We start from the raw sequence: 72,089 nt of genomic DNA on the forward strand, positions 1-72,089 counted from the left end.
ACTGTCCTTTTTTGTCACATTGCATTTATTTCCTTAAATTATTCAACTTATTTAAATTTCTTGGTTATAATTGTTGCTGTGATTTTCATCAAATTTAGTTAATGTAATTTATTAGTTAATTGAAACAGAACAAAATAAAGCCTACTTTAAATATCTGACTTTAAATGGCACTTTTTGAGTCAGTGGTAAAAATAGAGGCACTTCCATTCATCTCTAATGTGTTATTTTGAACAGAGAGAGAGAGAAAAAAAAAGGATTTAGCCTCAGGAAACCCTTTTCGGATGTGCCGTTCGGTTCTGTAAATAGTTTATAGCGTGTGTGGTTTCAGGATCTTTATGGGGCAGGAGGCCACCGAGGATAACCTATATCAAAAACACGAGCGAGAGGAACGGGCTTTTCTGAGCTGCACAGGAATTATGTTTGTGGTTTTGTAAGACATACAGACAATTATTCCCAACGCTTGCATGACATTTATCAGAACCAGCCAGAAAGTGAGGTCATAATGCGATAAACTTTGTGGTGTTTCGTCCATGCACGCTGCTCATTCAGGGTTTTTTCTATGTGGCTACTAAAAGAAGCTTTTGCAGCTTTCAAAGCACCAGTTTTTCCTCCCTCCACTACCGTCTCTGCAGAGACTGTGACCTCTGACCCCTCCAGGAAGAGAGGCACGGCTGGGCTGTGACTCCAGTAACTTAGCAGGTCCATTTCAGCGCAGATCAACCCTAAACAAATAACTCAGGGCGTGTATTCTTTGAACCTCACAGCTCCCCAGATTTCCAGAGGTTAACACCACTCCTGCTTTGGAGAGTGATCTATAGTTTCACGCTTTGTCGTTTTTATCGAGCCCTCTGCCCCCCGAGGTCACGCTGGGTCGCTTCAGACGACCACATGAAACCTTCAGAGGTAACGACAGCGTAATTTCACTGCAATGAAAAGTTAATGGGTGCACACACACCCATTAAACAGGATTCTCCGGGAGCTCTTCGGCTCGAGAGGAGACCTCGGGTTAGCTGAAGGATCTGGATTTCTTGAATTTGATGTTTGAGAAGTTCACCATCACACATGCTGAATGTGGTCGTCACACATCTCCTGATTATCTGGAAACTGTCACCTTCCATCAGCGTCAATCAGCAGGATGTTGTTTTATGGTAAATGAACTAATGTCAGCGTTTTCCTCCACATGTTGCATATGTTGAAATGTAATTTGGAGATGACTGAGTCCTGGCAGGAGAATATCCTCACTAGAGCCATGAACGTGTGGACGACTCCTGAAGACCTCGTACCTGCTCGGTCTGCTCCGGGACCTCTCTTTCCCCGGGTCATTTATAACTTTTATTGGCCACTTCAAAACTGGAGTTTACAAAATGAAGGGCTTCGACCCCAAAGTACAATTTGTCCATGTTGGAAAGTGTTTCTTAGTTTGCGTGTTACTAGATATCTTGTGAATGAAATGTTTGTGTTTTTAAACCAAGAAGTTGAGAAAGTGGTTTGACAGGATACAATTCCTCTAATAGGTTTTATTTTCACGCCAACAATGACTACTGGAAAAGATTATTTTATATATTTATTTATATCACTCATTCATTCTTAACTTTAACCAGACAGTTCCAGCTGTTACAGATGTTTTACTTGTCAGCAGTTGTCTTCTGGTTCCAGATTGTTCCACTGTTTATAAAAATGGACGTAGACTCCGAGACAGGAAAGTGAAGCCAATGCATAAGGGCCTGAAACCTGTATTCTCTCAAAGGACCAGCAGAGGGCGACTATTGACTCGACTTCTCACGTGATTTTTAACGTCAGTAAACATTTTCCTCTCAATCTGTAGTTTCAAGCCTTCTTCAATACAGCTGATGCTCATTTAGTAAATTATGATCCATTTAGAGTCAAATAGACCATAAAGCAGTGTATGCATTAGGAAGTGGATACCGTGTGATTGACAGCTAGTATCGTCCAATGGGTGCAGGTCGCAGGTGGAGGCAATTTATTACAGCTTGATTGAATTCGCGGGGAAGCTACTTGTTTGTTGATTACACAAAAATTACTGAATTAACTTTCATGAAACTTGGTGGAAGGAACGAACACGGGCCAAGAAAGAAGCCATTAAAGTTCAGATCGCGACAAAGTTACGGATAAAGGTAGAAATGTTTATCCCTTTTTCTATAACAGTGCGATTTTCAGGAATTTCTCAGGGAATAATTCATGGATCTTGATAAAAAACTGACATCAAGTATTTAGGGGACTGATATTTGGTGTGGCTCCAGATAAAGATGCAGATTTCAGAAGGAGACTTCTCATGACATCTTAGTTGGATTTTAAATTAAATGTGGGTTACTAAAAAACACTTAAACCAGAGGAACATAGCTCGGCCTAGTTCATCTGGTCTTTCACAGTGTTGTGTCCTCGAAGCTCTGGCAACACTGAGCTACCACAGTCTGTCCCTGTCCTGCACGACACACACACACACACACACACACACACACACACACTCCCCCCTCACTCAGCTCATCCCCCGAGCTTCATATCTTCTCCATATGGGACAGATTGAGTTGTGACCACAGCTCCTCTCTCTCATCCTGAATCTCGGCTGCAGAAATCAGCCTCCTTTCACGCTTTCCTGAGGCCACACAACACGAGGGGGAAGGCACTGATTGGGCAGCAGATTCTCTCTCCGCACTACTGAGGTCGGATGTAAATCCCCCGGAGGTCAGAGGTCAAGTGTTTTCATCATCTGCGCGGCTATTATTTTACGTGTTATTATCAGCTGTATAATGTCTCCCCTCTCACAGGAAACAGGCGTAGGTGCAGGCGAGGAAGTGAAGAGATGTGGGTCTTGCGTGGCTTGTTGCCCTGCAGCTGTGGTTTGGGTCTCGTTCCCCCCCTCAGGACCTCACACAAGCCAATTCTTATCCATCCAGTAAGTCCTCACCGTCTCTAACTGTAAAGAAAGCAGCTGCGTTTCATCCTCATAACCACCGCTGGCAAGATTGAGTGACCATCACTGGGCCCGGAGCTTTGCTTCCATGTCCTCTGACCACAGCTGCTCGGATTCTCGATAAGCTTAGAAGTTTTGCAGCTATTTATTTGAGCCCAGACGTCGCTTCCCACCCAAATCACCCACATTTCTTATATCACATCCAACGAGAGGAGCCAACATACATCAACGCTATCGTAACCCGATGCGAGTGTTGCACGGCGGTGCTGATAGAGAGACTCCAACAGTTTCTAATAAGAGCCTCCCTGTTTATATTTATTAGCTGACACATGAGCATCACTGTGGTTTGGAAATGTTTATTATTAATTGACGTTCCACATTATTAAAAAAAAAAACCAGGCTACTGCTCTCCCACATACATCAACTATATTCTTTTACAACCAGGAGGAGATGTGCAGATAACAGACACAGCTCTGATTAACTTAATGTAATGTGAATGATATCTTTCCTCCCTAAGAGGCAACAAGAAATATTTTCCCTGTTGCATAGCACCAAATGTCCGTAACGTACCTGCTAAAGTTATCAGCAGTGCAGACTTCACGAGGTGCTCAGATTTCTAGATTTAGAAAATTACTTCATTGCCAAGCAGAATGTTTTTGCAGTCTCTTGCATCTGTTTTTGTTGTTGCAAAAACGCAACTTTATCATTCTTGTCAAATGCAATTTGTGCAAAGGATCAGTCGGTTTATGTCTGTGTTTGTCTGATTGTTTCCCTGATGTCATCCGTAAAGTAATAAAACGCATTCATTGTTTTTGTTTCATGTGTTTTGTTGTGGCACCAATGTCGATGAACTGTTTTCAATCAATACTGGAGCTGTGGTGTCAGTTGCTATAGGAGCAATAAAACTCATGTTTATAACTTGAATGTTACCAAGTGGACCCAAGGCCAAACTGTCAAATTAAATTCTAAATCAAGATGCACCAGATTGCATACACTCATAGATATCAGAAATTCAAGGTACCAGATTTGTCCCCCTTCAGGATCCATGAATTATGGGAATAAGAGAAATGGGTGAAAATGCCATTAAATGTCCTGTATATCGCATTGTTAAAGAAAAACTAAATCCTGGATCCACCATCGGACCCACACCACATCTTTCCACCAAGTTTCGAGAACATTCCTCTGGTTGTTTTGGTGAAGTCTTGCTTTCAAACAAGCAAACGGACAGTGGTGAGAAGACGGTCTGTGTGGTGCATTGTCAGGCACTCAGCTGTTAGTTGGTGTAAGAATGGTCGATGTCTATTTTTACTTTGCTTCATGGCCAAACCCAACTTTTACTTGTACAATTTCAGTATATTAAGTTTAAAGATACAGAAATTCCCCTGTAACATGCCCAGAAAAACAGGCTCCAGAGGACATTACCTCAGTTTTGTGATTGGAAGCTTCGCTGTCAAAGCCAAAATGTGGCAACTCCATTACAGTATGTAGTCAACGTGTTGTCCCGAGCCAAATGTGACTTTATCCTCCATGTTTCTGTGTCATAACAATGCGAAATAACAAAGAACAAATGATGCAACAACCATTATACGTACCCCATATTTGAACTGTTTGATTAACTCCCAGATTTCCAGTTTCTTTTTAACATATAAATAAACACACGTCACAAATGAATTACTTCTTTAACCTTCTTTAAAAAAAACCTGCACCGGATCCAGAACTTGATTAGCTGACATGCTGAAGAGCAAAGACAATGAAGCCCCCTTCCTGCTGACGCCCCGCGCAGTGACACCACCCAAATGTCTCACACGTGTTCACAAAATTTAAACGGCAGAGAAATCACGACGGTTCCTTCTGGTGAGATACCGACGGACTGTCTGATTGCAGGAGGCGAATGGGATGTTGTTCTGTGAGGCCTCAGCTACACGTCCCAGATGAGACCTGCGTCATATAACTCCTCAGAGGCAATAAAAATGAAATATGTTTTCCTTATTCAGCATATCCCTGCACAGCATGTAACACAATTTATCACTGTCTTTAAGCGGGACTGTGTTAAGCTTGTGTGTGAGTAGGTGTGGGACCGCCCTACTCCAACAGCTGAGCTGACTGGAAATGGTTTGTAATGAGAGTCAAATGAGCCGAGCAGCGTTATCATCGTGAATGACACTGAAATTACTTCATTCACACATGGACACCATAACAATCTGAAAAAGTCCAGTTACAGTCTGCGGAGAGAGAGAGAGAGAGAGAGAGAGAGAGTGTGTGGTTGTGTGCATGTAGTGCAAATATGACTCAGTGTCTTTGAACCCAAACACTCACCAATGAACAATATATACTGTCTGCGTGCAGCTGCATTTAAAGCACTCCAGACATTTAACAGCAGACAGAGAATCTGGCTCTCCATCAAGTGAAGTGGGTCTGCGACTGTACGCAGAGGGGCGGGGAGAGAAAACGTATGCATGCATGTGATCGGGGTCAGAGGTCACTCTCTCCGTGCTCTGAGGACGCTATTCATCAGACTTCCGACACCGTGGAGAAACATTTGGATGCGACCAGCAGACAGGGATTCTGCAGGATGCTCCAGATTCTAAGACCTTTTCACATAGACTGAAACTCAAAACTGCTCTCAAGGCCACAATGTCCAGACAGCTGCATGGATTCAACTGGAAAAATAATAAATTCATGTTGATATTTTGCTTTTCCTGGAATTATCACTTGTCCATTTTGAATTTATGAACTTCCATCCGCAGGAAAAAAAAGGGACCAAACTGCGCAAACAACTGTTACAACAATTCCACTTTAAGTTTATATGTGTATAATGTCTCCCCACAGCCCACAACAGGATCCCAAAACGTTTTATAACTGACATTACTGCCTACAGCCGGCAAGAGAATATAATTAAGACTTTTGTAAATGCAATTTAATACCGGTAAGGGCTTTTAAAAACTGACTCCACTGCTTTGTGAAACCTTTTAAGACCCGCTGCGTGTTTCTTGTGTTAAGTGACTGACAGATAAAGTGATTGGAAGACGTTAGCTGTGACGTCTCACTTTAAATTGGACAACTTCACCATAACTTTGTGCGGAAGTGTCGATTTGTCGGTCAGTCCAGGACTTTTGGTCCAGGCTGAAATATCTCACCAGCTGTTGGATGGATTGTCGTAAAAATTTACTCCGAGCTTTCCCACTCTCCAGGGGCCCGAAGGCTTCGCTGATCCCCTGACGTTTGCTGCAGCGCTGTGTTTTCATTTGGCTCAGGCACTGCAATTCATATTTCACCAGGATGCACAGTGTGGACTCTTGTTCAGTGGGAACGAGGGTAAGCTAAAAGGATATTTTCTGCGACTGGACCTGCATTTTAAAAATAAATAATCAAGCTTCTTGCTTAAAGACACAAATTCCAGCATCAAAAGTTTAATTTATGAGACATATAAGATTTTTTTTTTCAGGGTTTCTTTCCTCAGGGGTGTTATAGAGGATTTTGTGAATGTAAAAGTTCTGCAAAGTTAAAAATCCCTCACAGAAAACCATCATGAGTCTTCAAGAGAGTGTTTGAGACAGAGGCTGAAAAGAGGAGCTGCAGCAGTAGAATGTCTGAAAGCATGTCAAAATAAAATGATCAACCTGAGAATGTGTCTCCTTTAAAATAATTACTTCTTTGATTGTAGTACACGTACATATTGACCCTATAACCTTATTACGACAGGGATAATTCATTTGCTCTTAGTGGAAACATTATATTTCTGGTAAAAGTTCACATTAACCCAAGAAGACGAATCACTCGACAGCCGTCATTAGTTACTTTATATTTACTCAGAACCTCAAACATCTAACTTCGCTGTACGGTTCCAGATCCATTTAGTTGTCAAGTGAAAAAACGGACACATAGCTTGAAGCAGAAATCCCCTGTTCCCATGAAGAGAATGAAGGTGACACCTCCGACAAACATGCTCCATCTTCGCCTGATCTTATGCATCCACTGAATCCCTCTTTAACAACCAACTGAGCCTCACTCTGCAATTACACCCTGAAAGAAAAACTCCTGTACCTTGCTCTTATGGAACTAAATGCTGAAAACATGTTTGTAATAATGTCCCCTGTCCAATGATGGATGGCTCACTGAGGCTGGAGCACTGGCAAAGTGTCTGTTTGATTTGGACGGCCGCTCTAAGCATCTCTCCAGGTTTGAGCTTTCACTGCATCCCGTCTGCTCGTTTTACCTCTTTCTGTGTTAGTTCAGCTCTCGTTCTCTCTCTCCGTCTTTGATATTTAAACACACGGTCGCAGCCGAAGCTGGAACAATAAAACCATGTGGGGGTTTAGGTGCTAAAACTTGACAAATAGAGCTCGAGTTAAGGTCTGAACTATGAGATCAAGTGTAAGACGTGAAAAGGCGAAGAAAATGGCTGCATGCAAGGATTATAAATACATCTTTGAAGTAGTGGTGGAGAGAAGGATACTGGACAAAGTGTTATGTATTACGGCTAACAATGAACATCCTCGTCCTCTCCTGGACAGACAGCAGAACACCCTTCCTGACAGACTGGTTCAACTTCGCAGTCACAAGAAACGATGCAGGAAAACTTTCCTGCCCACAGCAATAACTCTTAACAACTCTTTACATCTCCGCACCCCTGGACTCTCAGCTTTACAGTTTCTGGATCGATTAAATCCCAATTTGTTTGCACGACCTTGGACGTTAAGACCATGTTTTAACTCAATCAGCTTTATATTATAAAATATATGACAAGATGGTCAATATCCGTGGTACACACACTTCTACCACAAGCAGATGTGTACCCTCTTCGTGTTTTATACTATGCAAATCGAGCTGTTCTACCAAACTGTTGTTACACACGATCCACACAGTCGTTACCAACAGAATGAGATCGTGAAAACGGCAGAAGTGAGTTTTCTCAGTGGGGTGTCTGGGCTCAGGCTAGGAGATAGACAAGTGACAAGTTCAGACATCAGGAGGGAGATCGTAGAAGAGCCTCTGCTCTTAACGGGGGACAATTGAGGGGGTTGAGAGGACTTCTTTTACAAAATGATAAAATCACACAGGTAATAAACCAGGTCATTATGAAGGTATGTTATTCTATATTATTGTAAACAATAATTATTCTGCATCTAGAAAACACACGTCTATCCATCCATAAAACTGTCCATCATCTTTAACCAAACACACAAAGGTCTACATACGTATTCAAATTGCATCATTACACTTTTCACCACATGCAGCTTCCTCTGGAGTTTCCCATTTTTTCCAGCTCTACACCCACTTGGTTTTCATCTGTATAACCCGAGACAGGAGACGGATCCTCACTCATCCGAAACCCAGTGTGCAGTAAAAACAGTAGTACAAATCAGCTCATGAGCATGAGACGTCTCGAGTCCACATGTGAGGCATGAGGATACGCTGTCCTTGGAAAAAGCAGTTTTCCGACACTTCTGCGAGCCAATGGGCCTTTTATTTAGCCACCAGAGCTAATCGCGCTCTCGGCCAGATTCTGCAGGGTGTGCTCTGGCATGTATTTGCCGTGGAGTCCACAGCCAGGACATATCGTCCAGGATTCAGTAATTCAAAGAGCCTGCTCTGCAGTACAGGCCTGAGTCCCCCAACTGCCACATTCACTGCTGCAATTATCCTGTTTCTTGGGAGGAAGCTAAAACATGAGATCACTGCAGATCCAGCCACCTAAAGCATTCTGTGATTGTGTGGACTGGCCTGGAGCACCACTGTGAAACTATCTTGTAAAAGCCACATGCAGGCGCTAATTCTACTGGCAACGAGGGGCTTTGTTGTTTTTTTTTCTCTCCACCTGATGACCAGTTTCAAGTCATTAATTTAAACTTGCAGTAATAAAAGAATTCGGTCTTGTTGTACATGGAGAAATCGCCAGTTTTCAATATAAATCAGATGTGCATAATTTTATAGATTTCGAAGTAATCTTTTCTGAATTTTATTCAACCACAGATGTGTTAAAGTTTCTGGACGGACAGACAGTGCCAGAAAAAAATGTCAATCAGAGAAAAGCTATTTTAATTGCAGCAAGAGAAACAACAGTAGAGGACATTCCTGGGCCAACCCAGTATGAAACCAATTAAGCTTTAAAATGTGAACACACTTCATTGGACTATTGCTCTATGTTCACGTTTATGTTTTGGATTTTGGCATTCACACACGTGGAATAAGTCACAGAGAATAAAAATGCAACTGTATATACTCAGAGAAGTGGAAAAACAAATTGTGGGATTCACGCTGACTTGGTTTCCCAGTTGCAGGTAGAACGGGTTCAGCTTACCGGGGCCAAAGGGCCTCAGAGTACATGAGCATAAGGTCTGGAGCTGCACCAAACTCCATCGCCTCAGAGCTGCTGGTTTTTGCAGCACTGGCAAGTGAATCCAAGGAGGAAACCTCGCTGTTACAAGGCAAGTGGGCAATGAAAATTCAATTTAGGCCCCACACCTCTGGTGCTACGCAGCAGAGGAGGTGTTCAGCGCTTTGTTGGATGGAAATCTTAGTGTTTCATATTCAATTATCTAAACACGTAGCTCAAATTATACGAGTTCATCTTGTGGTTTACTAAAATGATTCCACCATGGACTGTAAATAAAGATGAACGACTTGTTTCCAATTCTTCCCATTGTACAAAAATATCTTGGATAATAACTTGGATACGACGACTGATCGTGGTGTGGAGCCACATGTCTGATTAGAAAAATGTTGTTATTGAGTCACAACAATACATAAATAAAACCACTGCTGACAGAATCAATGATGAACATTGTTGGTTTGTCAAAGTTGACAAATGTGCTTTTGTTGAATCATGTTCTTGAAGACAGATTCAAAACATTTGTCTTTGGCAATATGACCGGATTTTGAAAAGATAGAACAGCCTCTAAGATACTTTCCTACTACCTCTGTGCCTGAGTCAAAGCAGAGAGTGAACTTCTCTCCTCTGGCAGAAATACAATCCAATTGTTCAATTTAAGAGTGCCTCTAAATTCTCTCAATTGGCTGTCCGGGAAGGGAACACATGGGGTTTTTATTGGACATTTTTCTTGCATGCCAAACAATTTTTACTGGTATTTAAAGCACATTTTCAGATCTATACCTCAGTCCTTTGTTTTCTTTGGTATTTAAACGTTGCACCACAGGCCTCAGTGGAAACAGTCATGAAATGAACAGTATTGTGGATCAAGTTACCAACTTCTCTAAAGTCAGAGAACAAGACTGTGTCTATGTCACATCACAAGCAAAGGAACAGCGTGATGCTCAAAATGTTTCGAATGGTTTAGGACAATATCATTTGAAATCCTTTAATCCAAAATGTCTTAAAATAAAAGTTGGCAAAGTCAAAAAAACCAGATGGGATTCAAACGCAGTCTTCTGAGTAAAACGTCCTGTTTGACCCATTCATCCACCACAACCGGCTCAAGTGAAGTCAGCATTACACCCCCAGTGGCTACTTCATTAGGTACACATGTACAATCTATTACAATTTAATTAGTCTACTATAAAATCTACATTGAGTTTCTATTGTTTAGTTTTTGCTGAGACATTTGGAAATGTGCAAATTCGGTCATGTGAGAAATTGTCAGATATGGTCTTTATTGATTTTGTGGTGATATTAGCCTCAATGCTAATATATTTTAATCAACACCATATGATGGTGTCAGAAAACTAAACATTATAATTATAATAAAAGCAGATTTCATAGCAAAATAACAGACTGTAAATATGACGGGTCACAACTTCCTCCCCCTTGTACAGGAAACTGAAATCTTCATATTCACAAAAGTATTTAACGTGTACTTTCACTTTTTGATTTGTGTCCCATCCACAAACATGGAGGAGGTGGGGTTTATGACCTGTACTGCAGCCAGCCACCAGGGGGGCGATTGAGATGGCTTGGCTTTACTTCTGGGGACCTGTCATGGCGTCCATCTTTGTATCTACAGTGTATGGGCAGAACAGGTGTGTTGCATTAGCTCGTACAGGTGAACCTTACAAAGTCATGTTCTGTGAAACACACAGAGAAACTTCGACCTTAATGTGAATCCTACGCGACCTCCTGTTCACTGTTAGAGCCACCGTCAGTTTGCAGCCCCCACTGACTCACCACAATACCCCCCAAGCATTACTGCTCTCTGTAAGCAATTAAGAATAATTTATCCTCCGACTTGATGCAAGCCATATTGATATTTCCTCTCGCTCTCCTGTGGACGAACGCAGTGAGGAAAAACACAGGCTTTAAGGTTGTAAACATGCACAGGATCTGGTTGAGAGATAATTGCAGCAATTTCCATGATTCATTCATAGCAAAGCACGCCGATAACGTCCGTGAACTCTGCAGCATGATGACGACACCGAGGGATGCAGAGGAACGCTGAGGTTTAATGAATCACATGCAGCAGAGTCACTGCAAGAAGTAAACAAGACCGGAGCCATGAAGAGACGGGAGCAGTCCTGTGTTTCCAGAGAAGAGGCCTTCACCAGAAGCCATGACCTCACTACCTCTTCTTTAATCGTACAACTCTTTAAACTTTTATTCTCCAGAGTCTGGTCTCAAGCTGCACTTTAGTTTCTGGGATGCTGCGTCTCTGAGCTACAAACCATTTAATGCAGTACAGACTCGAGCACATGTGAGGAACTACACTCCAACATCACTGCTACTATTACTGTCTCTAGTTCTGCTACTAAAATGGCTGCTGCAACTAGAAATGTACACGTTTACCATTCTGCTACAAGTAGTTAATACTTGTAGTACTACTAACTACAACTGCTGTCACAGATACAATCATACTGCTACTTCTACTACTACCACTGTAGCCATCACCACTTCTGCTGCTCCCATCAACACTGTAATCTAGCAAGTACTATTACCTTTTCCGATTAGTACTACTTTACTACTACTGCTAATATAGCTAATACTATTACTGCTACTAAAATGACTACTTTTACAACTACAGTCACTAGATATTCACACTAGATATTCTACTGCTACTATCACAAAAACAGCCATTACTACAAGGCTACTACTGCTAAAGTCAGTACTAGTTTCAACAGGCATTGCTTCTACAGCCAACAACTTCTATAAATACTGCCATTACTACTACTAATACTACCAATTTACTACTGCTAATAGCTGTCCACTACAACCATTACTACTAGGCTACTACTGTTAATGCTAAAGTCAGTAGCAGGTTCAACACTACTAAATAAATACTTTCTAAATACTTTCTTTTTTAGAAAGTATTGGTACTAGTATTACACTACTGCTACAACTAGCATGATTACTTCTACTAACACAGCCATTATTACTAAAGTACAACTATTATTACTATCACAGCCATTGTCACTAAGGCAGTCTCCACTACTACTATATTACCAATACTACTGTTGTAGCTACTACAACTTCCCCTGCCAGCACAATGATTGATGTCATTCAGAATACAACAACTACTACTACTACTACTACTACAGCCATATCATGTATGTAAAGATAATGTAGCGATAATACTATTTGTACACGACTTTGAAAAGAGTGTTTATAGATTTACAGGCAGTAAACGTGAAGAGCAATAAAATACAACATATCTATTAAACATAAACAAAACCGACTAAGACGACTGTCATGAGCAGATAAACTAAAACCCTTCACGTCAGATGTGTGTGTTGAGAAGTCATTTACAGGACGACACCGAAGCCTCTTCTCTCTCTGCAGCCTGTGTGTTGGTGTCCAGACCCCCGGGCTGATCCTCCATTCAGCTGGATCTGCGTCCAGCTATGACGGCTTTGTTCTTCCAAGGCCTCTTTGGGGCCTGCTAATGCAATCAGTGCGAAAAAGCTCAGACATAAAATATAATAGGGGGGAAAGGAGCAGGAAGAGTTATAGGACTGGGATGAATAGTTTCCCCTTTGAGTTGGTTCCGTTTTTCTTCAATTTATTGCCCTCAGCGAGCTCCTGACCAGAGCGCTCTCTGTTTCGGCTCCACACCGGAGGGTTGTACCGAGTCTGTGGCACAGAGAAGCACGCTGACCTCATCGGCGTGAGCCAAACACATGTTCTGTTTCTGCAGGTTCTCCGCTCAATCCCCCCCCCCCCCCCCCCCTCCAACTCTGCAGCAGGACTTAATCTAATCCTTTTCAGTTCTAACGCTGCCATGTGTTGTCATGCATTACTGGAGATAAATGTGACTTTAACAGAAGCAGCTTTCCAGAATCATGAAGGTGGAGAACAGCTCTGATGGAAATGTTGATGGATGTGAGGTGCAGCAGGGGTCTGCGCCTGAACATCTCACAACTGCATGAACAGGTGGGTTTAAGGCCCAATGGAATAACTGGAAATCCAGAATCAGTCGATTCACCTGCCACTGTACCACCTGCCCGCTTGACCACCATGGTATCTAGAGCCTTCAGCCGCTCTGTTCCCCGTCCTCCCACCAGACATCCGTTATGTTGACCCTCTACATTTTCAAACCAATCTCAAAACCCATCTTTTTAAACTGGGATATTCAGTTTTATTGTTTTCCATTTGGCCATTTACATAATGTAGAGTAAACTTCCCCTTCCCCTATTCATCAAGTGGAACAAACTAATCATCCCTGGCTGAAAATGGAATATCGTCCTTGTGCAAAACCAGCACCCCTTAGAAACCCCGGCCATGATGTGCACGAGAAATCAAGTACCGGTGACTTTAAGTTCACCTTGTTGACCGGAAAACCATCTTGATGCTTTAGTCTATAAAAGCTCAGCATATAATTAGTACAAAATTCTCACTTAACAATATTGACAGACATCGGCCATGTGACCGTCCCCTTCACTGACTAACCCTCAGAACTAAATCCAACGTCACCGACCTTTTAGTAACGTTGTGACCACAGCTTATGACGCTTAGCTTAATTTTGCTGTTCCACTTTCTGGCACAAACACTGAGTGAAGCCATAAACTTTAATGAAATTCCAAGACGCCTCTAAAAACGCTCTGTGAGAGTTGCTGTCTCTGTGAATATATAAATAGAGAGATTTATAGCATAAGCTCACATCTATTTCCAAAAGACCAACATATATTGATTTTATTTTAATGATTTTAAGAGTTTAAAATGTCAGCTTCACAATTAGCCCATTTACAGTTAATCAGCGAGGCCTAAGTGGTGGAAAACCAGTGATTCCCTCCATCACTGTTTCACCCTCAGGAAATATACACCCAGCTGAAAAATGTCCCCATCAAACTGTTGATGAAAAGTATAAAATAGCTGCAAGTGTTCGGCTTCTTGAGGAGACTTGAGCTGTGAAAGAAATGAGTCTTTAAGGTTCCCAAAGCGCTCGATGGCCGATGACATCAACGTGGCCTTTTGGAAACAGGACTCTGCTTCAGTCTCAGAGAGGACATCGTCAAATGGGCTGTTAGGAGATGTGAAATGAAACCACATGGTTGGTTGACTTAAATGATGGTTTAGCTTCACAACAACAACAACAAGTCCATCGATTTCTGTGCAGCCGGCCACAAACAACGGTCACAACAATCTGTGTCATTTTGCTCGGAACACTGCGTTAGTGAGATGATGCCAGAGGCTCAAATAGCACTTTTCAGTGAGTGTAACTTCATATGTTGGACACTGACATTTCTTTGACTTCTTTTAAACTGAGATGATTCAGCTTGTATCTGGATCTTTGGCCCAAATTATGTGAAAAGGCCCTGATTTGACTGAGACTCTTACTTTAAAATGATACTGCACAAAATTGTGGGTTTATTGTGGTGAGATCATAAAATGAGACAACAAGATATTGAACTCTTTGCCCGAATTAGATCCCATTATATTATGTAACTGATTAAAACCGCAATGATGAGAATTTTATGCTTGGAAAGAATCTGATTCTGATTGTACTCCAGTACACACTGCCGGCCAAAGGTTTTAGAACTTATTAATTTTTCCAGTTGTTTAAAAAAAATAGTACACAGTGTAATGATCTCAGTGTACCCAGAAAATAAAGCATAGAAGCACCAGGTAATAGCCACAGCCCACAGGCCATTATCTATAGTCAGTAATGGCTGAACTTCTCCATCGATTCCACCAAAGAGATGATGATGACAGGAAATGACAGAACTGATATTTCTTAAAGGACACTGCAGATTTCAAAACCATACAGTGATAAATTGATTATCAGCTCGTCTTGCAATACTCTCTCAGCTCTCATAACTGATTTGAGTTTAAATTATTTAATTGTATCTGTATTTATCACTGTATTTGTTTTCCTTACTCTATAAACTAGCAGCAGGTTACTTGTAAGGTGATATTAAATGAATAAATAAGTTAATATCATTATAATTAACACAATCTGACCGGTTATAAAAACATTGAGACTTAAGTCGTCTGCAGCGGCCGCAGGTTTGTCTTCCCTGCCCTCGCTCCGTCTTTCACACTGTTTTCTATCAAAGACGTATCAACCTCAGTGTCCAAATATAAAAATAGAGCAATATTTATTGGTTTTCAGGTGCAGTAAAAGTGCAGCTGTAAGAAAATGCTTGAAGCAACAATACTCGTCGACTCTTCATCACAGAGTTATGTGCTACACGCTCCTCGGTGATATTACATCACTGCATTTGGGACCACAGTTGAAATCTTCTGAGGAAACACTCTCACAGCATGTGGCCATTGTTAAAACGTGATTTACAGGACCAAACTTTTCACGTTGAAATTTACAGCGTGCTCTGTTGACACAGAGAAAATCCGACAATCTTATATTCCATCCATCAGCTGCACTGCTTAAGAAAAAACTCTATATATTCCAACTTGGAGAGTGGATTAAATTCCTGGTTGTATCTGTAACATTTTGGTTTCAGGCATCGTTGCACGCAAAAAGTGAAGTCAGATCAGTTTGAGCTGTAAAACTTCCCCTCGCTCTCTCTTCACTTCAGTGTAATCATGTAATATGTTTTAGACGCCGGGTCTGCTTCACCTCACAAAACCGTTCAGGAACCGTTTCACTGTCTGGCTTTCATCACCGAGCCCCGTGTCACTCCTCCTTTTCCACTCCTCCACTCCATTTAATCATCCTCGCACCGAGTCGCGCATCGCTGCTCTTGGATCGCTTCACTTTGCCTGCAGACGTGTTGGACTTGACGTTTTTTTTTTAACCTTAATGTTCTGACGTTTCCCTGAACTCACCACAAACCGGGACGTTGCCACATGCTCGTTCTGACACGCTCTCACTCGCACGGTCGAGTGATGTATAGATTCTGATAGTTGAAGCTGAAATGTTACGTTTGCGTTGAAGGTTTTTGACATTTTCACATACACATATTATATAATTCTGCCAAATTCTTTTGCTGATCGCTGTAACACAGCAGTGACGGACGCTTTCATGAGGAAAATCTTCCTGCTCACAGGAAGTTCTGCATTTTATGATTCCAGCAAGAAGAACTGGCTCCTGGAGACGTTTTGTGCATGAATGAAAAAATCTTTTAAAAGTTCTGGACTGAGTGAACTGAATCAGCGTCACGGACTGAATCAGGGGCTTTTCATGAGTGACCTTCCTTTTGAAAACACCATAATTGAACTGTCAGTCTGGTCATGATGCTGTTTCATACTCTCTGAATAAAATCTTTGTGGGTCAGTTTGCCTCAGATGAAGTGTCTAAATGTATTTTCTGTCACCTTATCGGCGTCAGATCAAAATGGAGGCTGTTTATGCCAATTTCCAGAAACCATCAACCTGACAGGCACGAGGTCAGAGATTGGCCATCGGTGCAAAGTGAGAACGTTTGAAGGATTCGTTCAATCGCAACCTTCTGTCTCCTCGTCAGTCTAACATTGAATATACTGTTGTTGGTCGTTAGCCAAGAGCAGACGCAGCTCCATCTATTCAAAATCACTCCTTATTAAGAGGACAAACAAATACAAACTACAATCAGAGGAGGACTAACTCTTTAAAAGAGAAGACTCAGATCCTGAGAGGATCAACCTCTTATCTCATCATCACTGTCCATGACAGCAAGTTCCCAAATATCCACCATTTAAAACACGGTGGCTCATCAAAACATGATTTACAGCAAACAATCAAAACACTGCAGCACTTGAGAAAAGGATCATGGGAAGCAAAGCCTCTGCTTGACACAACAGGAAACGATCTTGAAAGATGAATTACGAGTGACTTTGAGTGTTTCCAAAATAAATGGACAGGATTTGGGGGAATGAAGTATTTAATTAAAATTCCCTCAGTAATGTCTGGCAACTAAACTGCATGATTAGGAGCAACGCTGTGTGTGTGTGTGGGGGGGGGGGGGGCTAACCTCTTGCTGAGTCATGATGCAACACGTTACAGCCTTGACTCGCTGCGAGGGGGCGGCCATCTGTTTTCAACTCGCGTTGAAAAATGATCGTGTGCACGAGTGACCTCTCACAGCAGACGTCCTCCAGACGAGCACGAGGGAGAGATGATGTGGGGGTTTCAGTCGCGTCCACAGACACTTGTATATAAACCAGAATGCAGAAGCCGCCGCGCTGCACTGAAACCCATTAAAACAGCAAATAAATTAGACGCACAAAAGGTCGAGTCTGAGGGTTTCGGGAGGCATCTGGTCGGTGTTGTGCTGCGCCTCCCCGGAGCTAAAGACCGAGGCTGCATCCACATTGTTGAGCCATTACGCTCAACTGTGAATCACGTATTTGTTTTGGAGGATTATTGGAATCTGTCTCGGAAACAGTATTCACCGACAGTGTTGCCGAAAACAAACACGAGAAACACGAGAAGCTCAAGAGTAAGAAGATGTCAAGGTTTCCTAGTTCTGTCTCCCTCGCTTTCTTTTGAAGTCAAGTTCTGTTACAGAACGTGTGGTTCGCGTTGTGGCCGGAGACGTAATGTTTCGGTCCGAGCAGAGAGATCACACATGTGGGTTTCACAGAGGCATCAATTTACACTCGACCTATTTGTAGCCTCAGTTAGACCCTCAGAACCCCCCGCCCCCTCCGAGGGAGCGTGAATATCTGAATCATTTCATCCGAATGCGTCCCGGCTGGATTTTGATCCAATCAGATCGTGGAGTCGTCAGGTTTTAAATGGATCTCTGGTTCCGAATATGTTGACTCGACAAGTAGAGCGTTGCTTTTCTTTCCATTGTTGGGACACTCGGTTGTTTTCTGTGGCTCGGGCTCAGTCAGTTCGTGGTTTTCAGGGGGAGTTATACGCGTTTTTTACCTTTTTCTTGGAAAAAAACCTGAAACAGTCACTTCCTGGACCCGTGTACGTCGTTCACACTCGAGCCAGATGTAAACACAAGTGGAAGAACACGTTGGGATCAGATTCTGGTCAACCAGAGCACATTTTTGGAGGTGGTGTCACAGCTCAACCAGGTGTGACCAAATCCTCCAAGTCAGAACTGATTGAGGGGAAATGCATTTCTGATTTTATACTGTATGAACCACAGAGGGTTTATAGAAAGACCAGACGTCACATGGTCGATTAATCACGAGTGAGTCTCAGCTGTAAATCACTTTCATCCTGTTTTTAACATCAATTAATTAATTTAAACCAAACGTATCAGTAACATGAACATCTGTGTGATAAGAACTGCTGCAATGACAGAAAACATCTTTTAAAAAATATTATTTAGCTTGGTCCATGTCCCATCTGCTGACGTGGAGGAGGCATGGTTTATGAGCTATACTGTAGCCAGCCACCAGGGGGAGATCAAGGTGCTTTGGCTTCACTTTGGGGGAGCCGTGTTTCATTTAAATTTAATTTGCGACTATTCATTTGTATCTTCCACTGCAGCTGCACTGCACTTTAAAGTTTTCGATTAAATCTGTTTTACAGTTTATTTTTATGTTCTGTTCTATTGTACACTAAAATCCTATAAGTTTTTCTTTTATAACTTGTTTATTTGCCAATTATGTCTAATGTGAAGCCCTCGGCTTGTTGTTCGCACAGATACACCTGCAGCGCAAGAAGTTTCTGCAAAAATAAAAACTTCAAGTGAAGAAATAAGTTTCACAAATACGCAGCTTCTTGTTAAAACTCGACAGAAGCATCAGATTCATGATTATTCAGCTTTCGGATGTGAACAGAGCCGACAGAGGAAGAGAGTTCCCATCTCCAGGTTTGAGACAGAGAGGGAGGGAGGTGCATGACCAAAAGAGAGAGAGCTGGAGAGAGGGAGAGAGCGAGAGAGAGCGTGGTGGAGGTTGTGTGTTTGTGGATGCATTCCAACGAGGCCACAACCTCCAGAGCAGATTTGGAGCTGGAGCTCGATGCAAAAGAGGCTGAGCGGTCGCGGGAAGCTGAGGCCTCATGTTTGACCTAAAATAATTGTTTGAACGTATATAATGTAATATAACAACATGAATGAAGGTTCTGTGTCTGAGTCATCTATAGGATGCATTTTCCATTTCATTACCCAAAGACTTGTAGTGCAATCGCACTCCTCCAGGCTGTTAGCAGAGTCAGTGATTACTCTGGTGGTCGTGGCCCTGCTCGCCCGAAACGTCAGAAGCCGGAGGCGGCGTCAGCGGTTTCTAAATTATATGAAGTACGAGCTAAAACCAAGAGGCTGAGGACGCACAGGACATGATCTGACACTGTCTCGCCTCGCCAGGACCCAGAAAAATAAAATGTCTGAAAGGAAGTGAAAGCCCTTAAAGTCGAAGGATGTGACTCTGCTTTTGGCAGCAGGCGTCTGATTGACTGCAGATTTCAGTTCCTGGCGGTCTATGCAAGTGTTTACGATTGCAGTGCATCGCATGTCCTCGCAGTCGGGCCATAAAGTTCTGATCGAGGACGTCTCCTCGCCACAGCGTTACGTTCTCGCTGTCATCTGCAATGACGCTCTGCGTGTTGTTGAGGCTTCGTGTTGACCAAAACAATCCCAGTGAAACTGATGGGAAACAGATCAGGACGAGGCCCCAGCACTGCGCTGCAAACACTCGTATTATATATTACAGTGGGATTATATTACACCGACCTTGAGACAGTTTAATGAGCCTTGCATGAATATATTGACATGTTCGCTGCTTCTCCGCTTCCATTCTCAACCAGCTTCACCCGAATCGTCTTTATGGCTAATTGAGTTCTCCAACCATTGTCATGTTGGCGTTTTTTTTGCGGCGAGCAGACCCTCGTGGCTCGGGCGAGGAACCATCAGCCATTTTTCGGTCGACTTGCACACCTCCCCCACTGCGCGACAAGTATCTTGTGAAGGAGAAAAACAGACCGTAGAGTTTTTAAATGTTTTCTGCTCCCTCCTGAGTTCTGTGTCTCCGCTCAGGCCACAAATCACTCGGCCCGGCCGCTGCAGACCACCCATTTTCTCCACCGATCACACTTGAAAGGAAGCACACTTTATCAGATGTGCATCGCCGACTCCCACTAGATAAAACCTGTCTAAATCAGCTGCTAATGATGTGGAGAAAACCTCTTTTATCATGTCTCGAGCTGAACTGCAAATTGCGCTTGTCTTTAAAGTAATAGGTGCAGAGTTTTCTCATGAAGCCCTGAAGAACCACGAGGCTCTGCACACATGCAACAGAGGTTCAGAGGGACGCCGTTTATAGCCGAGCAATTTCACGGTGGCGGCGAATCAGAAATGGGAAGGCGAGGGAAAAAAAAAAAAAAAAAAACGTGACACGGAGACATTGTATCGCACCCACACTTACAAAGAAAGAACAAAACCCACAGGAAGGAGTCGCTGTAAAGAAAAAAAACAATCAGAAAGACTGTATTTAGTCTGGACTGAGCAGCATCGCAGGGTTTGAATACACATCATTTTCTAACACAACAGATGAATAGAAATATTTACTCTGAACAGGCCAAAGGCAACAACTTGCACTCTGCAGAAACTAACAAAGCCAACAGGACTGTAAACTCCTGCAACTCCCTTTGAAATATTTGGTTTTCCCATCACGAGTCGTGGCGGGCGCGCACCAGGTCGTGGTAACACGAGAATCCAGGAGGCAGCGAGCAGCGAGGATCGTTTTTCCGCGACAGCTGGAAGACTAAATCATTTACCTGATCGCATTCCAAACACGTCGAGCAGCATGGGCCCGCAGCTGACGCCTCTGTTAGCATGTGAGGTCTGTTTCAACACTGTTATAACTGCGATGTGCAAAACACAGATCGGGTTGTTTATATTTGACAGATCTTACTCAGCAAAGTCACTCAGACAAATCAGCAACCAGAGCACACGTGTTAAACATGATACAGCAGAATTAAATGTGTAAGCTAAATGATTTGACAGGTCCTAGATGAATCTTCAACATGGCTCATAACACAACCTACTGCTTCAAACTGTCTGGGACGATCTGGGATCATTTTCAAATCTTTGCCTGAAACTGAACCTCTAAACAACCACAACGTCCCACATCCTCTGCTGTCTCTGTGCCGGGGGGTTCAAACTGCCTTGACGACAGTAACGGAGAAAAGCAGCGTGCATATATAAAGATATATACATAATATACGTACTATATATATAAATATGTATGCTTATACATACATATAAAAACAAACTGCGCAGGTGTGCAAAAGGTATAACAGAGCCAGTAACTGTCTGACTAACCACCTGAAGAACAAAAAGATAAACATCTCAATCATAGTAAGTGAGAGTGATTTAATTTAACGATATCTCAAGGATCAATTAAAAAGAGTTTTTCCAATTGTCCTCAGTGTGTATCTGAATTGATTGAAAGTATTTGGGTCTCGCCGGATATCGTTGACGATCATTGATTTTTATTTGTCCTATCAAATCCCTCTCTCACGTCCCCCCTGCTGTAAGTGAACACTTGTTGCCCGTGATGTCTTAACCCACGAAAACAAAAAGCAGATTGCTCCAAACCCAAGTCAGAGGATGATTTGTTTTTGTCTGTTTCATTCCGCAGCTTCTAACCCACTGACTTTGGCCGGCGTCAAACGTCATCCAGGACAATTATGAAATCATTTTGGCAGCTCTGCGAACGCTCCGCATGTGAAAAAAGTCCCTGGACTCGACATAATGAGAGGGCGATGGTTCCTCACTTCCCATAAGTCTCTGGAGGTTTGTAAACAAGGCTGAGACGTGAAATAAATGTATGTGCCGACTCGTGTCGTGGGTGTGGATTCAGACGTGGAAACACTATGTTCACATGGAGAGAATCAAAAGATCTACTGTACTTCAATCTCTGCAATTAGACTTCAGCATGTCGGGTTACGCACAGCCCACACTGGCTGGAAAATCAAGTCCCCTTCCTCCGCTCCGACAATGGAGACTTTGAAAGACGTTTTGTGAATCAGCATTTCTGTCCCAGTCGGCAACAGCGAACGGCTCGTCTGAAGTTACCCACTCGAGTAAAACGAGAACGTCAGGATGATTTAGTCTGACGACGGAGGTGTTCGACCGCTGCACTTTAACATCCTCGCCGCTGAGATACATTTCCTCTCATCTCAACTTGCTGGAAAATGCTCCTGCAGGTACGCAGACGCAGACGGTAAATCAGATAAGCACAGTTTCTGGAAACCACGCCGCAGGAACGCAGCGTCAGGACGTCGACCACGTGGCTGTCTGCAGATTCAGCTCTGGACTCTGTCATTAGGCTTCATTAAAGAGCCCGTGATGGATGAACCGCAGGATTAGTTCTGTGAGAGTGTTTGTGCTCGAGTGTGCCTCGTCGTCCGAGCTGTCAGCAGCTTGTCTGTGTGTTCATTTCCTTTAACCACCAACGGGCATTAAAGCCTTTTTCATCCTTCTCCTCTGCAGTTTTACAGAAGCTGGAGGTGAAGGGGGTCAAAGTCTCACTCTTAGATTTTGATATTTGCCCTTTAGATTCGAATTTTATCGATAAAACATATTATATTTTTATTTCAATGTTGTAAATTAATGCTTCCGAATGTTTCTGACACCAAGATCAGCGAAAACAGGGCTTTGACCCACGTGCACTTTTTGTGCCAGAGTCTGTGCGGTAGTTTTTAAAATCCCGCCAAAAAAAAAGAACTCGACCAATTGTCTGATCTTATAAAACAATAAAACCAAACTCACCAGAAACATGAACTTTTCAGTGTGAACTACCAAACATGACACGTATTATTTTTGAGAACGCACGTGTTCTGGTTTTCGTGGACCAATATCCTGTAAATAAAAAACCGTTTGACTTCTCTCAGTGTTTGATTATTTGCTCTGTGTGCTCTCACGCTCTTTCCTGCGGCATGAGGCCGGCTGGTGTGACATGTTTGTGTTGTGCGGACTCAGAATGTATTTATTCATCGCTGGTTCGTACTGTAATTATGTAAAACAACAGCGACACCACATGCCCTCAGAAAATATGTTATTATGTTCTTTATTGTGTCGAAGGAGCTTTAATCCGACAGAGCTTTTTTTTTTTCTCAAACATCAGTCGACCACAGCCGGGGAAATACAAGTCTTGTCACTATTGTCGAGCACGAGATGTGGTTTATTAAACGGCTCTCAGTGGGTTCACCGAATGGTCAAAGCTGGCCGCTCCACATGGGTTTTGGTGACCACAGATTTCCACCAGCTTCCTTTGAAACCTAATCAAGTCTTCCTGTTGCCCTTGGAATCCACAGATAGGCCTTGTCCCCTGCACTGATTAGCAGCAAAAATAAAAACAAAGCATTTCCCAGTTTTGCTTTTTTTTTTGGTCCAGCGTTGTTGGACTCAGAGTTTGGACTCGCGGTTCTCTGCTCGCCACATCTATCATGAAGGCGGAGCTCCCGCGGCTGCATAGCATGAGGTCATTGTCTACTTGACTGGACGCCTCAAAACTGACATTTGTTGTGTTAAAAGAACTCGGGGAAAATCTGTTTGTGATGAAACAACATGCGGCCGCAGACATGACGGGATGAACGCTACAGAGCGTTGTTGACTTTTGGACGTTTCCTATGAAGACGTCGGTTTTTGAGGGAATTGTATGTGACGTCTCGCAGAACGAGCAGCAGTGAAACCATATTTATAAAACACCAGCATGGGTTTCAGATGCGTTTATGAGGAACTGGATTTCACACACTATTGTTTTCCTGCTTTAAGTAGAATAAATGTATTTCAAGTTGAAAAAAAAAAAAAAAGCCCTTTTCAGTCACTGTTTACATGAGGTGCACCTGCTTCTGTTTAAAGGATGTATATTATTACATGTTTCCATCTTTTGCTTTGAATGTGAAAAATCATTTTAGAGCAAAATACAAAAGAATTGAGCGGTTTTCAAAATATTCCGTCTTCAGAGTCCAAAAACAACTTTTTTTTTGTGAGTCAGGAACAATTCAGGGATAATTTGTATAAAAACAAGCCAAAGTGAATGTTATCAGAAATAAAATACAGATTCAAGTCACCGTAATTACCAGGGAGAGCTTATTAACTCTTACTTTAATGCATTCATTTACTCATAATATCTTATGTTTCTATATTTTTATTTTCTACTTTTTTGACCAATGTATGCAAAAACCATATCTTCAAGCTGCACGAGGTCGATAATGTTTTCTTTCATCGTTCACTCGTATTCTCAGCTTATTTCCTTTAAACGACGCATCCATCCATCCTTGATTGCTTTTCTGAATTTGCATCATGTTGCCCACATGCTGTCGTCAGATATAAAACTGGCTCCGCTCATCAAGACGTTGTTATATCGGACTAATGGAGGTCAAAGTCCTGTTCGGTCATTAGGGAGCAGAAAACACATCCCTCATAAAACTCGTTTGTTTTAATGTGTTAGCGGCTCGGTGCCTCTTTAGCATCCACAGCAGACACAGACCAAAATGAGCCAGAATCACGTTTCCGTCCACACTGACCGACCTCCAACTCCACTAAGTCTGTTTTCAACCCCCGAGGGAAAAACCTGGCTCCGTGCAGAAGCTGGATGTTTGACTTCTCTCATCAGGTAGTCGCTAACTTCTGTCTGTCTTCCATTTAGTGCGGAGCAGGTAGAGCACTGAGTGTTTTCACTGGAAACAGCTGCAGCAGCTGGAAACAAAGCTGGTGAGCGACAAGAGGCGAAACAAGGAGCCGAAAGAGGCTGAAAAGCGAAGTGTAGCTGACCAGCGTAAAACTGTGATGACGTGAGATTGAAGCCGAACAACTTCGTCATGTTCACGTCCGTCACAACATCATAAACACGCCCACTTCCTCGTTCAATCTCCTCACGTGGTGTCACTCGGACATTTTCCAAACATTTGACTCCAGATTTGCGTCCTAACAAAAATCTTCTCCAGATAATTTCAGGAGATAATCCAGAGTTCAGGTCTGATAGCAGCTTTAGGGCCCGGTCACACACACACACACGAGAATGCAAAGCGAATATATTACAGGTCAAAGTTCATCGAATTTGAACTCAACATAAAACCACGCTGCGATTTTCCTCACCACGGGAAGAAAATGTTTTATTTGCCGAAGGTCCGTCACTGATACACTCGGTCTGTGTGACCAGGCTCTTTAACATCACTCGTAGGGGCTTTCTTTTTCATGCTCTCTCATATTTAAGGATCATATGACGAGAATTGTAAGAATAAAAGACACATTTTCAGACTCAATAATCCTCTTAAACACCATAACTGAGGTTGCACTTTTTTTTTTTTATCCCCTTTTGACAACAGCAATTCATCAGTCACTAAGCACAATAAATTCTGACAAACTGGTTTATTCTGACGAGGCCTTTCCCCAGCGTCAGTCCACAGCGTCTCTTTGTGATCTCACAGATCAGACAGGTGGCTTGCAGCTGACAGAAACCTTACTCTCACTGTCTGCCTGCACGCCGCTCCGTACCTCCAGCTCACCGACCGCATCAAGGTGACGGCCCGCTGAATTATGCGGAGGTGAATTCCCAGCGGCGGCAACGGGATACGGTAGCGGGGGCACCAAATGGACGTCTCTGGAGGAACAGCGAGTTCATGAGGCGTAGAGTTTCATATCTCGTTGACAGCTAACAGGGAGCATTACCATGAGCGCCATTTGATTCCCGCTACGTCTGCGGGACTTTTTCTTCTTCTGATTTACCTCCTTTTCTGAAACCCTCCGTGGTGAGATACAGGGAGAATTATGTGGAACGAATCAGCGGCTCTGGGTTCTTCTGCTCTCAGGCGTCCATGTTGAGTAGCTGTGGCGACGATGGGCTAAACCCAGCAGGAATGTTTTTTTGTGGCGTGACACAGTCTTCATTTCCGGCTGCTGACTGTCTCTGGCGTGCACGTGGAGTCTTAAGAGTTGCATTCCTGCGGCCGGGCGTAATGCAACACGTTTGGTGACAATAAAAACAGCAAACCGACGGAAATTCTTCTGCTTTTTTCCCACACAGAAAAAAGATACGTCCTCCGTACACTCGCACGACCTGCGAATGAGGATCTGATCAGAGATCTGCTCGCAAAATACTCATTAAACTCAATCAAACTATGACACACACACACACAGAAACCCACACAGCTGAGTCAGTGTGATGCACGTGACTCCTGCAGAGTTGTTTTGACAGACGGTCGATGTTAGAGGGAAGATTTAAGGGTACCTGCGTGCAGCCTGCAGGTATGCAGCAGTTGAGCTCTGCAGGCCACACACAGACGCTGGAATCATAAGGTTTTTATCCCTTTCTGAGAGAGGGAGAGAAAGAAAAGTCAAAAGGCAGAAATGAAAAGCCGGGCTGTGTTTTCTCCTTCACAACAACAGGCTTTTAGTTTCAGTTCGTCAGTTGCATCTAATGCGTCCGTGCACACTTCACTTCACTTCCTGCAAGGTTTTTTTTTTAATTAAAACTGGAAAACTTGAACAGCAAGAGAGTTTAAATATGAACTTTCTTGGTTCAGACTTTCAGGTGTCCACAAGCCGGTCTCTTGTTTTCCAGGTCTGACAGCGATTTATTCAGCAGAGGCAGATTAACAGGCCCGGAGCTCACGTTTAAGGTCGGCCCTGATTGAAACCCGGATAAGAACATACAAGAGCAATTTGTACATGCCCTGAAATCCAGGAGCAGCCGTGTGGTCTCACTCAAAGACAAATACTCCTTTCACATGAAAACTGAAACAAAACAACTTAAAAGTTCTCACATTTCATTTTTAAAGAGGACCTCTCCATTTCCAATGCTCATCCCTGACGTGAAAATCTCATCACATGATCTCCATCAACAGATTAAAAAATTTAAAAAACAATTTATTCATACATCAAGCGTGTACGTGACTCATCCCATCACCATGGCAACTCCGTGACCTTAATCAGCAAAAAAATTGATTTGAAAACTCATCTCGTGGTTTTTCAACCTGTCGTCACGATTTGAAGAGAAAATAATCCAGATCCGTCTGCGTTTAATTTTTCAAATGAGATTTTTAATTTCTCAATAACACAGTAAATATCAAGCAGGACGGTGACTTCATCCTCGCTTCATATCCAGCAAAGAGAAAAGGAGGAATATAAAAAAAGACAAGGTTTCTTTTGTATAACGCTGGACAAATTTATTAAAAAATTCCTGCTGGATTCTGCTTTCTGGGTGGCTTGTGCCGTAATCTCCAACATGAGGTGATGTGGAGCGAGTCCAACACAAACCTCGCTCTCAGACAATAGCTCGCCTCGGTAGGAAATGTCCTGACTCTCCGAATTCCACACAGTTTGCAAACACTGAGGCAGCGCTCCGCCTCGGACGCAGTCATTTTATGACATATATGGGAAAAATACTTTGCCAACAACGTGGCGGTAAACAAAGTTATGAAGGAGCTGCGGTGAAGTGGTAAAAAAAATGGTTTGCTGGTGCAGTCATCCTGCTGAACGTATACTCTCCCATTATGTCGGTGAAATTACACTTAATTAATTTCACGGGGAGGGCAGCCGGGGTTGTGGGCGGACCCTGTTCCCATGGTTCATATCAGGGTTGAGGGGTCTTTTTAATTTCAGCCCCTCGGGCTGGTTGTGTGAATGGAGGGGCCTGTTTCTGCGGTGGTGTGTGGGCCTGATCTCTCAGCCACTCGGGGAGGTGTTGTTGGCCCAGGCCGCCTTCCCAGGAACCTACACGTGCGTCGAGTCCAGAGCCCTCAGCCTTAATGCCGCCTGACAGCTCATGGCTGCGGCTCAGCTGCTGGCGTTTTTTTTTTTGAGCGGAGTTCTCGGCTTACGGTGCAGACTGGCCCGGGTAAGACACCAGGGTTCGCCTCACCCTCCAACGGTAGCACGGGCGTGGAGCGACCGCGCTATGAGCTCACCGGCTCTGTCCGCAGGCCTCAGCGCCCGACGAGCCCGGCCGGTGTCGCGTTTCACCACGTAATTAGATTACTAATGTAGTGTGAAATGAAATTGAGGGGGTGTTTCGGCTGAAAACCGTGCGCGCTCTCCGAGGTCACATGTGTTTTTTTTTTTTTTTCGAGGTGCCAGTGGAGGCCATGGTTTCCTTCACGGGGCGGGATCACACCGGTGTCATGTGTTGTGCCTCCAAGGTCTGCTGCACTTGCCAGAAACAACTACCATCCCCCCCTCGCGTCCATCTCAAAGGTGCTCTCGAACACACTCCAAGGTTGTTTCAGAGAAAAAACAATTACACACAGCACGCACACACACAGGTTGTCTTTCTTTCCCGACCTCCCGAGCACTTACAATCGCTTCCAGCTGCCTCTCAGGGAATATTTTTTAAACCCCAGTCACTTCTGTAATAGCCGTACAGTTGATTAGCGAAGCCTCATTCCAGAGGTGAAAGATAATTGCTCTTATACCTCGAGGCTCCGACACATTTCACATTTCACCTTTGTCCGAGCGCTGAAAAATAAAACTTCATTACGGCAAATGGAACCAAATTATTGCAATAATTCAATAAATTAGATTAGCTGCACTTTACACAACCCTGTGTTGAATCAGATTAAGAGTCTGGAGCTGAGAGAGAAGTGCAGAGAGAGTTTTTGATGAAACGTGTCAGTCTCTCTATCTTGATAACTGATTAAAGTTATTTAACAAGGAAAATCTAAATTATTCTCCACTTCTGTCGACTCAAATATGCAGAGGAGCAGGTGGTAAACTGACTCTCTGTGTTCCACAGCCACTTACGGACTTCTTCATTTCTCAAAGACATGGTTTTCACTTGAAATAACTTTTTGCACATTCTCCACGTGTTTGACTGAGTTTTCTCCGACTTCTACTCCAGCTCCCTGCGACCCTCCGAAGATAAGCAATACAGGAAACGGATGGATGGAATGACTGTTCCTGTGCAAGTTATAATTACTTGATTTCCACAAAGTAAACATTTTATCATGCAGCTCAAACTGATCCACTTATAACAACGACCGATGTCTGCAAACATTTAGCACAACACACACGTTTGAGCAGAAAAGGTACAAATGCAAAGATCCGGGGATTGTAAGGATTAATATTAGATCATTCAAATAACTGCATTAAAACATCTTTAATCCATGAAACATCTTCAATCCAGCCGTATTGACAACTGAGCAAACGCCAAAGATTTGACTGAAAGTGGATCCTGTCATAAGACTCATAAGAGAAAAAAATCTGATTTAAAGATTAAAGTTGATGGAGCCCCTCAGTTGATCGACAGAAATCAATCTCAGATCGTATTATCGTTTTAATTAGATCATCGATTATTGTTTATTTGAGTGAATCTTTGGAGGTTAGACAGTAAATACTCTCAATCATAGAGTCAAACAACAGAAACAGAGTTAGAGTCGTTCAAAAACTCATCAAACCCTGATAGAAAGATAAAGTCTGGTTCAAGTTGATTGGATGAAAAACTACAATAAGAAAACCTGTGACCTGCGGGACGACTAAAACAGACCCTCGGCTCAGGAAGTGGCGGTGAAGGGGTTTGAATGGCACATAATGTATTTTTCTTCAGGAAGGAGACTTCGCTGAGGCTTGGAACCCATTTCCACATCATATGTCAGAGCCACGAGAACGGCACGTCACTTTTGTAAAATCACACTCCATTAGCTCCACGAATTTCCCCGGTGGTTCTTTTTTCTCGGGGAAGTTTCGAAGTGAAAGTATCTCAGGCCTTGTACACAGACAGGAAGTGTCCTAATTTCCGCCACCATTACCAAACATGCACGGGACCCTGTAATCGCTGCGTTTCTGGTGCATACACCTGATACGCAGGGCGAACATCTGGGGACAATCACAGCCACAGGTCTTGACAGCGTAACTGTCAGCGAGCATCTCGTGCAACAAACCGTCCTCTGCTCTCGGACGTTAGTTGGTGCGTTTTGCCAGAAGCTTGTAAGTACAGATGAGTCCCTGAGTGCACGTTCTCACGGGGGATAACGAGGCCTCGACCCCGAGAGCACTTTGCCTCCATGTGTGGAGCTGTTAGCAGTTTACTATTGAGCTACAACAACTGAAGGTACGAATGCTTTAAAACGATCTTTGAATCCATTGTTTTCTCATTTATTTCATAAATTAATTTATAGATTTTTGATATCAAACTTATTTTCATGCACCAAAATTCAGATTTTTCTCAATACTCTCAGCAGAGAAAGAAAAATCTGTAAAAACCCAGGATACCTGCGCCACAGTGAAGATTTGACGCTATGCTGCGCTGGTGGGATCATTTGTTCATATATATTAACCAAACTCATCATTTCTCACTATATGATGGTTAAATAGCTGCAAAATAGACAGTTTCCTCAGGTTTCTACAACTAGAAAGGATTTTTACAGTTGTCACGTCCACCAGGTTACGGTTTCTCCTCTGTTTGTTGGTTTGTCAGCAGGAGAAAGTAAAAGCTACACAACTGATTTCCACAAATTGTTCGAGGAAATCGTTCTTTTCACTTTATTTAACATTGTTTGGACATTTTCACCAATTTCCCAGGAAATAATTCACAGATCTTAATGAAATTTATTTTTTTAAATTTACCTTTTTTTAATCAACCTACTATTTCATAATGTGTAAATCGTTGTGTTGGCTTCGCTCTAAGGTTCGATTGAATTTAGACTGTTGGGCCTTGACGGAGGAACGTGCTCCACTTGTTTATATTTCCCTATGTGACACAGTTCATTCTACATAAGTTGAGAAGGTTTAAATATGTTGATGGCTGCTCTTTTCTTCTTATTCCGTTTACAGATGGTCTACACTTTATGGGCGTGCGCTACAGAACGAGGGCTCTTTCCAAACAACTTCACAAATATCACTACAGTGTGGGCACATTCTGTAGCTCAGTATTAACCTCTGTGAAAACATTTTCCACGCAGATATTCGAGCTTAACCAAATACCACCACAACTTTAACGCTGGAAATTATGGACGGGCAGGAAATATTGAGTGACATTTTGCAAGTTTCCTGAGTTAGCATAAAACCCAAGCCGCGGTTGAAGCGTATTAATTGGTTATTCTAGAGAGCAGGGAAAAAACTGTAAATGACATGTTAGCGCTGCACAGCTGGGCCGCGTGAACCCTGAGAGCACTGCACCTGATTTCTAACAGAGTATATGTTGGACCACAGGAGAACAAGCGCTGCGAGGTTATGGTCGGTGACGCATCCAGGAACAGACGCCTGCGGCCGAAAGAGTTTCCAGACGAGCCGCCACGATGCGGGGTCAAGAATCTGTACGTGTGTGAACGAGTGTAGCTGCGTGATGGAGGTGGGGTTGTGCTCAGGTGACCTCTCCAGGTGACGGACGTTATGTCAGCCAGGTCCGGCACATTCACAATATTCAACTTGTGCCTCTATAAATAAAGAATGTTATCTGTGACGAAATGACACCAAGCGGCTCAACAATCGGACATGTGCTTGAGTCTGGTTCTTCTCTGAGCTCTTGTTGATGCGGTTTGATGTCATGAGGGTCACTGGGGTTCATCACAAGTCATTTCTGGCGGAGGAAGTATCGGGTTGTGGACGTGACCTTCAACAACGACTCACCAAAACAATGAGATGGGATCCATATGCATCCCATAATCCTTCACAGTCAAGAAACACTTTCCTCTTACAGTGATGGGCGTGGCTGTGGGTTCAAAATCCAAATGAGTGACTTTGGCTTTTTTTTCTGCGAGACGCTGTATCTGTAATTTCTTTATGACTCCCCAATAGTGGAGCATTAAATCTGTTCGCACTGGCTCTGCTCGACACATGTTTCATCTCAAGCTGTAAATAAAACCACAGCGTGTCACCCTGTTCTGTTCTGGAGCATTGTCTCTGTCTTTCTTTGATTTATGTTTCAAAAGGTTTATTTATGGAAATGAACTTTACAAACTGTCCGATGACGGAGAGGACATGAGCGGCTCAGTGGATCCGGCCTCTCAGACTCTGATGCTCATGAGCTGGAGTCAAAATTCAATATTACTACAAAGAGATACGAAACAATAGCAAATTACCAAATATAGAAAATGACCGCAGGAGACACGAACAGTTAAAAAACCACAACAAGACAAAATGATAAAAAAGAGATTCATAAACAAAACCGCCATCAAATAAAAAGAGGCGTGGAGACAAAAAGAAACAAAATCCATTAGAAATGATTGAAATCACATCAAGTCAAAGGATAAATGGAAAGAAATGAGATCGCAAACATTTTCTTTATCAACTACAAAAACTTTATAAGACGAGAAAAACATGCAAAGGCTGAAAGAGTGACCACAGAAAGATAAAAACTGCTCTGGAGAGGTGAAACTTCCAAAAAAAAGACTAAGAACAACCACGAAGGGACATGAACTTACAACAAGGAGACACAAAGACACAACGGCAAAGAGACAAAATACAACAATAAAGACACACAAACAAACGCAAAGACACACAAACAATCGCAAAGACACAAAACGTTGAGAGGCCGTCAACAGGTCTGTACTCAGGTGCCTGCGTGAAGCCTTCATGGGAAAATGAAACAGTTTTAATGTGAACTTTCTTGGCACTCGGTGGATTTAGCTCATAGAGCGAGTGCCCTCGAGCCACATCTGAAATCCTTCATTTCCCATTAGCAACCTGATATTTATCAGAATTGTTTATACTCTGTACGGAACGGACGTCAGCTGAAGAATTCATAAGTAATAAGCATAAAAAATCAAGTGTGTGAGATAAATAATGGTTTTACAGTCAGAAACCACACAGACTTTATGAGACAGGATGACTTCATTACATTAAAGTATGAAGCTATCGTATAATTTGAAAACTGAGCCATGTGTTTAACTTCAGGACTGAAAATCATGCTTCCATTTTCTTCTGAAAACACTTCTCAAGCCGCTGCATCTCCTTCAATCTAATGGGGTCAAATTGCCCTTGGATGCTGATCCAGGGTCTGCTTTACAATTTCCTCAGCAATATTTCAGGTGAGGGGTTACGGCAGGAATTCTGACTCACAGTCAGGACTCCCAGAAAGTGGGAGGACGGCGTCCAGCGAATTTAATTCCCTCTCTTTCATCTGATCCAGCCGAGAGCTCCTGTAATTAATCAAACTGTCGTCTCACTTCCAAAGAAATAAGAGCACGGAGCCAGAACATCAGAGTGCAACACAGTGCAAACATTTACTGAACAAGCAAAAACCATTTTACCCACCTTCTTATTTAGGGAACAGTTGATGCACCTTTTACTCCGTAATCACCAGTCAAAACATCATCACCACTGTCATTACACTCAGTATAAGTACTTTAAAGTGCAGTAAGGTCAGCAGAGTACTTCACTGTACAAAGTATTTTACTTACTTCTGCAAGCTGAGCCAATGACATCACGAAGAAAAACAAACCCGTTCATTTTTCTCGTTACGTCGGTGGTCATTTCCCCTGATTGAAACAAATGGGATGAATTTCTTTAACGGAATATTTTTGCGTTTTATGATGAAGTGATGGTGGAAAAAAAGCCAAAGATGCAGTGAAGTGATGAGAATATCTGTTAATTTTGGGTCAATCAAGAGAATGACATGTCAGCGGAGACGAGGTATTCCAGAAAAAAACACAAACACAGAGTGATTGATGTTTTCTTCTTTGAGATAATAATCTTTTTTATTTTTTTAATTGAGAGATTCATCATCAGAGAGATGGTGAATGTAGAGAGATGAAGTGAAAACAAGTCATAGAATCAGGAGAAACCGTGTTGTATAAATGTGACGTTCATTAAGAGCTGAAACATTTAAATGTATTTATTTTGATAATTATAAATAATAATAATCTTTAAGTTTCAGACTCAAGTCGTTTCCTGAACTGAGACAAACTGGGAATGAATATCTTCCCTGTTCTCTACATAAAAAAAAAATATTACTGAGCAAATAATCATCAGCTTCAGATTAATCCTTCATGTCTTGACACAGTCCAACAGAATAATTTAGTCTTGTTTTCATTCTTCATCATTCTTTTCCTAACCATGTCTGTACTGTGGCTTATCTGTGTGCACATTTTCAAAAACATTGACTTGAGTCATAAAAAAAAAGAATTTGGGGTTTTGCAGATTTGTCCCAAACCAGCCACCTGTCGAGTGAAGGTGTTTTTAAACTGCCACCATTTAAAAAAAACCTGTCATCCTACTGTGAAAAGATGTATTGTTCAATTTTCTGCCAAATTAAATAACAGATGTGTGAAGAAAACTAACAACTAGTTGCTTTTTATTTGAGGTCTCACTGATTTTCACCATGAGATGAGTAATAAAATGACATCAATCATATTTTATGTGCTTTGCAGTCACCAGAGTCCAAACTCCTCCACTCAGTCGAACGCCTTCGGGAGATTTTTGAACAATGTTTCCCACACAGGCATTTAAACGCAGAATGAGGGAATAACTGTTGGAGGAACATGGTTCATCCCTCCAGCACAGACCCGCACACTTGCCAAAGAACATTAAAAAACGGTTCTGGACGCTCAGGGTGGCCGAGCAACTTTCTGTTGTGATTTTCCTTTAATTTGTCACCTGTGTGTAAACGGACTTCCATGCATTGAGACATTTAAAGCCCATCAGTCTGCAGCATGATCGCAAAGACCAAACCCAACTGTCTGGATTTCAAATAATGACGAGAAGCTCATTTGCAGACCCACAATCTGGGAAACATTATGTCCTAAATATCTGACTTGCAGTGAAAAGTTGAGACGCCTTCGTCTGCTCGCTGACAGCGTGAGCGCTGAGACTGACCATGGCCCGTCTACGAATTCCTCATTTTCCTTACAAACCAATTCCAAAAAAGCTGCTGCAGCTTCCAAGACGACTTCTGGCCAAGATATCGAAATCCTAATCGCCGGTGATTGGAGCACAACCTCGAGTGTGAGGAGTTTCAGTCACCGCTGACGCTCTACGTGACAGTTACACATTGCAGGAGGGAAGCAGCGCTGCAGGTAGGAGACAGAAGGTAACTGGACCTCATGTACAGCGGAGACACGATGATATATTTGACTCAGAGAAACATTTCTGTGCCTCCTCTCATCAAACCTTTCCCACTGTGACAGCTGTTTTGGTATTCATAATTGACGTCAGTCACGAGGCCCAGAAATCTGTCAAACTACCAAAGACAAACACATGTACTTATTTATTGCAAAGCCTCTTTTAGCAGATTATCTCACACTGACACTCTAAGTGAAAGTCAGATGAGGGAAAATAACTATCAATATCCATGTCAGCACTTTGCAGACTGCCAGTAATATCCTCGGGTGAGAGGAAGACGCTTCTTGTTTGAATTATATGCAAATTTCAATGATGTGCTTGAGCAACGTGCGTGATCGGCTACAATAACCCTTAAATGACAAATGATGCTCTCGGTTGCATGAAAGTAAAAAACAATAACAGTCTCGTGACAGCGGCTACGAGGTCTTGGATGTGTTTCGAGCGATGTGCCTTCGCCCTGACACGGCTCGGCTCCGTTGCTCCGAGGACCCGGCTGAACCGGCTGAACCGAGGCTCTGCAGAGAGTTGGCCTTTCTAACCACATTGCATAACTGGAAATTGTTTTGCACCACATGTCATGACAAGAGGCAGACGAAAAAAAAACAACACCAGGAGTTATGTCTGGGAAGATAAGCGGTTTTGGTAAAGGGACAAAAAGAATAATAAAAATAAAGTCAGAATTTCTTGAACATGTCAGTTGAACTGTGATACTTTAAACGCTTTGTCCTGGTGGACGAGGGTTTACCACAGAGGGACGAAGTCACGTGAAACCCGAGACAACCACGGACTTGAAAGGTGCCTGAAAATTGCTGTACTTTGTCTCTTAGGGTCTAAACTTTACAATAAATAAAGTGAGGAGTTTTCATACGGGATTTCAAAGATCCAGATTTCCATCAGAACTCCTCGAACCTCACCTGCAGCATCATAAACCTTCCAGATGTCCTTCTGTATTGACACAGTCATAATTTCAAGTCCTCGTCTCTGCTCAAGAGCAGGTGCATGATTTGGTTTGTGCACTTTCAGGTGCAATCACGCCAGATTTCACTCCCCATTAATTCCTACTAGCGACGAGGGTAAAATATATTTCCCCTGCACTTGAATTGACCTCGTGCATTTCCATTCATGCAGAGTCCGTCCAGCGTCTCACCACTGGCTCGTGTGTGAGGGAAGGTGGGACTGAACTTTCATTTGATGATCTATCGAATAATTCAAGAAACCTCACACATCTCGAAAACCTCACCAGCTTCACACTTGGCATGTGTGTTACTCAGGAAGCGCAGGTTTGAATTTGGACACGCGACACGTTCAATATCAATAATCTTGAATTCAACTGGTGGCTCGAACATTTTGACTGCCTGGCTCATGGGCACAGTACCCAGAACACACCACATTTAAGCACAGATTCTGGCTTCTGACTCATTTGCTCATACTTGATGTTTCAGCAGCTTTCCTCCTGACAGACTTTGTTTTTCAGCAGCTGTCATTCTGCAGATGTTGCAACATCCTCAGATGTGAGTTTTTAAAAACAGACCGTCCGTGTGAGACGGGCCGGAGGTTGCTTCAGTAATGTTTACACCGCAGCTGGAGAAAAGACTCGTTTCCAAATGGTTAGCAGGTGTCACCTCAAACAAACATCTGGTTTATTTATTAGCGGTCATGAGCAGATGTGCAAATTAGGTAAACTACAGGTAACCATGGCAACGACAACTGTAGCCGCGTAATGAAATAATTCCGAGGGAAACTGTTGTCAACATCCGAGTTTAAAACGAGCTGAGTAATTTTTTTACTTATTTTGAAAACTGAACTATGACATAAACAGTTTGTTTTGTTTCCCTTCGTTAAGCATCTCGAGCTGTGTCTCTGTTCAGAGGCTGCATCCTTCAGAGGCTGCATCCTTCAGAGGCTGCATCCTTCAGAGGCTGCATCCTTCAGAGGCTGCATCCTTCAGAGGCTGCACTTAGAGACCAGTTGGGTCACGGCGGTGAAACTGTGCCGTCCTAATTCAAAGGCTCCTCCTAATGCGTCTGGCCACTGAAGTGAGACAGATTATACCGATTTTATAGTGTCCAGTAATATTGGATAAAAATGACTGTGGGACAAAGATTGACTCGTCACTTTCTGAGGAATCAAATCTTCTTTGTATTGTTTAAATTTTGTCGTAACAGGATTCTGAGCTTAAATTTGCAGTGTAATAAAACATGTAGTGACTATCACAATGGTTCCTTGTTAAAACTGCATCATTCATTCGACAGAGACTTTTAGTTTGAGTCTTATCTAAAGAAAAATATCCGTCTCTTAAGCTGCTAATGTCTCTGACAACAGGGGATGTTCAGTGTAGAGCTGCAACGATTAGACGGCTCAATTCATCGGTTTATTAATCAACACAAGATTCATTTGCAACGTCTTTTAAAATAATTTATGAAACATTTTAAGGAGAAATATCTAATATTACCTGGTTCCAGCTCGTCAGTGTAAGAAAACACTGCTTGTTATTGGTTAATATATCATTTTAACCCGATCAAGGTTTCTGATGATTAAAAACAAAAACAGATCTCCAGCACAACAACTCTCATGTGAAAATGACAATCCCACTGTTCCTGACACTCCATCGCTGTGCTCACTTCATTAATCCTGATTTAATCCGGATTTCAATCGATGCAAGAGAGGCCAGACTCCACCAGACTGAATAAATCAGTGTGTTGTTAAAACAGACGAGCTCCACCGCAACTCAGCACCTCATTTATTTGGACGTGTCAGCAGAAAATGCCATCGTGAAAATTCTAACCCGAACATTATCGCTCCGTCTCTCTGACAGGGACGTTAGGAAGCTGTGGGTTAGGATTAAACAACGAATAACAACCGATGAATCAAAAAGGGAAAATAATACGAGGACTGATTACCTAAAGTGAATGGTTTGTCACAGCTGTGTCCTTGTCATCTTTAATCAATAGAGATTATTGTTTTCCCTCTTGGTGAATCATTAAGACTCTGACAAGTTATAAATACCTTCATTTTCTTTAAGATATTAAATAAATACACATTCGTTATAAAGACCTTCAACACGACAATCGTGGAAATATCACCGACAGTGGACGGTTAGTTCGTTTTTTAATAGTTACAGGTTTTATATAGAAAAAGCTCTGATTTTATAAATTAAGATTAATAAAATATGATGCATATTCATAGATGCACATTGTGAACATTGACCAAAGTCGTGAACGTACAAACTGGCTCAGAGTCAAAATCACCAAACTGAGCAGTTAAACTAAAATTATGCTTTAGAAACTTACAGGAACCTTCAATTTCAAATAACTTAAAATACCGAGCATGATTGGATCAAGTCCCATCGGCAGAAAATAGTTGTTTTTCCAAGTAGTTGACACGTAATGATCCATCGCTGCAGGGAGAGCCGAGCACAGTTCAGTCCCTCAGGAGTCTCCTCATCAGTGTCAACTTGCAACAACTGAATGATCCCATTCACCGTGAAATGCAATCCACGGAAATATGCGAGGCAAAGTGGTTTCCTCCCCTTATTAGCGTCCTCGTAAATCAATCCAATGGGGTGTCCCGTCGTGAGTGAGGCCAACGTGTCCACATAGCTGATGCCAGTGACGTATTATGGCAGATAATAGGGTCTGAGTCCAAACTGAGGAGAGACGCTGTTTCCCATTAACCTGAGGACAGACCACAATAACTTCACGGCAGCAGAGTCGCACTAAATTTAATTAAGAGCGTCGTCATGATGATAATTTACAATAAATCCCTGGTCTGAGAATATTCAGGATGAAGTTATTGGATATTGATAATAGAGAATTGATAATAAAATGCTTTGGCCAAGCTGGTGTCTTCCCATGAATTATTTTGTCCAACTGTTAAGGACTGATGAGCTGAAAGTGAAATTAAATTGAATACAGTGAATATTTCTATATTTCTGTAAACAATTCTTGACATAATCGTTCAGTTATCAAAACAGTTGCTGGTTCATTGATTAAGTGGATATTTCTTCAGCACCACCGAGAACAATCACAAGTTAATTAACATTGTGCTGATTGACAACTGACCTGAGACCACTTGTTCTTGACGTGATCATTCGATGATGAGCTAAGTTGCTAATTAATGATGATTGATCGATGAATTGTGAAAAAGTGACAAACATCACTTCAGCACCAGCTACAAATTGTTTGTGCTTGATCTCTTCTTTGTCATGATTCCTCATTCAATGAAATCTGCTCAGTATTTTTTCTTTTTTTGGTGCAATCCTGCTAAAACTTGAAAAATCACTTCTTTGGCACTGGAACAATTTTTTGTCTCTGCTGATCAAAAACCACATCAAACAGCTGATTACTTCAACTGCATTTGTCACAATAACTGCCAACTTCCCTTCAAGGCTTTGATCGCACTAATCTTTCAGCCTCCCCGATGTTTGTGAATAACCACGCTGCCAGTCAGGAATCTGGACTCGGGTTGTTGCTTCAAGACAGACACTTAGCATCCTACTGTGCCCATGTGGTGTTTTTCAAATCAACTGGGATTCCCTCTGGATAGTGGTAAACCGAAACCATTCCTCTTGCCCTCATCAGTCAGGAGTCTCGTGGTGACCTGGACATCCTACACTTTTACAGGGGGAGATAAACTAAGGTTCACCGAGAAGGGAAATGGTGTGAAGGAGTAAAATCAGCTGCAGCACTTGGGCTACAACGACTTTTACGGCCGCGTCTGACACTTTCACTGTTGATCAGGATGGATCGCTGCGACGCCAAGCGGCCACTACTAATGATGACGTGAGCGCAGAGGGCAGCGAGGAGGCATCAATCACATCAAATGTGTCATGAAGTTTATTGATTGTCCGCTGACGCTCTAATCCTTCACACATGTTGGGCTTGTTGTACAGTGGCACTGGATAACAGTGATAACAGCAAGGAGCAGAGCGAGGACCAGAACCAGGAGCACCAGTGTCAGTAGCAACTGTTGATGACTTTAACTCTGAGAGGACCTCTCCAGTTGATCTCCCGTCCGGCTCATACATCACCTTCCAACAGCTGCCCTCCGAGACAGGGGCTGCTTCATCATCTGATGTTAAAACCAGTTAAAGATGAGCTGGTGAAAGCTCAGTGCTGGTCCAGACTTGACTTCTTCCCCCAGAGTCCTTTATCGTTGCAGATCCAGGATTGCGGCTGCGGTCACATTTGCAGCTCTTTGTGGATTGTGACTACAATTGGATTACTTAGATATGCAATGCGCCTGCTCACATATACTATACCATTATTGGCTATACTGCCATCATTACGATTGTCATTGCAGCTGCCTTTATCTCTGTCAGACTTTAGACACTGACGTCTTTTCTCACAAATTTAAACATTGTTATTTTTCTGTTACACTCAGCGTCTATTGCACTTCTTTCCGATCCCTCACACTTATTTTTCCTAGCCAGAATGTTTTTGTGGTACTGTTGTTTTATCATCCTCACACAAACATCTGAACACAATTGGGAGAAAAGAGTCTCGTTTCACACATTCTCTCTCCAAGGTCAGGTTACAGATAAAGGACCAACCAACAGTACAGTGCAGTGCCATAGGTCAGTGACGTTTCTAACTCAGATGCCCCAGACAGAGACGAACCAACTCCAACTCTTTTGTGTATTACACTGGTGGTAAGACGTAAGGACACAATGTGATTTATGAATGCATACTTGAGGCTTACCTGTCCAAAAGGATGCGATCACCTCATGTAACATAGAGAGTGACAGCAATTCTAGCCTTTCATGGATGATGTGCTGTTGGAATGGGTGACGCAGGGTGAAAGATATATGGGGATGCTGTGTGAGACATCTCCAGACTTGGGGGTGACGTTTGCTCATGTTCCTCTGTTAGTGTTTGCATATTATTTCACCTTCTGGTCTCCTTGATGCATCAAGTCTACATTAAACTCTTCTGCATAAGACAACATCTGCTGCCTAAGTTCTCCTTTCACCTTCCACAACTTCCATTACAAGTACTTGCTCCTCACTGTTGTTAGAGGTTCGGGGCAGAGGTTGTTGCACCTTGTTAAGCCCCATGAGGTGAATTGTAATATATGAATATGAGCTGTACAAATAAAATTTGATTGATTGACCAAATGATTTTCAACCTATTCAACTCATATTTAATCATCTTCTACTTTGCGTTTCTGCTATTGAAGAGATACTGGACACCTGATTGTGTTTTTGTTTTTATATATATTTAGAATAGAAAATTTATAACATATCTGGCTCATTAAGCCACCTAGGCAAGGCAAGTTCATTCATAGAGCCCCTTTTAATCAATGAGACGATTCAAAGTGATAGAAGGCATCATGACGTAAATGAAACATAAAACAAGCATTTAAAAAGAAATTGAAACTGAAGAAACTGAACGCTGCTTCTCCATGTTTAGTTTGACTAGTCTACCAATCAGAAATGCCGCTCCAGCTTTGCCTTGAGCTCTGCAGTTTCTCTGCGGAGAGCCTCAATAGCCTCTTTCCTTTCCGAGATCTGGATGAGGGTCACATAGTTGGCTGCTTTCTGGTTGTTCCATTCCTGATAGAAACCCACACGATGATAATCAAAATGTCTTTCAGCTCAAATCTCAAGGTGTTCACCCTCTGCATCTCAATTTAAAGAAAATTTCTTGGTAGTTTCCAATTGGCGAGCCTCTGTTTTATTGTCGGTTTGTTTGACTGCATCGTGGATTTTCTTTTTCCTCAGCGACCCATCTCTCTGCAGGTCATGATCAGAACCCTGTATCAGTGCTGAGTGAATATTTTTCTCTTCAGTTCCCTTCTCCAGCTCGGTTTTGATCTCACTGAGACTCTCGGCCTTAGAGGGAAAATCTTGCAGTTCCTCCAGTGAGAAGTCATCCTTCAACACATCTCGCTCGATTTTGTCCATCACCTGGTCAATGAACTGATCTTTCTGCTCGTGACTCAAGGACTGCTCCACTGAAACTCTCAGCTTAATGGGAACGATCTCGTAGATGCTGCAGTAAGATGTCACTCTTCAACGACATTGCCTCAAACTTGTCCTCAAGAGATGCAATTTTTTCTAAACAAAACTGATAATCTTGAGGCTCCAACTCGTTAGTGTGGTCATTGTCTGTGTCAGCCCGACAGAGCCTATCTTGCAATTGCTGAATTAATATGTCAGCCTTCACCCCATCTGCCTGAAATTCGTCCATCAGCTGGTCTAAGAAATCATCTTCAGGCTCATGACTTGGCTCCGTGTTGGTCTCACTGGGACTCTCGGCCTTAGAGGGAAGATCTTGCAGTCCCTGCAGTGAGACCTCATCATCCTTCAACACTTCACCCCGGTTTTCTTCTACCCCCTGGTCCATGAAGTGATCTCCCTGCTCATGACTCGTGGTCTGCACCTTCTGCAGCCTGTCTGCAAGATTCCCAACATCTGACAGAGTCTGGTTTTCTTTAGTCTTCATCACGGTATTGATGTCACTGACACTCTTATCCTGGACTTTGTCCATAGTAATGTAAATTGTCTCTCAGATCTGTTAGCTACTGATCTTCTTCTTCTTTGTTCGGATTATTCAGAATGCAGTCTAACAGAAAAGTAGCCAGCTTCACCAAAGTACTCGGAGGTCATTATTGCCTTTGATCTTTGATCATTTCATGGTGTCTTGTCCTATTTGATGTCCCATGGCCTCAGATCATCACCGACACCTTTACGGCATCACCTTTACAACTTTCAGTCGATTGCAGTCAAGGAGTGAAGTTTTTTTTTGTCTTATTGATACAGTCTGGCCATTATAAATACAAGTAAATATAAATTCATGTATGCCATTCATCTAACAACGATTCATTTGAAGGTTGTGGTCCATTGCTGAATTGATCTGAAGTAAATGGGCACCAGTGTAAATAAAGAAACTGTAGAAAACAAAAATATAAAAAGTGCTAGATCTGATCTACATTCCAAAACAGTAGTAGGTGGCTGTAATGCACATTGATGTTGGTTGCCACCAGCCAATAACCCAGGCAAAGAATAACATGATGAAGTCATTTGTAAATAATCCAGTAACCTGCTAATTCTTCTAATAAGGTGCTGCTGTCATCAGGTGATTGTGACTGTTGGCGAAATGGTTGACGGGGCTGCCGAGGCCAATGACAAACAAGCAAATAAATATATTCTCATAATATTCAGGGCTGAATGCAACAGTCAAAATCAGTCCACTTTTAAATTGCCTTTTTTCAAGCAGCACAAAAAGCTCTGACCTGAATTACCAGGAGAAATTGTCCAACACAAATACGTGCATATTTGCTGTTGCACCACTTTTAGACACGATAACCGCTCTCAAACATTAAGACTCACTGAGAGAACATTACACACTGCGCTGCCGCAATGTGATTAGGCACCGAGACCCCGATTCAGTGTGGTTTGTCGTCACCTACACATGACGCCTCCCTACATCCTGTCTGTAGAATGAAAGTTTCAGCTTCGCAACACATTGGAATTGTCAGATTGCATCGAGACAACACATCTGCATTAGGTGTTGCCCTGACATCAGTTATTAGACTATCCTCATTATGTTTAAAAATTTGTTGTACAGGCGCTGCTGTGAAAGAAAAGGATTTGAAGAGAGAACTGCAGACCTCAGGATGTTGTGGCACCAACCATCCCAGCAGGCTAGCAGATCTCATGATTCAAGATGACACCGCCTCAACTTTCCAGCTCTCCCATCTCATTTTGTCATAAATTATAATGAGCCGGGGGTCACTTGATCTACTATAGTTATTTTAATGATTTGGCTGCATCCAGTGAGGTAAACAAAAGATTTTGCCAGACATATTTAACCCCTTATATGTTGTAAAATCTATAGGGGAGGTAAGCTTTATTAGCGAGGGATTTTGTGGACGGCAGCTGGTGTGGATACACTCACTATTCCCCTCAGTCATAAACACTTTTTAATTAAGTCTAAAATTGTCAGGCTGTACAGCCCTACGTCCTGATTCTGGTTTGTACCGTGAACAAGAATAAATCCAGTCCAGATGTATTTAAAATGACCGTTTTGTAGAGGCCCATCATCAGGATTGTACTCCTGTTTCATAATAATGAAGTTTTATGTAATTTCCTATACAAGCAATAATTATTTTAATTAAACTAACGTCATAGCAACAGCATATTCTGGCTACTTCCACTTTACCACATTGTGAAAGGAAACTCACTTTATTTACCATATTTAAAAAGTCAGTTTCTGGTTATAGTACACTCATTCGACAATGTCCAATGTAGTATTTGATATTTTACTTTTCTAATATTCTACGCTTCACAAGTTTATGCATAAGCATCAATAATAACTAAATAATAAAAAGGGACCTCGTTGGTCTTAAATCATAAAGTTGTCATCTCCCTGCTCCTTTCCAGTACAGTTGACTGACAGACAACTGTCCAATTTAAATGATGCAACTTCTGTTAGCTTTCAACATCAATTGACATTTTAAATTGATCTAAAGATTGTCCCGGAGCATAAAACGTGTATAAAGATGAGTCGATGCATCTCCACTAGCTCCGACTTAATATTTTCAGGTAATGCTGCCATCTTGGGACGATTAAATCCAAACTTATCAGAAACATGATCATTTGATCATGTCAGAGTTTGTTTGGCCTAAAGTTTTTTCCTTTTTAGTTTGGCCCAGGTCCCTTCCACTAACATGTAGGAAGTGGGGTGTATGAGCCTATACTGCAGCCAGCCAGCAGGGGAGCCACACGTCTTGATTATGATGTCGTTTAGCTTCATAAACAGTCTAAGTGTAAGAAATGTGGCGTAAACAATAAACAGATAACAGCCCGTCTGATGAAGATGACTCTGAGGGAGAGGAGCCGGCAGCAAGGGAGACACTTAAATCAATAATACTATCAGTTGTGTCCTCACTTTCACAATACACTGCAAAAAGTCATCCCAGTGACTGTGTTTTATTGGTTATCATGGTTATAAACGATTGGTGTTAAAGCTTAAATTATTTAGGATTAATCCTCCCTTTGTTCATGTCAGATACTAAGTTTATACATTCTAAATAGATCAGTAGTTCAAAATTCGGCATAGAAACTTATTGTGAGGGAATTCTTGGCCCTGGCTGAAATTGACCCGGACCATACTGTGAAGGCATGAAACATGAACATATAGGGTTAAGTAATATTTTACGTGTGCAGTCAGACAGAACAGGAAACCAAGACAGGACAGAGCCTCACTCACATCTCTGCATCCCGACTCAGTAAAAGTCTTCCAGGCAGCTTCCCCCCCCCCCCCCCCCCCGCTACCCCGAGAGGGATTTAAACTTTGACCCCAGGAGCTGTGTTCACCAAGAGTCAACTTCTTCTTTTTTCTTTGAAAAGACTCGAGCTCCCTCCTTCCCTCCCTCCATCCATCCATCCACCAACTGCACCAAGAACAATGGCTTATTCTCCTGCGCCAGTGCTCCATTACGGGGCCTGTGGCTTGGCAGTGCAGTGGGCCTCAGATTTCAACCACATGTACTGCACTCAAATCGAAAGAGTCAGGCCTGGCAGCACAGCCACATAGCTGAGGGAGACACAGAGAAAAACTACGAGCAGAGGAGGGGAGGAGACGGGGAGGAGGACTGAGGAAAAGAGGGAGAGAGAATAAAAAGAAGTGATGTAAAGAGTAAATAGCTGAGGGGACGGGCAGAGAGGAAATAGAGAGACCGTAGGAGACAGAAAAGTTGACGAGCACACCTAGATTATGGCTTTAGCAACATAAGGTCAGGACACACTGAGGTCAACTCTCAGGGGAGCCATTTTGGAAGGCAGTGAGGGATAACCTCGCCTTGACCCTCACACTGGCTGCTCTTATTGTAATTTACAAATCCCAAGGACAGTAGCATTTTGATGAAATCAAAACACACTGCTCACCCTGGAAGATTTTTATTTGGGGGGGGGGGGCAGTCCGTTATATTCCAAATATGCTAACCGTCATCTGGGATCCTCGGCAAGAAACCCGAGAGATTCTCCAAAAAGTTTACAAAGAGGTTAAAAAACAAGCTGAAAATGAAAACACCGGGTGTTGCCATCGTTTTTTTCCAAAATGATTGCTCAGTCATCTGGCGCTGAAGCCGGCGTCTACTCGGGCGCGGAGCCGATACATCTGGGCCTCGGAAGTTCACTGTCAAATGTAATTTGAACGTCACAGGCGATCGTGTCATTAATGTGACAACTCAAACTTGGATGCTTTTACCTTTTCTTCCTCCGGTGTGAGGAGAAAAAAAAAAATACAAGAGGAGGAAAGACACATCACAAACACATCATGATATGTTAGGACATGTGTTCTTTCAATGAGATCTTCTCTGCAAACAGGTTGACCGTGCCAGAGACATGATCCATCTCCTGTAATATCTGCTTGTAGAAACACAAAGAAGCTTTCTGTGGGAAAGGAGCCCAGATTATATAAGAGCCTAATCCAAGACAATTGAATGTACAAATTGCAGCAAGGCAGAAGTCCCTTTACTGTCCCATTCACCAGGCTCTGTGGGAAGAAAAGAGCATTTGGGGACAGCGAAGGTTGTGTCTAAGGTAAGTGAGGGCGCATTAAGTCTTGGCCTCGGCTTTGAGGTTGTTTGTAAAATAGTGGACAACGCCCGGAGGGAGCAGAGGGCCAATGGGAGCCCGTCTTATGAGGTAAACTGCAGGCCTAACGAGAGCTAAGCAACCCGACACCCGGACAGATGTTCCAGAGTCTCAGGAGACCCTGTTTTCAATTTGGCATCCTCGGTCTCGCTCCTCCGCTCTGCTGTTTAATCTTAATTTCTTATTCCACCTCGCAGAAACTAGTGGATTCCCATGCACTGTTGTTTCCTCGTTGCTCAATCAGACTTAACAAGCATGAATTGGGGTTGAAGGTGAAGTGCAACGTTCAGGGGTCCAGAAATGCAGAGCGGGAAAGAGGGCGAGGATAAAGACGTTCATTCAGTCAGTGTCCTCTGTTGTGACAATATCCTGTTGATGGCTCACATCTGCAGCTATTAAATTCCCCAAAGTCAAGATTGTTTGATTCCGAGCCGTTTGATGTCATGCAAGATTTATTTGGATAAAATGTGTCAGAAAAACAGATTGTGCTCGAAGTTCACGTCCTCCAAGTTGTAGGTTTTGGTCCATAAATCTGGACGGAACAGATAAAGAGTCACATCTGTTCTGGTCGACTGTAAATCAAATGTAATTTGCAGGGAAAGATAATATAGGAAGATGTGGCCCTTGATCGCTCCACCGAGCCGCTCATCTCCGTTCTTCAAAGTAAATAATGTTGAGAGCGTGTCAGAGAAATAAATACAAGAGGTTACAGGACAGTGTTGTCAGTGAGTGGCAGCGATCCTGTTCTCATGATGCTAATGATGCCAGAAATCACATCTGGAGCCGCCTGCTCTGACTTAATTCAAGTTCAAACGGAGCCAGTGGAGATTTACATGTTACATTATAGTGGATTCCATCACACAAAATAAAGCTCATGTCGGGATTAGTTTTTACTAAATATTTGCATCGTCTGATCACCAGGTGTACCTGCTGCGTATTTAACTGAGCGATCCATCATCCAGATGTTATCCATCCTTTATCTGTTCCGCTGTTATCAGGTCATCAGGAGGCTTGAGCCAATCCCAGCTGATGTTAGGCAGACAGATCGCAAATCCATTACAGAGCCAAGATATAAACAACCATTCAAAACTAAAGTCAAGTTTATAATGAACCCAACCCCGATGCACGTGTCTTTGGACTGTGGGAGGAGACTAACGGAACCGCTCACTGAGAAAATATAAGCTCGCTAATAAAGTATGAAGAAAGAGGTAACGCCATGAAAACTCTGACATACATATTTCAATCATGGGGACACGGTGTGTGCATACATGGATAAGAGCATCAGCGTTAAACATAAGGTCGCCATATTTTCAAACCCTCAGATTGTGACCCTCAACATGTGCCTGTTTTCATCAAGATTTTTTTTTCAGTGCTTTCAACGCCATGGACACCATGAACACAGCATTCCTATAGGCTGGATGGGGGGGGGGGGAGGAGCACGCCCCCTGGAGGTCTTTAGTGACCTAAATGTTAGCCTTAGCCAAATGCTAGCAACAGTGACGTACTGATTAATAGACAGAATTACAGACTAATTCATGTTTGATTCAGATGAGTTAACAAACCACAAGACACTGGAATTTGTTTGAGGAGCATCACAGATGTTTCTCTGCTGATTCACACAAATTTCTTTCATTTCTCTGGTGAAAGTGAGTTTGGTAAATAGCCGGGTCGAAACACAAACTGAGTAACAGATTTACAAATCGTTGGAGCAACCCGATCTTGATTCAGAGTGAATGTGAAGTGTGACAGCAGGAATAAAGGACATCTCTATTACCGACATATTAACTGGATTTTAAATGAATCTCTAGAAACTCCTCGGGATGAAATTAATCCCATTCATCTTCGATATTTCACAATGAAACACAATCCCTCCAGCTTTTCATCGGCTAACACCGAGTGGGCCTGAGCATCTCGTTGCCTCAGCAGTTGGCCTGTGCCGCTGTGCAGATGACAGAAAACCCTCATTCTTCTGTTTTTCCTCAGCACTAATATGTTATGTTATATATGTTATGTCTCCAGCGAGCGGCCGGGGACGGTCGGCACTACACTTCAGCGAAGGGGATTCGAATGGCAAATCTCCCCCTTACCCCTTGACTCTTCCTTGTTTTTCCGAGCCGGCCACATAATTTCAGGGCTGTAAAATTGGCTACAGTTTAACTCGCTTGGTAAATCTCCAAGTGCGAGTGGCGAGCGTCGTCTCCTGACAGACGCTGACCACACCTGCGCAGCCCGAACAGCTCAGCATTATTTAGTATTCTGCCGATGTTTCACACCAGCGAAACAGATTAATAAAGTCTTTTTGAAATGCCTCGTGTTTCGGCGCTGCACAATGTAACACAGAGGGGCTTTGTGTCAACGTGTGAAAAAGCAAACATTTACTTGACACTGAAGTAAATTCTGGGCGTCTGTGCTTCACCCTGGACAAAGAGTTAAATGTGTGCAATAGTGAGATGAGGGCACGCTGACAGATTCAATTAGGAGGCTGCTGCAGAGTCAAGTAATATTCACTGTGTTTCTGACAATCCTCCACGCCCTCCTGACTGCTTCAATAATCTGAATTATGTCTTTTCATTCGCCAGGAGCTAATGGCGAGCGAGCACAGCTTGAGTTCCCGTTAAAAACCCAATAGGAGAGGTATTTACGTTCCCGTCTCTGGTGGAGCACTTCTCCGTGTCAGGCCCGACGCTCACAGCAGTGACCTCTGGGCCTGAGTGAAGACACGAAGCAGCTGGAGCCGAACAGCAGCCGGATCTGCCGCTCGTTTACGCTTTAAGTGCTCTCGAGCAAGGCACTTACAGCGCAGCTCCATCACAGCTGCTCAGAGACTTGAGGCTGAAATGAAGGAGCAGCTGTGCGACTTCTAACCTGCAGGTCACCGCTGAAGTTCTTTATTCAGGACAGACACAATATTTTCATTATGTTGGAGCTCGGTGGTTAAAGTTCGTAACTGGATTGTTAAATGCTGCTCTGCATAATTTGAACATAAAGAGACCAATGAGCCAAGCAGCACGATTACTGGATAATTACTGGAGTTAATAATATCAACCATCATCTGTTCCAGTGTTTCTTTGTTTCTGTTTTAACCTGACACATAAAGTTGTTCTGGAATTGGATTTTGTTTTGATTGTTGGACATTAAAAGACTCTGCTTTGCTTTTCCTCATCTCTACACATTAATGAAGGTCAGCACTGTTGAGGTGAAATGTCTCACACGTTCAGCTCAAGTTTGCTTCGTGTTGAGTCTGAACACGTCTTCATGCCCGGGCATATTTACAGCTGAAAAGATGAGGAATCAATTAATCAATCGAGAGTCAATCAAGATAAAAGAACATTTGATGGTTTCAATTTCCCCGATGTTAAGATTTTCCACTTTTTCTCGTGTTGTAGTAAATTGAAAATCTTTGGGCGTTGGTGAGACACACACGTTATTAAAGAAAATGACCATCTCTCCATCCTTTTTTGCAAATCTATCAGGACTCTGTGTGTAAATCTCGTTTCTGCTCCTTGAATCTGCAGCCTTAGCGTGTGTCCTCCATATGTAACGTATGTAAGTCTATTTTAGGGGAACAGGTAACAGGTGAACATTCAGTCGACTGCTTTTGCGTGGTTGGACGTCTGCGATAGAGAAACTGCAGCCAAATCCCCGAGCAGCAGTGAAATGAGCAGCACCAGATCGAAATATGTTCTGGATTTCAGATTTAGGGAAAACTGCATTTACTGCTTGGAGCGGCTGTCGGCTCCATCTTAAATGAGACGCTCGGACAGAATGATATTCGTAACATACAAACATTTTTGTTGCAGGTTCACCTGAAAATGTGTTTGTGCGCTTTCCCCTCATTCAGCTTCAGGATTAAACTCCTGACACACTTGCCCTGAACTCCGCGGTGAGAAGTCCCTCGTGAACAAAGGGTGCGATGACAAAATGTGCATAAATACAGCAGGAGGCTAATGAGTGTGTGCGTGGGTTGCATGGCCTAGAGAAACACACAAGGGTACGCAAACACAGCTTAACGCTAATTACTCCCTCGATGACTTGTAAGAAAAATAATAACGATAAAGTTTGTTTGCACAGCAGGTTTTCGAAGGCGGCCGTCTGCAGACCATAACGAGACGTCACGTAGAAACGAGTGACACGAGGAGCAGAGTGTTGTGTTTGCTGCAGAAAACATCTTGAAATCATCTTAAAAACAGAGTCGTGTCGTTTCCTGAACGTGTTTTAAACGTGTTTATTTACCGTGCGCTCTGGCTCACAAATTATTACGTTGCACTGACGAACAAACGCTGCTGATTTCCACGAGGCAGCAAAGCTCTTAATTAGTGGACGGATGGAGGCAAAGAAAAGTTACAGGGGCCACCAACATGGATCTTTTTAATGGTGTCTATGGAATAAGTGCAGGTGATTAAAACATTACACAGACGTTAGTATCCTGGCAGCCAGCAGGTAGTTTAAAGAACAATGCACAGGGTAACAGTTGGTATTAATCACTGTGGTTATGTTGCCTTCCATTTTCTCACCATTTTTCTCCTCCAGATGAAGGAGCGCTGAGAGGGAGCGCTCCATTTAATCACCACTACTGCACGTCTGTTATATCTTGATTTATTATGACTTTGCTTAGTTAAAATACAGTCTGACAGGATTGTGTTTGTATCTTTACTGTATTTTCCTGTTTATTTACCTCAGTTTGCTTTGAGTTCTGCAATTATTTCTTACTGTGGTGTCATTTCTGGGACAATGTTAGAATACTTCATATCAATAAACTCTGTACAACCTAAGCTAACAGGTTATAATAAGTTATAGACAAACTGAATTTGTGTTATATATTCAAAACCCCATTTATTTGTGCTCCTCACCTGCAATTGTCAACATGGTTTGTACAGCTAATAAGGAAACGTGATGACATCGTCACCAACATACAACATCGTGATGTAGAAAACAGAGGTTTTTCACTTTCTGCTGCAAAAGGAACGAATGTTCAAACTATTTTGGTTTTTATTTCAGACCAACTTGAATCATGCAAACAACTTGTGGGTGGAACAGGGAAATTCCCTGGTGTCACAATGGGTTGTTACCACATTTTAAACCGCTGGTAACATAACGTAATGATGTCATCACAAGTGCACAATGTGATGAGGTGAAAGAAAGAAGCCTCAGCGTTCCTGCACAAAGAGAGAATAGTCATGTAAACAACAACATCCCGCAGAGCTGCCTGCCTGCAGGACGTAGGTCCGCAGACTTATGTCTCTTTTTAATTATGAGCTTTGAAAGGAAATCAAATGTCGAAATAACATCATGACTTAAATTCCAGACAAAAGGTTTTTATTTTGCTTCACTTTCACCAATGCGTTGTAGAACATGTGGAACATGGATGGATGTACTTAGTTGGGGGTTTTTTCAGTTCCCTGTAGCTCGGTGTGTAAACTCCAGGTGAAGCGATGTCGGAGTGTGAAGCAGTTTATCATGTTGACACTGCTCTTAACCTTTTACTGTAATAAACCCTTATTTAGTTGACTCACAGACCTGTGCTGTGGAAAACCCCTAAATTCTGCCGTGTATCCTGAAAATTAGATCAGCTGATTTTTTTGTGGCTCGGTTGCTAGAAAAACACTGGAGGTTCTACGTGTGCTGCTCTCGATGAAAGAGGTAAAGACCTACACCCAGTTTTTTGGCTGTGAAACCTCTGAATGTAGCTTTGTTTTTCCAGGGTTGAGGATTTCTGAGCTGTAAAGTTTTATATTAGAAAATAATAAGAGCTGAGATCATTAGTCTGAATAACAAAATGACTTCCCTGTTTGTTTTCTATTGAAATATGCATGAAAGTGTCTCAGTGTCGGCTGTGAACTCAAAACCCACTGGAGCAAAATGTGAGTAGTTGGAAATCGAAAAAATAATCATAAAGATACTAAAAGCAAAGTGTGGAAAATCAATCTCTTCTCCTCCAGCTCATTAACACAGATACAGGAAACGTCAATAAGCCTCCTTTCTTCTGAATTATCTTTAAATTCTATTTTATGTTCAGACGAACCCGATAAAGTTCATATCTGACATCTGACTAACATCTTGAGATCTCTTCTTAAACTTCATCCTTTACTGTTGACGATAGCGTCTCTAATTCATCAGAGTGACGTCTGTCCTGAACCTGCCTGTGTGGAGTCGGCCTGTGGTGTTGCTGGAAACAACTTCAAACTTTGAACTGAGATGATTTACAGAGCCAAAAAAACAAAATACCTGAATTTGCTACATTCACAGGATTGTTTTTCTATCGCTCGTTGGCACCTCACCTCAATATTATCATGTCCCCCTGTGATTGATTAACCTGGTTGGAGTTAACGTCCTGACTGCTCAGAGGATCTCACAGTCAGACGCAGGAGATGGGAGTGGGATGGAGGTTCATACCCTTCATTTGGAGGCAGCATATAAAAAACCATTAGTGGGTCTTTGCCTAAAATACTCTCACGGTTTAGATAATCAAGGGCAAAGGAATCAAGCGTGGACTCATGGATGTTCCATTTCAGACCAGCAGCAGCCATCTTTAATTGGCTTTTGTCGTTACGATTGATTTATCACGATTGATTTTACTTACGCTGAGTGAAGATGTAGCACTGAACACACGACAAGTTGAACCAAACGCACACTTCACACATGCCAAGTCTCAAACAGACCGAATGAACCGATTTGAGATGAGTAAATTCAATAAATGGTGTTGTTGCCTGAACCTGACCACAGACGAGGCTGTGGATACCCCCCCCCCCCCCCCCCCCCCAACCTCACGGTGACTCTGCTGCAGTTCATAAATGTGACGCACTATTCAGTCAAAAATAAAAGTCGCCTGTGAACACGATCCAGCAGCTGCCACCGCAGTCTAATTGGAAAAACTCTCAGTAATAATGTATGTGGATGTAATTTCTCGGAGACAGCTTGTTACCGAATGACATTAGTTTTTCATAACTGTATGAGAACAGCTTTTTAATGTCCCCAAATTTTGTGACTCATGCATTTACACATGACACAGACCAGTGGGAGCTGATGAGTCACTTTAGAAACTGTTGAATCAACCTCTGAGCTGTGCTGCGTTACTGAGCTCGCACAGTTTATTATGAAGTGGATGAGAAATATGAATTTGAAAACGCTGGATGTAAACTGTTAAATCACGTCAATTGATTGGTCTGTAATTGTTGCCTTTATTTAATAAAGGAGAGAGGAAATGAGAGCAGGGGAAAATGAATGATACAATAAACATCACAGACGTGACCTCAACTCGAGGATATGAAATTCATCTGCCGTCAGGATGTCCACGACTCTCAAAGAGAAATATATCAAATATAACTTCTCACTCTAATTTGTCTATTGTCTGACTATTGTGACCAAAGACAACAAGAGTTTCACCTTTAAACAAATGCTAACGTTTTCCTCGTGTGCACCGGGACAGTAACGTCTTTGATTTGATTGACATCAAAGCCAACAGAAGGTCAAAGGTTAAAAGATTTTAAAAAAATTCGGGACCTCACACTGCGTTTTGAGCGTTAATTATTTTTGATCGAAGGTGCAGCTTAACGACCTTTCAGGTCTGAGAAGTAAAAGCTTTTAAAGTGTCGAAGCACTGAGACTCTACTGTAAAATCAGACGCCAGCTGGATTCAGCTGATTTTACAAGCCTACGCTGCATCATTAAATTAACTGCAGAACTGTGTACTTGAAAAATATTTAGTTTTAAAGCGGCCGTGAGAAAGCATGAATCACTGTCCCACTGTTGGATTCTGAAGTGAAATACAAATATACAACCTCCATGTCACCTAATCTGTCTGAAATGTCATGAATCACTGCCGTTACAACAGATTAAAGTTCAATTAGAACATGATTGACATTAAAAAGGTGACTCGACGTGGTGACAATCTCGATATAAAGTACAAAACGGTTGCATGAGTGAAAATGGGATAAACAGCAGGTATCCATCTGTAAAGAGACATGACTTCATACAGAGCGGAAAGTGAAATCTGCTCCAATGTTCCATATTTACTGCTGTTTGGCTCGAAACACTCAGGAGTCTAATTGGCTACAGCCGATTGGTTGCTGGGTTCAATTTCCATGATGTCACGCGCTGGTCGAATGCGAGAGACGTTCCAGCGGTGACAACTGGTGATGACTAATCCGAACGCAACGCAGCCAGAGGCCAAGAGAAATAGGTAGCGCCTGACAACCTAAAACACAAGAAGTTGGTCTGTGCTGATTTAAATCAGTGAGAAACTTGTGTTTATGAGGCAAAGTCAGATTTGACCCAAAAAAATGATGCTTTGTACTTTTCTCCTGAAACGAAACTTTTCTCTGCTGTCGTGTGTAGAACACGGATCATTGTTGCTGTGTGTATTCTGCTTTCAGCCACTTCTCTGAGGAGAAGAAGTTTAGTATATTAACATTAAAAAAAAAGGTCAATATGACAAATAAATAAAAAAAATACATTGGAATGTTAAAATATTATTATTATTAACGATAAAGGTAACCCTCTGGTTTTATCAGGAAACACCAGAAATAAGAGATTTATTGCCACTTTACTCCTCAGTGAGAGGATCTCCAGACACACACACACACACACACACTTGTGTACAGCTTGCTTCCCAAATTGATTTCCTCGAGGTGGGAAGTTTCTACCATGAGCTGTAGATTAGGATGGAAATTATGTGCAGCTGAGGTTACACAGAGAAAAACCTAGTTTACCCCTGAAGGGATTTCTATTTTTCCAATTTACAAAGATTAAAAAAATGTGAGCTCTGCACAGCACAATGTTCTCTTCATTTCCACTTAATAAAACACGCACTGACGTTGTAAGTGTTCACTTATGAGCATGTTGTGCTCTTCGATGTGTGTGGACCTAAGTTTTCATCTTTCCATTTTGGGACATTTACAAACTTCTATTTGAATACTGCAATTTGCAAATACTTCTTCATGTCAATGAAGTATTGAGGGACTCTGATAAGTCGTCAACCTTGATGATGATGATGATGATGATGATGGAAACCAAGCTGAGTGTTATAGATTTGAATCACGACTGTCCTTGATGTAATTTGTCCTTTTGATCTCTGTGGTTGTCTGAAGTGTCTCACTGCTTTGCATCTGCTCTCAGTCCCTCAGTTCCTGTTCTTCATCCTTTCACTTCTTCTTTCAAGTCGAGGGTTAGGGACGGAGATAATGTCACACCTTCCTGTGATTTGTTCATTTGGACAATATAGATAAAGTTTGATTGATTGATTGATTGATTGTGTGGTAATCACACATATCTACTGGTTTATTTTCTCTGTAAAGGTGCATGTGTATCTGTATATATATTTAATTTCAAATGTAAACAGACAGTACAATTCAATATAAATACATGTCATTACATTTGAAGCCAAATCTTCTTGATCACCCCCTGGTGGCTGGCTGCAGTATAGGTCATAAACTGTCTCCTTCCTCATCAACCGTCTCCTGTCTCCTCCATGTTAGTGGACGGACCAAACTAAATGGGCGAATGGGCGGTACCTTGATACCGTGACAGAACAATCATTACTACACAAACTGGCTGCAGATAATTTACCAGTGCACGATGGTAGAAGTATGTGTCCGCTTGTATATCGAGATATTGATATATATGTATATGTATATCGCAGGCAATGACACTATCGGATCACTTTTTCTTTTGTCTTTTATGATATCAGAGAAATATTACATTCCATGATACATAATATAAATATAGAAATATATCGTATATAATAAAACGTCCCTCTGTTTATACTCTTTAACAGCCTGATCATATTAATATGTTCAGCAGACGACACCAGTTGATTTAGTGCGATATAATGTGTATTGCAGGAAGCGGTGTACATCATGTAAGTGAAAATATCGTCCATCGGGATGTTTGTCTTAATGTCTTGACAGCATGTCATTATTGAACTATTAATCTTGCAGGAATCCGCTCTGTTTTGCTGCAGTATGTTTTGGAAACAGATGCAGGATGTTGTAAATGCTCGAGAGCGGATTTTTAGACAGCTGCCGGTGTGGATTCTCTGTTTAGCCAAGTGAAATATTTTGTGGCTGTGTGATACTACTTTTTGTTTGCAATCAATCACTGTCGCCTTTAATGATGTCAAGGTTATAAAATGTAATTTTCAGCCTGATTCTGAATTGAATCTGACATATTTGTGGGAAGGGGACCCCCCCTCTCCCTCGGCCTTTGTGCTCACCCACTCTCCTCCCTGTGGTGTGCCAGGAAGAATAAAAACCAATTCGTTGTAAAAACCATGAAAGAAGCAGCGGGTTGGCAAAGGGAGAAAATGTCGAGAATGAGCTGAAATATTCCTGCTACAGTAAACAGGGATATAAACATGTTGAAATAGTCAGCAGACGTTTCAAACTGCAAAGACTTCACACGTCCTTCAGAATTCAACCCCTGCAGGAAGATCTCGACACCTCGGATTCCAGTTTCTCTCTGGATGAACTGAAGGAGATTCCAGAGCCGTGTTTGATTTGGACCCACGCTCAGATTTTTGACGTCTTTGATTGATGAACTTCGTGGGATATTCAATGTCGTGTTAATTAGACGGTTGAGTTTAGCCACTGGAAAATCGTCTGTGTGGCCTTTGGTTCGTCTCCTCTGTTCTGATACAAGCAGCATTCACACGTCTGGTTTTCTTCCCTTCTCTCTTATACTGTCCAATATCCTTGGATATAAAATCATCTGCCCAAAGACAGGAAGTAGAGACATCGAGGGAAGGCGAGTTTAAAGGTTGAGGCTAACTTAGCCTAGAGCAAAGTATGCAAATATGATCAAAGTTCGCCAGGTAGGCAAAACATTCTATACTAAAGCAGCCATTTTGTGCCAAAATTTTGAATTAATTTCAATATTTTCCAAAGAGGGTGTTTCAAAATACCAATTTCTAATGTTGAATTTAAATAAACTTAAAGTTATATACTTGTATTTGCACTCTTGCATAGAGCAATTGTAATAAACACAATTTCCCCCTGGGATCAATAAAGTATTTGTGATTCTGATATTCATTCAGAATTAATTTCCATGTTTCTAGATACAACTTCTATCGTGCAACCGAAATAATGAATATAAAATATGATGAGGATCAGTTTTTACAATCTATCAAATGAATGTTTTCATTTATATTTTACATTTCCATGGGATTATTCCCAAGCTACATATTTATTAATACTGAACCCTTTGAGCCTCCAAACAACACAGACTAGTGTTATTATTATAGATCTGATTTCTTGTGTCTTCCAGGTATTAACCAAAAGGAAAAGTTCTTTACATATTTCACTGTCACCTGTCACCATCTGGTTCAGGAAAACACTGACGACAGACAGTTGTAAACCACTTGGCACCGTCCTCTCTCAACATATTATTGTATTTGCAAACCTACACCACAAGACTGAAGGATTTATGAAGTGAGACAGACTGAGAGGGATGAGTTTCTGACCTGTGCACACATGTGGACTCTACCACAGGAGAGTTACACAACACTGGATACACCAAGACGGGACCAATAAAAAGGCAATTTGTCACTTTGGTTCAGCTTTTGTTTCTTTCATGCAGGAAACCTACGGGGGGTTTAACAGACGTTCGATATGAGCAGCAGCAGCAGCAGCTCGGTGTCATTAACTCAGCTACTTCCTCCGTCATGTACATTACACTCTATTTATTCCAGCCTCATAAATGTCGCTCCTGTTAACAGCCTGATGGTGTATTTGGCGACGCCCCGACAGATACACTTTCCCAAAGAAAATACACTTTGTCAATTAGAAGGTGTAAATATTGACTCCCGCGCTGAGCTCCGCGGACGCCACGCCGCCGCTGCTGCTCCCTCTCTCGCTCTCACCAGTGGAAAAAGAACAAAAAAATACCTCGGCCATGTGTTACACATCAAATGGAAATTATGGAATTAAAATGAAACGGGGCACTGAGATAACCATTTAATTAGCGCTTGTGGTAGCGATCAGGATGAAATCCAAGAATAAAAACATGTGGTATATTTCCTTTGCTGTCAAACTATTGCATGACTGTCACCCCCCCCCCCCCCTGTTTTTATTTTTTTTCCAGTTGGTCTTTTCAAAGCTCTTCAGCAAAGGACTCATTTCACGCCTGTTAAAATGCTACAGCACCTGGTGCCTTACAGTGGCGTGAATGTGTGTGAGCGAGGATATGGATTTCTTATATGAAAATTTAGATTAGATTGGATTTAAGTCGAGTTTCCTATCCAGTCAGCCCGAGACAGCGACGCCCAAATGAAAAATGTCGACGCGTAGAAACGGATCCGCTCGCTCGGACTTGCACACTTCACTTCAGCTTTTACACGCATCGCATTTAAAGAGCCATGAAGGTATTCGGGACGACCCTGGCAAGGCCTGAAGGAAAATAAAGAAATCTTTCAGCTCAGTCTAAACACGGGCGCACACATAGTAGCACAAGCACATAAACAGTGTGAAGCTGGAGCGATCGCACAATTTCAATCAGGCGCTGTAGCCAAAACACAAACGTGAAAGTCTTCCGGGAGTCGGGAGCCTCCCGAAGTGCTGAGAGTCCCACTCACATTTACAATGTGCATGTAATCATCACCTCTCTGATGCGATGAAAGGACAATTAACAAGATGGCAGAGGATCACACTCATAATGCAGCTTTGCTCTCAAATCAGTTTCTCGTTTGCAGCTCCCCCCCCCCACCCCACCCCCGCTGGAGCAAAGTTAGAAAACAGAGAGGAACTATTTGTCTGCATGACAACAGGAAGTGGTCGCCTCGCTAATCTGGAAGGGTCGGGAAATTCTACCAGATTATTTCCTGGTTTGGAGACACAACATGGGTGTTATAATTGAAAAAGACTAATGGACTGTTTGCAAGATCGTTAAAAAACTGCTTTTTTTTTGAGAAAGTTGATGAGTATAAATTCCAGGAACACAGCACGGAGAGAGACAGAAGCACAATGAGCAGAGTCCGTCAGGGTGGTGCAGCAGCAGTCAGCTCATGAGCCAATTCTACAACTGACTCTGCAAAGTGGTTTCTTATGTCACCAAACAATCAAATGATTCAATTCATTGAACCGGTTTCAGGCCTGAAATCAAATGTTAATGTAAATCAATTCAAATGTCATCAAAACCACATAAAACTGTGAAAATTAATTAAATAATAATAATAAATAAAGCACTTTTGTGTTTATATATATATTCTATATGTATATAGTATTAGTATTGTAATATTACATTGCTGGTTTTAACAAAACATAATAACGAGATTAATCTCTCAAACACGTTTTCATGCAAAGTTTTTATGTTTTGAATTAGTGACAGCAAACTTCCTCCTGTTCACTGGAATATCTCGTTAATAAAGCTGCGTCTCATGCACTGTCCCATGTTTGGACGTGTGACATGTGATATTGTCCCAGTTCATAGCTCTTGTGTCAACAGACACATTTATTTGGGGCCAAATTGGCCCTCAATTACAAAGTTAGTAATCCATCCATCCTCACGTCCACACACCTGCCAAATCCTCATGTAACAGCAGAGATCAGCTCCAGAGTTTCTCTGCCATCAGTTCGTCTGCTGACTCTAAAACAACTTCATCAGTCTGGGTTTCATTGGAAAGTTCCAAGTGTCCCACCCATGACTGGTTTAATGGACAAGAATACAGTTTAATGAGAAACAATGAATACCTCAGCTTCCTTGGCACCCGAAGTGGAAAAACTGAAAAGTGGAAATATTTTGAAAATCTTTTTTAATGCAGAAACTAATGAAGTTTCACGAACCCTCGTCCACGCTCCCTCCCCTCGTACTTTGAAGCGGGAGAAGAAGTATGCATTTGTTGTGTAACTGTGTAAGAACACGCTCAGCAGTCAGGAAGTGTTTAACATTCCCAGAACGTCATGTAACCCCCACTCAAGTTTCACTTTGACCTCCGACCACAGGAAACCTCTGAGCGTCGTCCCTGGAGGATCGTTGAGAGGAATCAGCAAGTTTTAACCACATTATCTCAGAGTCATGATTCAGTGAAGTTAAGATACTGTGAAAGGTTTTTAAAGGTTTTTCAACAATATACAACATTCACCTCATCGTGCTTATTTCGACTTGTGATGTCTTTGGGTGGATGGATGGATGGATAGATGGATAGATGGATAGATGGATAGATGGATAGATGGTAGATATCTAGCACGATATCTGTCCTCATGTGAACTTAAAAACGTTCCACTCTGTTCTTTGTCCAGATTTTGAAATTGGAAAAAAAGAAACTCCATTGGAAAGAGGTAAATACTTAGCTTTGGACAAAACCCAGAGTTGTGGTATTTGAATCGGTTACAGGAGAGAAAACCTTCCACCGCCTCTTTACAGCCAAAACCATCCACACACACACTTCAACAATTATCACTGAATAATCCTTCTTTACGTGTGTGCGCCTTTTTTACCGCGAGTAACGATTCACGTTAACATCTCACAAGTTCCTGGAAGGTTGTGTCTCTCTTGGCTTTGTGATGAACGACTCAACAAATATTGTGCTGAAATGCAAGTGTTCGACTTTATGTGTTTAATATCGCTTCCGCTGTTGAAAAGCTGTTTGCTGCGAGGCCGGCCAGGCCTTCGTTTCCTGCCATTGACTCGCGGGCCTGTTGTTTTTACCTGCTCAAACAATAACTTGGCACCGAGGCCTCGAGCGAGAGACGTCAACATGCAGAAGCCTGTGTGTGATTAAAGGACCATCTATGCTGTTGGACTTTTATATACAGTACAAAGGGCGGCGGCGGGTTGCGGTCAAGATTGATTCCTGAAAAGAGGCTGTTGAGTTCAAACTTCTGCACCGAAAACTCCGGACAAGAACATTTTCACTTTTTTTCCAGCAGGTTCACGTGAGCCAGCCGGATTTCTCCAGTTTGTGGTTTCACTGCAGCACTCAGGTGTAAACGTGGGTATGAATGTGAAGCAGGAAAGGATCAGCAGTCCTCGCCCAGAGAAGTACACAGATGAAGCTTGGCATCAAACAATGAGCGATTCATTTATGGGTGAATGTTTTGTTTGGTGTTTTGGGTCTGATTCTCTGAAGCTCGGGACGCCTTCACTCCCTCATCAGCACAGATATATGAAAACTGTCATCTGGGCCAAAAACACACATCAGCAACAAAAGCTAATCAAGCAATCAGTCTGCAACGTCTCAGCCAAATCGCTCTTTTCTCGTTGTTTCTCATAATAACTCATTTGGAGCAGGTGTGTTTTTTACTGTCAAACTCACACACTGCAGATTTTTACCAGGAAGAAGACGAAAACCTTTTCCTGCTCTCACAGAATATGTGAACAGCACTTATTCAACCCCTTATGGACGAGCGAAATATCAAATCACAGAGCAGAAGGACAAATTCAGAGACAGACAATGTCCATGTCCTCGTTGCATCATATCACATAATCCCTACGTCCCGGGTTACTGCGTCTCTTTCCTGATTATAAAAGTATTTCAATGTTCCCACGAGCTGAATATCACTTTCTCACACACACACACACACACACACACACACACACACACACACACACACACACACACAGGCCCAGGATGTAACTGCTCTGCTTCTTCCGATCTCTTCCTGGAGTCACGGCTGACGGATTCTCAAAGGTTGGTTTAATGGCTAATTCTTTTTCTTTGATTGGATTTTTAAATTATGCACATTGTAAAAGTTCATTAAGATGTTAAAGTCTCCAATGTCAGAACGGTGATGAAGAAAGAAATGAGTTTACCTTTGCAGGGGAAGGTTATTGGTTCAGATTCTAGTCACTGGTCCAGTTTCTTTCTTTTTAATAATTGTATTCACTGTGCCACTTTCCTGCATCATGTGCTTCCACAGTAACAACGCTCTGGCACAGTAGGCAGGCGGTGGAGTTAGCGTACGAGCTGTCGGCTTTGAGAAAATTTCACCTCTGACTAAATCAAACCGCGACTGTTTGTTTTGGCCCGAGATCCCGTTGGCCCGCAGCGCTGCCATGTAATGTGGTAACACCTATGTAAAGTCGTGTGAAGGGTTCTGAGAGCCACATGTGGAATCTGCACAACATCACCACATGGGTTTTTAAAGGGTTTGACTTTCGCTAAAAAAATTAATCTTCAACAAATGTGATGAATGGCTTCGTCGCCAAGTATCATTTCAGATAATAAACCATCGCACCTGATTGGGTCTCTTTTGAACATGAGCCATGATTTTGCACGCAACTGCGTCTGTAACAGGTGCTCCAGCCATGCACGCGTTCAAAGGGTGTTTCATGTATGATGTTTTTGTTATTACATTACTGCTCTATGAGGTCAGATGAGCGGGTTTCACTTATTGGAAGATTAAGGTTTATGGGCCTTGACCTTGAGGGAAATCTAGTTTGATATTTTATTATGATGTGGTGGAAGAATGGTGGGAAATGAAACGAGGTCAACAAACACAAATACTGACAAGGAAGATATATAACCAGTGCAGTGTATGCATATACTTTTAAAGGCAAATTCGAATCCACAATGTCTGTGAACATGCAACAGAACATGTTGCATGTACTTTGTCAACTGCTCATGCGTGTACATGAGGTAAGTGTCCGATGAGAAAAAGTATGTTTCAAACAACATTACGTTGGTTTAGGTTTTTAGCAATACATCCACTAGAGGGCAGCGCAAAGTTTCTGACAACATCAAAAATGGCGACAATGGAGGAGCTGATCGAGGTGGGGAATTCTTTGTAAAAATTTCTAGCTCATGTCCCATGATCGTCTCGCAGCTACACCCCCCCCCCCATGATTTCTGGTGGTACTGCTTCATTTTGTCTGTTTTGTCCGTATCCATAACATTCAAGCAACAACAGTGGAAATGCAGCTTTGGAGAAATCAGTTGAATCAGCTCTGCCATCAACAAACAAATCCCCCGAAACACTGCAATGCAAATTGTTTGTGGGATTTCTTTTACCTTCCAAAAATATATGTTTATTTGGGACAAATTAAAAAAGATGCTCTGAGAGCAGATACCATCGCCAGCGCTCTGTCGAGCCACGTTAAAGAAAGGAAAAAGTACAAATCCTGGATCCACCGTCAGGCCACACCCCTCCACATGATCTCATGAAATCAGTTCTACAGATTTTGAGAAATCCTGTTGACAGACAAACAAATGGAAATTAAATTATAACCTCCTCGGTGGAGGTCGTAGCTTCAGCCGACATGTTTTGGAGGAAGGATTATTTATATCTGGACGACATCGACCAAATCCAGATGACTTTCTTCTATATTTGTGGATGAAGACGGTGTGAACTAATAAAAACACTGGACTTTGACACCAGAGGTCAAAGTATGCTGCAGTTTGGGCTAAATATATATATATATATATAACGTGAAGGTGTTCAGTCACGTCCTTCATGTTGGTGTTGACTCTTTATTTAATAAAAGTCCATCAAAAGTTTTGAGTCGTTTAAACACAACCGTAAAATGTTAATCATGCTCTCGTTGCCAGGAGCGAATCAAATATGTTGACAGTGGATGTTTTGTAGATCTGTTCAGTGTAAATATTTTCAGTTGGAAGGGAACAGTCTGTAGATGTTTATTATGGAAGTTTCTATGTAATGTTTATATGAATGTAATCAGGTGGCATTATGTTTCTTTAAATGTTTAGGATTCGGCAGATTAACTCTTTTTGAGTGTTAATTTTATGGGAAAAGGTTGAAATTTTATACAAGTTAGGGCAAAGAAATACAAATGTGGGTAAACTCAAACTCTTTTCCCTGTATCTCTAATTACCATCAGTCTCTGTATCTGTTCATCACATTATGTTCCATCCCGTATTTGTCCAGAGGGATCAGTCGTTTATCAGTCAGTCACATCTGCTCGTCTCTGAACTGAGCAGGGTCCAAACCGGGCCGAGGCCAGCTGCTGCTGGTTAGTGATGAATGTGCAGGTACCGTCAGTGGAACCAGCAGGAGGCCGGGAGGTAGTAATTACCTGAACTTAACAACAATATACACTGGCGCTGGTTCACACTCTGTAAAATATCCTAATATTTACTCCATTATTTCCATCGTTTCGTTCTGGAAATTATGACCCTCAATTTCTCTGTCTGAAACCGCTGACCTCCCCCCTGTGAGGCCTCGCTAGTCCCGCAGCGGCTGCTTCACTACCTTTGATTCCAAGTATCACCCCTGCGCGACCCTGACCTTTGACCCCGGGCAGTAAATTCTCTGCTTGCTCAGGTACCTCGGCGCCACGATCCCACGGGACCCGAGCGCTGCCTTTTAATTGCTTATCCTCGTCTCCACGTCGCAATTGGTGCATCATATAAATTTGTGGGCCTGACGTCGGGCTCAGAGGAGGAGCGGTGCCAAGGAATATATGGGAGTCTCTGCGGCCTCGTTGTATATCTTGGACAAGAATATGGACAGGAAGAATAGAAGTAGTAGGGTTCAGGGCTCCGTGAACTGGGACAGGCTGGACTGGGCCATAAAAACTATGAAAGGAGCCCAAACGGGTCTGTGTCATACTTCTCTGATGGATCTCATCCTAAATCAGAGGGAAAATTAAAGAGCCATTAACGAAACAACCCAAACATCAACAGCTCCATTAAATCTGCTGGGTTTTAATATAGTTTTAAACTGATCATTATAATAAAAAATACTGTGTTCTCCTCCAGGCGGCTTCACATTGAATGGTTGTGATTAGCAGTTAATTTCAGTCTGCAAACAAATAAATGCAGAGTCAGGATCTCAGCCTCCTCCGTCCAAGTTTGTCCCGCGTCCTCGGCTACATGTTCCTGACAGTCCTGGTCCTCGCTCCAGACCGCACGCTCTTGTTCTGCGAGCCCTGACTTCTTCAATCAGGGCGGCAGCAGCAGCTCTGGGGCCCTTTACCCGGCGCTGAGGAGCCAAGGCCTCATCAGGGACCTCGTTCGCTCGCTGCTCTGCCTCTCTGTCGCCAAAACCTCTGGAGCCGACCTTCGCGGCCAGGCTGTCCTGTAAAAATAAAAACTACAAGTGGAAAACAAGGGGACTAAAATGGCTGCAACTGTGTTTTTACTCCCCCTCCTTTCTTTTTTCTTCTCAGACACACAGCGGCTCAAAGACTCAGCTCTGGGTGAATATATTTTCAGGTTTCCACGGTTGTTCCCGCTGAAGCTGGAGGCTGTCTTTTTCCACACTCAGCAGAGGTTGGGTTTCATCTTGGAAGGGTGCTCCTTCTCTCTCAGACGTATTATCCTAATCGCTGCCAATGTGCCACAGGCTGAAGGGGCAGGATCATGATTTATGCTCAGCTTAAGTGATTTAAAACTTCTTTAAAATATTTTACTGGTCTGCTGCTCCTATGTGATACAAACACTCGCTGTTTCTACATGAGGATACGCATCATTTATCTGCACTTAAGGTGAGCAATTACTGGAAAGTAGATGAGGTGGGAACCTGAATTGAATAATTTGGGAGGAGGTGATTCAGAAAGTGGAGATATTGAGAATTATCATGCGTTTTTCAAGGTGCCGTCAAAGAGCGAGACGTTGTCTTGGCTCCTGGACGAAGAAATGACAAAAAGTCAGAACCACACATGGAAATCCCTCGTTCTCTCTCACACACGCATGTAAACACACTCATTCGAGCCCATGCTGCGTTGGTTTTGGGTTATTTATTGTCTGTGGCCGTGATTCCCATTTGCACACATCTGCATCTGCGCCCATGTTGTTCTTCAAGATGCTGTGAAGTGATGACATGAGCTGTTGTCTGTGACTAATACTCTTGTATTGTGTTGTTGCACATTTTAGTTACAGGCCTTATTATGGTGAGAAAGGAAAAATAAATGTACGGTGGCCGAGCGAGCTCAACGCACAGAAAAATGGCAAAAAAAAGCTTCACTTAAACTGCAAACTTGTTGATGTATAGGTTTTTACTTCAGACGGAGTGACTGTGCTTTATTTCACACACAGACACACATCAGACGACAGTGGAGCTGACGTGAGTTGAGTGTTGGAGTCTTTGCCAGGTTTGCACCAGGCTGACACTAGATGGCAGCAGCACACACTCATGTCTCCTCCCTCAGTTGCATTGAAAACTGAGCTTAAGCACCAAACAGGCTTTTGCAGAAAGAAGGTGAAGCCATAAAAGTTGCACCTCATTTCTCGATCGAACGCAAAAGTGGGGAAAAAAAATACGTCAGGGGTGTGACACAAACGGGTCTGCCATCGTCACCTGTCGACTGTTTTTGCTGCAGTCACATCCTGGTGAAAAACAAAGGAGCTCGAGGAATCCAGGCAAAGGAAGGAAACAGAGGAGGGGGAAAAATGTTGCAGGAACAGGTTTAGCTCGTATCTTCTACACACTGGAGTAATGTTTGGACTGGAAACACCCAGGAGAGATAAGGTGGGACGTCCCTGTCTGGCTTTCATCATGGCACTGCCTCCTGCCTGTTGCTGCCTCGTCGGCCCGAGCGAGAGCCCCGAGTCTGGGAGTCGCTCCAGTGCAGCCAAACTCCCTGTTTAAACAACACTGCAGGAATCTGAGGTCACTCTCCTGAAGGATGGCAGAAAATATAGCAGGCAGCACAGTTAAAAGAAACCATAATAAATCTGCACGGGGCAGAGAGAAGAAACAGAGTGCTGCTATTAAACTCAGCTCGTTCGCCACAAACACTTCAAAGCCAAAGAAAAACACATCCTATTGTAAAATTAGAGTTTTAGCACTTCTGACATTTTCTCAATAGACGGAGTCACACATGTTTGTTTACGTCGAGGGGAGGGCTGAGATTTATATCCAAATCTTCAAGCCGATTCCCAAGAGGCACAATTCATCCTGACCACTTTTTATTGCTTCCAATAAAACACGCTTTAAAAGATGTTCCTTCCCTTTGTCTGCGGCTCTGATTTGATCAGCAGAGCGGCGCACACAGAAAGGCCTTGGCCTGGTTTCCTTCTCCAATATGATCACGTCCTTCTCGGTGTTCCTCGCCGCGCTTCCCCCTGCGATTTCATTTGTTTTCTTAAATAACCACTTAATTCAATGTTGCGAGCTCAAACGAATAACATGCCCGAGTCCTCCCACAAATAAGATGTCTGTCAGTCTGCCAGCGAAGTCAGAGTCATCACGCTGTGAAGTAAATATCTTTTACTGCTGTGTCATTATTGTGACATCAAACACGCACTAATTTATGGACGCACATCTACAGCCCTCCCTCGCTGTGTTTACTTGAGGTAAACCGAGAAGTGGGAGCTTTGCTTCTCACGAGGTCGGCCCATATTTCATGCTATAGTTGACCTCTGAACTCTGGGAGCGGGTCAGACCCCGTAGATCAAGCCGAATATTTGAGGCGAGTGCCTCATGGGCCGGGAGAAGGGCCTGTTGACGGCTCGGTCCATTAATCACAGCCTCAGTTTTGACAGAGTCGACCTCTGGAGTCAAGTTTCCAGGCCGGAGCATCAATGTTGGAAATCGTCACCTAAAGACAAATGGTTCAGTTGACGATCGAGACTAAATTAGGACATAAAAGTGTCTTGTTGGTCAAATTAAACATTAACGACCTGTTGTCTTTGTTTGACTGATGCTTCTATTGTATAATCTATTTAAAACAATGACAATTTTTTATCCTCTCCCCATCTTCAAAGTTAAAACTTCAGTTAACGATCTCTCAAATCAAACTTCATTCAAAAAGCTTTGTGTTGTTTTTTTTTCCCAAGGCCCTGCATCATCATCGTACACGTATAGAGACTTAAACTGCAGACTAAGATAAACCAGTAAATGTTATAGAGATGACATTATCCACAGCTGCGTATGAATCCTCCACCATGACGTACAGACTGGAGGAGCCAGGGATCGAACCACCGAGCCACTTGTACCCTAATGTCAGGATAGTGGGAGGAGGTGGAGACATGTCAGTCTGTGCTCCAGAAATAAAAACTACCTCATCTACAAATACTGATCCATTTTCTGAACTTACACTCGATCGGTGTGGTGACGTATTCAAACTCTTACAGTGTGCGTGTTGCCAGTAGAAGCACAATGCTGTAATTGTCTACTTACAAAGCATCTGCTCACCTATGATTTAAGACGTTTAAACCTCTAAAGTGCGTCTGGCTGAGCTGCCTCCTCCTCCTCCGCAGCAGCAGCGGCACCTGCTACAGCTATTTCATATCAATTACTGTGCTGTTAGGATACATGAAAGCTGCGCCTCAGGTGTCAATATTCACCGCACACACATGCACACAGACACATGTGCAGACATATACACACACAAACACCTGTCGAGCCATCACCATTCGAACACTTCCAGCTGTGCGGGCAGCCCAGACTCTCAGGCTCGCTTCAGTATCGACCATTGTCAGAAATATCAAGTGAATAATGCAGTGTGGACGGGGTGGAGCAGCGGGTCAGCGTTTCAAAGTCAACACTCGACAGGATTTTATCCTCTGCCATGTAAATTCGACACCTGTTTAATCTGACATCCACCGCTCACAGATCTGACGTAATTCTCCTGCAGTGACGGCGGCGCTGAATCTTTACAGCAACCAGACTGAGTCCGGCTTTCTAAACTTAGTATTTTTATAAAAGCCTTTGCAGCCAAAAAATTATAGTGTTTTTATATTGTTCTTCACAGACGACAACACAGCGCTACATAATGAAAAACCATGTTTAAGTGACGCTGCACTAAAGTGTAAAACATTGACCCCCTGCTGGTTTAAAAGGTGGCGGAGACAAGACAATTTAAGGCAATTCTTCAGGACAAACTGTGTCTGTGGTGATTTTAGATCTTTACAAGATTTAAGTTAGAAGTTTTGGTTTTTCTGTAACATATTACAATTCGAAGTGCCCCTGCTAACTTGAGAAGAGGTTTTTAAACTTTGCAATTATCTTTACACTTCAGAAAAGACAGGACACGTGGGATCACAGCTGCAGACAGAAAATAAACCTACAACCATGTGATTGTCTGGCAGATGTCTTAAGTGGGCTTGTTTTAATATTAGAGTATTATTTTCTTATTTACGACTTCATAGAATTGCACAAAGTTAAGTTGTCTCGTTCTCTTTTTGTCAACATCAGCACTTTCTCTGCTGCACAGACTCAAAAATAACCCTTGAAGGAAATATGTGATTTACAAATTTTTAGAAACACTGCTCACTTTGTGTCTTTGTTACGTGGATAATGTGTCTCAAAACTCCTGCTAGTGTCTGCATGCTTAATGTTGGAAACAAAGATTTAACCCGAAGTACAGTCCCTCGTGCACAATGACTGGAGGAGGATAAAGATTTGTCTTCTGCACATTGTTGGTTTTGATAGTGTTCATAAAATCACAAGTCTTTGTTAGTAGTGGAGCAGATAGGAAACCCTGCAGACTCACAGCTAAAGCAAAAACATGCTCAGACTATGTCTTCCTGTTCCGTGTTAATTCAAACTGCAATATTTTCCTGACAGAAATGTGAAAACCAGATGAAGTTTCGTTGATAATTGAAGTATCATCAGGGAGCGGTGGCTGTTTCAGTGCATCCTCTCAGTCGATGCGTTGGCTCGTGTGCAGGAGCTCAAGGATTAATTTATTCCCTTTATCTGCCTGAATGCCAAGAGTTGTGGGGTTCCACAGGGCAGCCCAAACACTGCAGCATTTATTTATGTTCTCTGGAAGACTCCGCAGCAATGAGACAATCCATCATGAGAGTTTTATCTGCCGACAGAAGAGTTATAGGAAGCAGAGATAAGTTAAAAGTAAAGAGTCTCAACCCTCCTGCAGGCTTTGTACATGACGCCTAAATCGGCCCAAAGTAGAAAATCCTGTCAGCTAATGTGGTTTGGATCGACTGATACCGACTCTATGCAAAAACAATCAGAGATAGTTAGAGCCACAGAGCAGCCCACCACTCTGGATATATACAAATAAATAAATAATACATATCCTGGGATCCTCTTCGCCGAGTTTTTCTTAAGCCTCTTGTGCTGGGAGACCAGATCTCTGGCACATCGCAGTCGGAAAGGAAGCGTTTGTTCATTTGAAATGAATCTTATAATGTTAATCAGATGTGCTTCAAATCATATGAGCAAATAAAACCCTGAGTGGTTTGTTTTACCCGACTCACAGTATGTGAGTGGGGGTATCAACATACTATGCAGAGACCGAACTGGGAGCCAGAGAGTGATAATCACAGGAAATTGTTTGAGAGTCCATTCAGTGTATTGTTGTATATTTTCTTGGAACAGAAGAACCAGACTGAACAGCCTCTTTGTTTACATCCCTATAGTGCTGTTGACTTTGCCCGAACAAATTGTTTGAACCATACACTGTATATGAAGATGGATGACATGACCGCTTCCCAAAAGTGACGCAATCACCACCTGGTGGCTGGCGGCAGTATAGAATATACATCCCGCCTCCTCCATGTTGGTAGATAGGACAAATACATGTCATAAAATGCATTTCTCAAATATAGCTTCTTTAATTTTAGGCAGTTCTCACCACTTGAATGCATGTCCAAGTATTCATGTCTGTGATAAATGTAGTTATTTATTATTTGATGTCACGATAGCGGAGACTCACTCACGATTGATGGAGACTTTTCATCTACAATACGTTTGTCATTGATACAGTTTTATTATAACTTGAAGTAAAATATGCAGGTTGGTTGAGTCAACTAATGTTGCTAAGTAGCAGGTGTTAGCGACATTTGCTAATCAAGTATTAAAATAGGATTATCTTGTCAAATAATTCTTTTTTTTTACAGAAAAATCTAAAGTTGTGTAGTTGAACCACTTCTGAAGTCAATGCTGCTAAAGGTGCATGTGCATCCTGCAAGTAACATTTGATGGTTACACATCTTAATATATGACAAACTTTTAATATTGCCCAATATTGTTCCGCTCTGTATCACTTCTATAAGTATACTGCTCACAGAAACTCAAGAAAAGGGAAAGAACTGAAACCACCAGACTGTTTGATTTGAGACGTGTGTGGCGAGTTCAGGGAAACTCTCTGGACGTGTGTAATGTGTTCACCTCATTCAGAAGTTCATTCGAGGCACTAATTGTATCCTGCAATATTAGCTCATGTTTGTTATGGACTATTTACCTGAAACAAACGCTCTCATTAAAGTAATTGTCCACAGGATCAACAGGAGTTTAAGCCCAATAATGACAGTGACAAGAAAATATTTATTTTTCTCCTGCAGAGATGAGAAAAGGTAGAAAATATATTTATGCAAACTACATGAATAACTCCATACAAATATATGCAGCATATGGAGCCCAGGAGCTTAAAATATCACTAAAATTAATGACGGCATTAACCAAGGACCAGATGTGAAGATTATAGTTATTTCAAAAATAAGATAATTAGCATTCCCCTCAGGGTT

The 72,089-nt window shown here is 42.4% G+C and overlaps 1 long non-coding RNA gene across 2 annotated transcripts; it reads left to right on the forward strand.

Moving 5' to 3' along the window:
- The first annotated feature begins 27,369 nt into the window (after window positions 1-27,369).
- On the forward strand, window positions 27,370-31,975 carry LOC138411467 (uncharacterized). Of its 2 annotated transcripts, none has more exons than XR_011244102.1 (3): window positions 27,370-28,134; window positions 28,239-28,362; window positions 31,315-31,975. It is a non-coding gene; the product is annotated as an uncharacterized lncRNA (long non-coding RNA). The 2 variants fall into 2 exon arrangements; XR_011244103.1 differs by having other exon boundaries at window positions 27,370-28,006.
- The last annotated feature ends 40,114 nt before the right edge of the window (window positions 31,976-72,089 follow it).

This window comes from Paralichthys olivaceus, chromosome 9 (assembly GCF_024713975.1).
Source record: "Paralichthys olivaceus isolate ysfri-2021 chromosome 9, ASM2471397v2, whole genome shotgun sequence".
Lineage (NCBI taxonomy): Eukaryota > Metazoa > Chordata > Actinopteri > Pleuronectiformes > Paralichthyidae > Paralichthys > Paralichthys olivaceus.